The 63047-nt window shown below is 43.3% G+C and overlaps 2 protein-coding genes across 2 annotated transcripts; one reads left to right on the top strand and one right to left on the bottom strand.

The window, feature by feature from the left end:
* The first annotated feature begins 2974 nt into the window (after positions 1 to 2974).
* stox1 (storkhead box 1) lies at positions 2975 to 40035 on the top strand. Its single transcript, XM_084161027.1, has 4 exons — positions 2975 to 3478; positions 35003 to 35155; positions 35434 to 38287; positions 39248 to 40035. Exons 1-4 carry the CDS (start codon positions 3145 to 3147, stop codon positions 39399 to 39401), a joined length of 3495 nt encoding a protein of 1164 aa, XP_084017153.1. The 5' UTR covers positions 2975 to 3144; the 3' UTR covers positions 39402 to 40035.
* A 7401-nt stretch (positions 40036 to 47436) lies between these two features.
* On the bottom strand, positions 47437 to 52688 carry LOC311132163 (uncharacterized protein). The gene is made up of 2 exons (XM_084165383.1): positions 52550 to 52688; positions 47437 to 50630 (listed from the first exon to the last, which is right to left on the bottom strand). The coding sequence occupies exon 2, from the start codon at positions 50478 to 50480 to the stop codon at positions 48828 to 48830; it is 1653 nt and encodes a 550-aa protein (XP_084021509.1). The 5' UTR covers positions 50481 to 50630; positions 52550 to 52688; the 3' UTR covers positions 47437 to 48827.
* Positions 52689 to 63047: the final 10359 nt, after the last annotated feature.

The following is a 63047-nucleotide window of genomic DNA, read 5'->3' as shown; positions in this document are numbered from 1 at the left end:
TATTGTGAATGTTTGTCTTTCCTTATGTGAAGGTTTGAAGTTCCTGGGTGGCTGGTAGCCAACCTAGTACAAGTTAGGTGTAGATGGAAGGACTGAAGGCCTTTTTATTATCATTATTGCCTATTAATAAAAGTGTGATTATTTTTGTTTGTATTGTATTTTAATGAGTGACACCCTAGTGGGTGTCAAAAGGGGGAATCCTAAATTTCCCTGAAATTTCTTATTTGGGTTCACACCCAGCGGGTGTGAAAAGGGGGATTGTGGGGATCTATTTTCTTATAACTAGATGTGATGCCTAGCTTAGAAAGAATACATTAATGATTAAACATAATAGGTTTGTGCTGTACTGATATAGATTGTTTAACATAACAAGCTGTGATTAATGTGAGGAACCGTTAGAGGGTAGGCTGAGACAGACTTGTGACTCACACACACACACACACACACACACTGCCTCTTTGTTAAACTGCTCAAGGACATGTGTACTGCAACAATGAAGAAGAACAAACTATGTCTGAGGTTGTTGACTCGAGACAAGTTGTAAAGATAACAACTAATGCCCGGCAACAGTGAAGCGCCAAGGGGCTGGGACCAGCCTGAGCGCCAATGATAGGTTGAGTAAGTTTAAACCACACCCAGCCTCTATTCTGACCGGCCCAGCAGGGAGCGGGAACTATCTCTGTCAGAGTATTTAAAGAAGAACTTATAACAATAGCTCAGTTCTCTGACTGCCCTGCGTAGTGTTTCAGTGAGCCCGTATATACGAACATCATATTTACCATTCAAGTGTTTGCATTAATTAAAATACTAGTCTATTTTAGAAGACGTGTATTGACCTCTTTTTGTTCCTATACCAGATTTGAATTGACGTAACTTGACACCGTCATTGTAAATAAGAATTTGTTCTTAACTGATTTGCCTATTTTTAAATAAAGGTTAAATAAAATAAAATACAAATATCATTGCTGGTCCCACTCCCATTCACAAGGGGTGCTAGCCAGCAGCCTGGCTAGCTGGCTTTAGCCTGGCTAAAAACATAGCAAGCTAGCTAGCCTTTTAAGCTTCCTACATCTCCATATGAAATCATCAGATTTATAATGAAAAAATATGCCCTGGCAAATATTTCTATACTTGCCGGTGTAATTTAAAACATTATCCCAGTTTTTGATATGCTGCTTGTGTATTAATTCCCATATCAGCTAAAAATCGAATGTCATGTTTTGGTTATGGAGAAAAAAAGCACATGGCTAGTTTGTTGGCTAAAGCAGATTCTACCATTTCACAATAGCCTGTAATCACTAGGTATTACTTCTAAACAAAATATATTTTTGGGTGGATTCTTGTCGTTTGGTTTACTGTTTGAACAGTCGCTGAGATTATATTTGGTTATCACTGCAAAATAGGCTATTTTGATGAATAGCCTATATAGCATAGATCAGCTCAATGAACCAAGCGACCAAACTGCCACCAAGGCTGCGGAAGGAATGCCACGGAGTGTCTACATTTTCAGGTAGTAAAAAAGTAGTTGAATGTCCGACACTAGGTGAACAACAGACTGTAAAATAAAGCGTTAGCAAAAGTAGGCATTTGCTTCCTAAAAGTATCACATTATTTCCTGGTATAGGCCACCACAAAATATCTCTGCCAACCCCATATGCCTTTGCCCTGTAACTGCACTCCCCTCCACTCACATCCCCTTCCTCCCCCGCGGGTAAAACACAGCACATAATTAATCATGTGTAGCCTGGGTGATGTATTCTTTTCATGTACGGAGGAAACGCAATATCCTGTTCCAGCACTGTGCTTAATACCACAGCGAGTCAGGGTGGTCCCTCCACTTCTACAGGGCTCTGAGTGCCCCTGAAACTATAGACAGACCTGAGGGGTTCTCTAAGACTGATATAAGATCTGTCTCTGTCTGTCTGTGGCTCTGACTGGGCCTGCTTAAAACAGGAGAAAACGCCTGGCCTAATGGGGTGTCTGTAGTAAAAGCATTTGGGAGGGAATGGTTCTCATTGTAGCTACAGTATCTATACAGGGCAGTGGTTACCAAACTTTCATTAGAGCCACTGAGTGAGTTTTCCCTGTAACCTGTGGCATTGCATGTACGTTCCATGTACCAAAACTAAAGAACTATGGCACCATTTTGCAAAAATATTCTTATCGGCATCAAATTATTTGTCTGTTGGAAGCAAGTAACCCCGAGCAACACAGTGAGTTTCCCTTCTGTAAAAGACCTAGCCCTCAACAAAAGTTGCTTTCAAGCCTGGCTCTGAGCTATCCCGTGTTCTTTCTGATGTAGCAACCATTTATAAGAAAAACCTTGAACAGGAACCAAGTGTTTTACAAGGAAGCCTTGGAGCTGGTCTGATGCCAAACCCTACCCTGCACTACTGATGTATTCTGAACAAACAAGATCTGTGTTGTGTATTCTGTGAGCAACGGCATTTGTACATATCTTTTCTTTCATAAAGTCTTGCATTCATGATATTATGGAGCCTACACAATTAAATGACTAAGAACTGTTTAATATGATTGACTTCAGGAAAGCCTCTTGGTAGGCCCAATTTCCATGTCATCCAGAATATAATTTTGATACCAGCCCTAATTAATTAGACATACATGTGCTATTATGTAACGTGTTAAATAATTACATTGTAAGAGGTTTATTATAAGCAACATGTCAAGTGTATGTGGGTTTAGAGTGCTCTCGTGTATAAGGACAGCCTTAGCCTACATAATATGCGCATTATTATTATTATTATTATTATTATTATTATTATGCCAATGCGTATGTCATAGACCGTATATAGGTAAAAGTGGAGATACGCACCTGTCTGTCAGTTTCCAGTTGAATTGAAATTCAATAGCCAACCTGAGACTACTTTTATTAGCCCTGTCACAACTAGCGGATCCCTCCGCCTCCTCTGCCAGAGTCACCACTGGTTACCTTGGAAGCAGGAGAAAGTACCCCAGTCTGCGCTCTGCTCAGCTCACTTGGCACAGCTCCGACTGACACTGTCGGAATGTTTTACAAATTCTAGCGTTCCAAGGAGATTTGGGGGGAATATGTGCTTCGTTCTGTGATGATGTCTGTAGCATGACATTTCTCTCCTATAATCGAGCGAATCGGAGATAACGAAAATGTCACAACAACAGCGAATCATCCAACTGTCTACCGCCTCGCTCGCGCTGGTCTTCTGCAAGGAAGAGGAGAGCTCGAGAGTCACGGGTGGAGGGAAATACAACGCGAACAGTGCGAGTGGTCAGGAGATTTTTACGGATTTCAAAGCGCAAAATCTGCGCAGTTTTTGGAACAAAAGACTTGTGAAAGCTGTAGCTGAAGTTTACTTCCACGGATGGATGGAGAATTTAGTCCTGTTCGTCCATGGGAATGCCAACAACCTAGAGGTGTTGAGGGAAGCTTGGATGCGCAGAGCGCTGAGGTCACCCAAAGGGTTTGTCATCAAAGCAGTGGGTATGTACCCTAATTATTATTCTACCATTATTATTTATCATGTTTTTGTTTATTTGTAGATGACATGTCTGAGAACATGTTGCCTGTTCAAAAAAAATATATGAATGGCCATTGCCATCATGGCGCACAATAAATGAGGATTTTCTTTCATAAGAAAATGATCTAACCCTATTGATAAGTATTGACTTGACTCCCCGCTCACCAGAATTTCTATAGGGACTCTTTGGGAAATACTTTGTTTACACAGCACTTAGCCTCGAGAGAGAAAATGTGTTGGATATAGGCTAATGAAAATAAAAGCCTGAGACACTGTCAATGGGCGAGTGATCAACAGGCGGCATTCTGCCTTCTCCCTACAGTTTTCAGCGATTAGTTTCGCCCACGACTGGCTCATGTGAACTACAATCCCGAAGCTGTGTTTTAATGTTTAGAAACGTCAATAATCATCGCTTGCGATACGGCTTTCGAAACATACAGTATGTGGCACTTTCATCAGCGAGAAAGAATCCTTAAAATAAAAAAGATACACACTTACTGTAGCAGTTTTGCACAGTTCCATACAGCTATCTGACCAAACTACACTTCCCGAGTTAGCTTACACACAGGTGTTTGGAGCAAGCTATATAGCAAATTATTCTGCGTTCAGATGCTAGTCGGAACTCGGAAATGTCCAACATGCTAATTGGTTGAAGGTAGCACATGTTTAACTACAACCTATTAGCAAGTCGGACATTTCCGAGTTTCCTAGTTCTGACTAGCACATGAACATGTCAATAGCATAGGTGTTGCGCCTCTCAGCAGTCTGTTTTCGGTAAACAAGCCTATAACATTGAGATATGGCCATGTGAGAACATTAACCCTATAAAGGTGTGTAGTAATTTAACCGTTCGTTTTCTGAAAATTGTTTCTGGGTGATATGAAATATATATGTTCCTTATGTTTTCAAAACCGTACAAAAGCGTTGCGTGTTCACAGCAAGCGTCAGGACTCTTAATACAATTTCCCAGGAAGAAGATGCATTCATCAATACATTTTACATTTTAGTCATTTAGCAGACGCTCTTATCCAGAGCGACTTACAGTTAAGTGAGTGCATACATTTTTCATACTGGCCCCCCGTGGGAATCGATCCCACAACCCTGGCGCTTGCGCCATGCTCTACCAGCTGAGCTACACGGGGCCTAAAAGGCGTTAAAGGGTAGTTAGGGTACCCCATTCAATAGGCCCTAATAGCTCCATGAAGTTTGGGGGTGGGGATGCTGCGATTTTTCTCCGACTGGGGGGATGCATCATTTGTTTTGTGGCCACCCTGAATATGTATATATTGGTTGCTAATACAGGACTAATAAAGGCCCAGTGCACCACTTTTGTGATAAAAAAAAAACGACATGTATTTGAGTGTTTACCAGCATTTGTAATTTAAGTCTGATAATTATCTGTACAAAACAGTTAATCTGATAATACTTGTGGAATATAAAAATACTTGCATGATAAATGCTTTCCAGTTTCTTTAAATACTTTGCAAATGCAACTTATTTCTATGTGAAAACTGAAATGGTCAATTCATTCCTTTTCCATTTATTAGACGCTCTTATTCAGAGCAATTTACAGTAGTGAGTGCATACATTGGCCCTCCTGTAGCTCAGTTGGTAGAGCATGGCGCTTGCAACGCAAGGGTTGTGGGTTCGTTTCCCACGGGGGGCCAGTATGAAAAATGTATGCACTCACTAATTGTAAGTCGCTCTGGATAAGAGCGTCTGCTAAATGACTAAAATGTCAAATACATTTTCATACATTTTCGTATTGGTCCCCTGTGGGAAGTGAACCAACAACCAGGGCGGGTCCTTGCGGTTCTGCCGCCCCCTAAGGGAGACCAAAAAATGCTGCCCCCCCAAAACTAGAATAGTCCCAGTAAACAAAATGACGTTGAAAATACATGTAAAATACATATTTTCCAGATGTTGAAGTTAGAACCAAAATTGAACCTGAATGAAAGGTGAAAATAACTATTTTCCAGGACGTTGAAAAGGCATATTTTCCGGATGTTGAAATGGGGTTCATTTTCGGGTTCTGAATGAAAGTTGAAAATACTTATTTTCCGGATGTTGAAATGGGGTTCATTTTCGGTTCTGAATGAAAGTTGAAAATACTTATTTTCCGGATGTTGATACCCAACTTTATCAGGAGTTATTGTGAGCCTGTTTGCAATATGTTTCCACAGTTGGAAATGCAGAATTATTTTCTTTTTCGCTATGATCAGCTTGTCAAAAATGGACAGATACAAACTTGAAACCACTGTTCATGACAATTGGGTGAAACTCCTGGAAAACAGTTGTGATTGTCCATTTTACTTTGACCTGTCCTGTTTTTAGGAAATGTTGTTAACTTGACAGCAAATTTGTATTTGATTGTTGCATTGTCATACATTTAATCTCCAGCCTGTAGGCTACAGAAAAGGCCACACGCTCTTTCTACCATATCTGCTATATGATTTATGTTGGATGATCTTTTTGACGGAACGTTGGTGGAGCACCCCAGCAATGCGTCTCTCCAACAGCACCCTGAAGAGGCGCACTGGGAATGGACAATATTTTGCACCCCTTCCTTTGACAAAGTGGGCACTGCTTATCACAGGGCGGAATCTACGCTCACCTAAAAAGCCCTTATTCCACTGATTGAGAGAAATTGTCATTGTTTTGGGGCAGAATTATGTGAGGTTTTATGTGTTGTTGTTGGAGGTGCATCTTGGTCAGTTTAGCTGAGAAAATGCCGCCCTCGTCAATCTGCCACCAAAGGCGGGCACCTAATGAGCGGGCCGGCCGTGCCCACAACCCTAGCATTGCAAGCGTCAAGCTCTACCAACTGAGCCACATCATCACATCACCACAAACCACTTGATGTCTCAATGTACTCAATTACTGTATTGTGCATTGTTTTTTTTCATGGTGATGGAAAGTCTACAGGTACAAACTTAGATGACCAGCCTATGTTCAATACAGTAATTAAGTGGTTTGTAATGATGGGAAATTAATACTGCACAAAAAGTGGTTGTTTTCCATGTTATTTGATCAAGAAAAATATTTAATTTGATGTGGATGTTGTGTCTTTGCCCATAACTTTACACCTTTTGATGTAAATGTTTGAGGACAGGGTTTTGTTCTTTCTAGATACCGTTAGTATGACCATTGCAGAGAAAGGGACAGGGCAACAACTCTTACAATTCCAACTATTGAATCCTGCAAGATACTGTTCTTAATTATACAACTACCTTTTTTTTTGCCAAAGCAGAGATGCTGAAATATTTTTTTTGCCCGCACTACAGATGTCTATATTGGTTCGCTAATACTAGTAAAGGCCCAGTGCACTACTTTTGTGGAAAATATTTGTTTAAAAAAATACATTTTTTGTATTCCTTTTTTGTATTTGATTCTGATTTTTCAGGGGGTGCTGCAGCATCCTCAGCATCCGTACTTCCCGCGGCTATCGGTACCTGCCTGTTTCATTCATGTGATTAGTAAACTATCTATTGGATTTGTAACAAAGCTTGAGCCATGATGTCCAATAAACGTCAGCTTGCTAAAAAAACATTGCCTGGTGGTCTTCCGCAGACTTTTGACTGACCAATCAGTGTCGTCTTTCACATTGAAACATTCTGTATGTTTGTCAAAGCCTGTATACAAAAATCTGTACAACCTTAAATAGGCCTCTCTCTCATTAGTTTCGGAAAGCTGTACTTTTTTATCTCTTTCAGGCAGCTATTGTGCATGGCGTTTTGAACATCCATATCATATCTATGACAACATGATCTCATGGGTTGTATAGTGTCAGAAAATACTTGTTGTAATTTTTTCATTTAACTAGGCAAGTCAGTTAAGAACAAATTCTTATTTACAATGACGGCCAATTATGCGCCGCCCTATGGGACTCCCAATCACTGCCAGGTTGTGATACAGCCTGTAATCGAACCAGGGCCTGTAGTGACGCCTCTAGCCCTGAGATGCAGTGCCTTAGACCGCTGCGCCACTCGGGAGCCCATAGTAACTGTAAATGACACCTCTGTGTGGATTTTGGACCTGAATGCTCAGGATATAGGACATACATACAGAGATATCCCTGTCATACCATGACGAAAAGCAGCCAACTTTACCATGTCGTCAAATTTTTGCCGCCTTTTTCTGTATATCTGAACAGTATTGCCAGGAACAAAGCCTGTATTTTATTTCAGCCAACCGAGGCATGAATGCGGTAATATGTTTAAAAGTCCTGCCAACGCCTCAGTATAAAACGTCCCCTTTCATCTCACCCGCTTTGGCACTCATTAAATCATAACATTCTGTTGTTGACCGACATCAAACTTGTCCTTGTCAATCACAAAGCTTCACAGAAATGCTTAAAAATGCATTTATTCTCTCTATTAGAATGTATGTAGTTCTGTCCTTGAGCTGTTCCAGTCTATTGTCACAGAAATGCTTTGGCACTAAGCCTGGGGGAACGCACACTAGAGGTCTTCACGGATCCACCTGTACCCGAATATCTGGGACCCGAGCGGGTCCGGATCCAGAATTCTAAATAATGTCACAGGTCTGAGTCGGATCTGATATGATTATCACGGGTCTCGGGTATGTGTAATTTTAACTGACTTGTCCGGAAGGACCCATACAGACTGCTGCAGGAGAGAGGGAGAGAGAGAAATTGTCATTTATGCTGTTGCTCTTTGCTTTTTACAGTGTTGTCGTCGTCCAATCATAAGTCATCAAAGCGGCAATAGGCTACAGTCATGTGGGTCAAAAGTTAGGAGATATCTAATCAATGGAAGATTAAATTAAAAGTTAAAGAAGAATGATAGGCTACAACAACCAAGAGCCAACAGGTAGGCTGCTACTTTATATTCTGAATGGAGGAGTTGTTGTTTGTAGCAATAGGACGAGAAAGCGCATGCAGCCACAATTAGCCTAGCTAGCTAGCTTAACTAGCTTCTCCCGGTTTGACGCGGTCAAGACAGGTAGCTACTACGTAATCATATTGGATGATAAATAACCTAGCTATGGCAGCTATTAGTCTACTATAGCGTGAGTTGGGTTGGTTGTTTGCTGTCTCTCCCTCCCTGTTCCCCATGTCACTTGCTCACACTCACAGTAGCCTACACACACAGCACAGCCCCTGCTAAAGCGCAGTGGTGTAAAGTACTTAAGTAAAAATAGTACTACTTAAGTAGTTTTTTTTGGGTATCTTTACTATTTATATTTTTGACAACTTTTACTTTTACTCCACTACATTCCTAAATAAAATAATGTACTTTTTACTCCATACATTTTCCCTGACACCCAAAAGTACATTTTGACAGGAAAATGGTCCAATTCACACACTTATCAAGAGAACATCCCTGGTCATCCCTACTGCCTCTGATCTGGCAGACTCACTGAACACAAATGCTTTGTTTGTAAATTGTGTTGGAGTGTGCCCCTGGCTACCCATCAATAAAATAAAAAAAGAGAGAAAATTGTACTGTCTGGTTTGCTTAATACAAGGAATTTTAAATGGTTTTTACTTTTGATACTTAAGTACATTTTAGCAATTCCATTTACTTTTGATACTTAAGTATATTTAAAACCAAATACTTTTAGACTTTTACTGAAGTAGTATTTTACTGGGTGACTTTCACTTTTACCAGAGTCATTTTCTATTAAGGTATTTTTACTTTTACTCAAGTATGACAATTGAGTACTTTTTCCACCACTGCTAAAGCCTCACCTCTCTATCTCTTCTCCCTCGTGCTTTATCAGCTCCGGTTAATAAAGTAGCTTAAAAATGGACTTTTCTGCTGCTTCCCTCACTTTGATCGAACTGGGTCTAGTTGTCCTTGTATACATTTATGCATATTGGTTCCAGATGGGACCCGCAAAGGCCTCTAATGCACACTACCATTTCATATTTTTTTCTGGACTTTGACAGTCAATATTTAAAGGCCCTTATTTAGCTAAGAAATGATGGGTTAATATGCATGCAACTACAAATCGCTAGTAGGCTATCTGTCTTCAGCCCAAATAACTGGTTGATGTTTGAAAGGAGAGAAAGTGTGTGATAGTGTGATCACATTGGCTGGTGATGATACATTACTGCAATATTAGGCCTACTATTTAGCCAACAAATGATGGGTTAATGAATTCGCTTCTTCAGCTACGCATTTTCCAGATGAGCCCATACGCAATTGTGCAAGCCGCTCTGCTATTCCTCTTCTCCCGGAGTCGCAAAAGTGATCACTGGGCGAAAAGGGTCAATATCAGGGGATATCTTTATCTATATATTTCTGGATATCTGACATTTTATTATACAGTGAGCTCCATAATTCACTGGACAGTGACCATTCTTTTGTTATTTTGGTTCTGTACTCTAGCACTTTGAGTTTGAAAGGATACAATGACAATGCGGGTGAAGTGCAGACTGTCAGCTTTAATTTGAGGGTATTTTCATACATATCGGATGAACTGTTTACGAATTATAGAAGCTTATTGTACATGGTCCCCCCCATTTTCGGGCATCAAAAAACATTGGACAGTTTAACATAATGTAGAATAAAGTAATCATTGTTAATATTTGGTCGCATATCCTTTGCATGCAATGACTGCTTGAAGTCTGCGATGCATCGCCATCACCAGACGCTGGGTATCTTCCCTGGTGATGCTCTGCCAGGCCTGTACTGCAGCCATCTTCAGTTCCTGCTTGTTTCGGGGACTTATTGCCTTAAGTCTCCTCTTCAGCATGTAAAATGCATGTTCAATTGGATTCAGATCTGGTGATTGACTCGGCCAGTCAAGGATTTTCCACTTTTTGCTCTAGCAGTATGTTTAGGGTCATTGTCTTGTTGCATGATTAAGTGCCGTCCAATGAGTTTGGAGGCATTTGGTTTTATCTGAGCAGATAAAATATTTCTGTAGACTTCAGAATTCATTGTTCTACTTCTGTCTGCAGTCACATCATCGATGAAGACAAGTGAGCCTGTTCCACTGGCAGCCATACAGGCCCAAGCCATAACACCCCCTCCACCATGTTTCATGGATGAGGTGGTATGCTTTGGATCATGGGCATTTCTTTTTTTTCTCCACACTTTTGTCTTTCCATCACTCTGGTACATGTTAATCTTTGTCTCATCTGTCCACAATACTTTTTTCCAGAACTCTTGGGGCTCTTTTTAGCAAACTGTAATCTTGCCTTTCTGTTCTTCAGGCTTATCAGTGGTTTGCATCTTGTAGTGTACCCTCTGTAGTCCTGCTGGTGTAGTCTTCTGCGTATGGTAGACTTTGACACATCTACACCTGCATCCAGGAGAGTGTTTTTGATCTGTTGGGCTGTTATCAGGGGTTTTTTCTTCACCATAGAGAGTATTCTCCGGTCATCCACTACAGTGGTCTTCCTCTGTCTACCGGGTCTTTTGACATAATTGAGTTCACCGGTTGTTTTTTTCTTGTTAATGATGAACAAAACTGTTGACTTGGGCATGGCCAGGGTTTTTGCAATGTTCCTGAATGATTGATTTTCATTTCTGAGCCTTATGACGGCCAACTTCATTTGCATCGACACTGCTGTCTTCCTCATGTTGTCACACCCCAATAACAACCTCCAAAGGCAATAGCAAAGTCTAGAATCATTACTATTCATCAACAGCTCTCCTGCATTCACTAACGACACAAATGAATACACCTGCCTAACGACACACATCTGTGAAGCCAATTTAACAAATACTTGTAGTACCTTAAAATGGGGGGACCATGTACAAAAGGTGCTGTCATTTCTAAACAGTTCATCCGATATGTATGAAAATACCCTCAAATTAAAGCTGACAGTCTGCACTTCACGCTCATTGTCATTTTATCCTTTCAAACTCAAAGTGCTAGAGTACAGAACCAAAATAACAAAACAATGGTCACTGTCCAATGAATTATGGAGCTCACTGTATATAAGGAGTAAACATGCTCCAGATACGCATGTCCTTAATTTCATATACGGAGCTAGGATATTCTCCATAATGGGACAGTTTCTACATGCATCCAATCTGGTCCTCAGAAATCTCTCTGCTACCGTACGAGTCCAGGGAGATATCTGGGGTGAGATATGTTCAAGACACACACCTGATGCGCGTGCACCCACTTACATATTTGTAGAATATTCTAACTCCGGAAAGGGTATGTGTCAACATGCTGACATATCTAAGCCTTTATACTTAGGCATGAACGAATCCATATATTTTCAGAAATGTATCATATCTGTAGTCATTACCTAATCATTTATGTATCCGTATATAAAAAAAGAAGCTTAATTTCAATAGATATCCTTACGTAATATGTAATATTCATCCTCGTATGCCTGATCCAAAATGGGCTAAGTTCGACTCATGAAATGCCCAGTGGCCAAATTATTCTACCTGTTCAGGCGCCAAACATCATCGTGCTTCTTCACATGAAGGTGACATATCTGAGCATACATTTGCACCATATTCAGTAGTAGGCTATACAAAGCACGGAAAGGCAAACATCGTCATATTTAATCCAAGTTGCTATTTCCAAAGCACATCTCTGCTATTTCTGTTTAAAAAATGCATCATAGCAAATCCAGAGCTCCAATCACAACACATGTTTTCTATAAAGATGCAAATGTAGGGCAATCTTTGGTAATTTGTAAAAATTTATTTATCAGAAAATACAAGTTGCACACCCTCAATACCCCTGTCTACCCTGTTTGTTATGGACGATGGATGCAGATTGAGTCGTCAGCGGTGGCCCCTCGCAGTCCAGACCCAATGTGGTGGTAGTGTTGGTCAGTGATCCACTCCAAACTGTCAATGCATAAATCATTAATCAAAATTGTGTCGATATTGCAAGAAAATATTGTCATTTTACATAACTATACCACAAGGTAGCTACTCTAACTGCTTCATTCATGATGAGAACTAACTGGAACACGTTAGCTCGCTAGCTAAGTTTGCTAGCTAACTAACTGGAACACGTTAGCTCGCTAGCTAAGTTTTCTAGCTAGCTTATATTAACCAGTAATACAAAATACCCCTAAACGTTTTAAAACGTTAGTTGTCACTTTGAGGCATGATAAGGGGTACAAATGGGAAGGCAAATTCGAACGAAACATTTTTACCCCTTATCATGCCTCAAGATGGAACACTAGCGCGAGCCCATAGCAAATTAATTGAATCGGAACGTTCGCAGAGCTTATTTTGACTGGAATGATGCTTAGAATTCCATTTTGCCTAAATGGCACAAAAAATGTATCCCTTTTCATATTACCACTACAATCTGTTCTTCGGACGAAACTGAAAAAATAAACTTGTACCACCTGTCACTACTCTCCTGGATGCAGGTCCCCAGTGGGTGTGGAGTGGTCAACAAATGTTGGGTGGATGTACTGTGTTTATGACTCTGTTGTCAGTGTCTGTGTAGTGCAATGGTAATTGTGGAGTGCCACGCAGGCCTTCACAATGGTTTCAGCTTTCTCTGGGGCAACTTCAAGTGCTCGTCCCAGGATCCTCCATCTTGCAGCAAGGATCCCAAAGCAGATCTCTGAAATTCTTCTGGCTCTTGAATGGTGGTAGTTGTAGATCCTCTTGGCATTACCAAGGCCAGAAGAACATAAGCGTTTCCATTAGTATTGAACAGGAACATGAAGGCTACCAAATGTGTACTGTAACAGCTGTGTAGACAATACTTTGGACATAGGCCCCCATCCTCTTACTGGGATGCCAGATCACTTTTATGTGAGGCATATAATTACAATGTCTGTATTGGTATAATTTTCACATTTAGTTAGCCTATCTTACTTGGATATGGTCGCATTGGGTTTACCATCAGAGGGAATGCCTAGTCTCCCACGAAAACATGGGCTCTATGTATGGGTCCCCGGCAAGCACTCTGGCCTTGGTAGCGGCAGATGGCCTGCAATGAGTTCCTGCATCTCCCTCCCGGCTATGCGTTCACGTCGATCATGGGGAAGCCCATTTTTTGCCACGGGGGGATAAGCAACAAAATTCTCCTTCAGGACATGCCAGATAGCGTGACTCACTTCCGTGTGCTGGCACTGGCAAACAACTGAAGGCTCACAGACAGCAATTACGGCTTCCTGCAGCAATTACGGGCAAGCTGTGAATTCTCTCGTGCTAGATGTTAGGGGCAAGCCGCTGATGCAAGTCGTCAAATCTGGCAACCGACATCCGAAAGTATTGAAAATGTCTTTCCTCGTCATTGCTTCGTATAGGTTGAACAAGAGACGTGTATTCTCCATCTCGTGTATTCTCTTCAGTAGACGAACTCGCCATTTTCTCAGTTTTAGTAAGAGCATTTCAAGCTATTGCAATTCATAGAGAGACATGTTTGCTTCATCTTCTGTGGCTAAAAATTAGTGTCGTAAAGCATAGACCACCAGAAAAGCCTGACATGTAGCCAGCTAGCTAGTATTTATAAACAGGCATGTAACACCGGATCCGAAAGTTCAAATGCCGTCGCTATCTAGAGTTTAAAAAAGAGTGCCTCGGCCCCTCTTGCTTGGTAAGCTACTTTGGCCCCCCAAACCCCCTAGTGAATATACACTACACAAGGCGGACTTCCTCTCTGGGTGGAACGCAACGAAAAGAGTCCTCTGCCCCCAAAAACTGACTCCACCCACGTGCACGTAGATCAATGGAATGGAGCTTGTAGCCGCCTTTTAATAAGCTTCAACTCACCACATACACACTCACCACATGGGGGACAAGGATATTGCTGTGCACACCCTAAAAACACGAACACATGGGCTTGCATAAATGCATAGTCACACACAGGCAGAGAGACAGACACACACGCACACAAACACCCTTCTCTTCCTTCTGATCAGACTGATTCTACTCCATAGCGATTTGTATGGAAATTATTCCCGGCAGGTTGGTTTACTGCCTTTTCACTACAAGGCGTTCAGCAGTGAATCACTCCTCCATTGGCTGCCAACCAGAGCCGCCCTAACAACCCCAGACCCTCAGGATTAATGTCCTTTCATTTCATGGCCAGCGTGGGACTATATAAGCCTGATGTCTTTATAGCAGACACCGAGAAAGACCTTGACATTGACTTCAACACGCCAGCTCCAAATTGGAAATGCCCCCTCTCACCTTTTCCAGGTTATAATTTATGTTATGAGTTTTGAACCAGCCAATTTCCTACGTTTTGAATGTGACTAGATTGCAATTTGCCTAACTGAGAGGGCTGTATCTTTCTGTTCACTGGAGGATATGGGGTAGGAGGATTTGTAATGATGTTACCAGCTAATCAAACTATTCGATTAGCCTATTTTGGGCATTTCTTAAGACACTGCACAAAAACCCTAGCAAGAGCCCTCTTTGAATATAGTCTAACCCTTGTTTAACCCAGGAAGTCCCATTTGATATTTATTTTCTAATTGAGAGCTTGAGATGACAGTATACTTCAGTGCAGTGGTGGGTTTAGCTAATTGCAAACTCTACTGTTAGTAACTTAACTCTTATTATAACTTTTAGGAGAATGTTTAGCCCAGATAGAGGGACAGAGAGAGGGAAAGGAGAGATAACCGGTCACCACAGCACAGTAATTTATAAGGCTGAGTTCCCTCATTCTGTCTGTCTGATTATCACTACGTCAGTGACGTCAGAAGACTGATGGTTCACTGGTACCACCACTGTTTGGATGAGGGGAGAGAGGAGGACAATGAACGGAATTGATGAGGAGATGATGCTGTTGGGAAGGAGCGGAATTGAGGAGGAGGGGTGTTTGGAGGGGATGAGTTGAGGGAGACAGTGGGTGGTGAGGGTTGAGGGTGAAGGAATGACGCGTTAAGGGAATGAGGAGACGGGGGTGGATGGGGTGAGCTGGAGAATGAACAGGCTCTGTTTTCCTGGGAATGGACCCCCCCTGGTACTGGAGCTGACCTCTCACACTGGAGTCACTCTCATCTCTCTCTCGCTCGCTCTCTCTCATAGCCTTAAGCTTATGAAATCATGAAGAGATTTTTCTTTACAAAGAGTAGAAACTGTAGAGGGTTTTATTGGAATTATTGAATGATTGGACAGCTATGTTTGTCAGAAAAACAGAGCGAGTGAGCTCACTGAGCTCTGTGAAAAGAGATTTCTGAGTTCAACTGAGAGAGCAGAAGAGTAGTTAGAACTGGCGTTAGACTCATAAACCTATCCCTTCCCATGCATCATGGGAGAAAGACCTTTCCAGTTGTAGCACTGCGATTAATTGGACCAGAGTTTGGTCCAACATATCTATTTCCTCAAGAAACCCCAACCATCAAATGATAAATTACAATTTTGCCCATAGAACTTACTGCACACCATGCCAACTATTTAAGATGAAAGCTAGACAAACCCCAAATTGCTCACTGTGCCCTCAGGGGGCTCCTGACACATTATTTCATATGGTTTGGGAGTGCCCAGGTATTTTACATTTCTGGAGTTGTCTCATCCTGTTTTTCTGACATAATGGGTAGAAATGTACCATGTTCAATAGATTTACTAAGCTATACTGTTATTCTACTTCTATGGGGGACACCCTCATCAGTCTTGTCCTAATACTAATATCCTTGTCATGGAAGGACCTAGTTGTTCAACTCTTTTCCTCAGGTGAAATGGGAGGCTTCCCTCATCCATCACAATGGCTGTTAGCTGCTTCTGCATTATTGAGAAGGCTAACATGCACCCAAATGGTACTACTTTTGTTCAGGACCCATACGGCTCCAGTCAAAAGTAGTTCACTATGTAGGGTTCCTGGTACGAGGCTACAGACAGGTGGAGGGATACGCACGTAAAACATTTATGTTGAGTCGTCCTGTGGTGTAATGAGGTATCCTGTGTCCTCCTACACAATTGAACCCTCCTCCTCCACTGTCAAGGGCAACAAGAGACTGTATGTCGTCACTGTTAGTGTCGTGGTATGGAACTTGAATGTGGAGCTTCCAATTGGGTAATTCATTCTAATGCATTTCTTCTCGACATCATCGTTGTACATTTATAATGTTCTCAATTTATTTACCTTATAAAATAATAATAGATCAAGAAAAAAGTTTTTGTAGAAGTATTGGGTTAGGCCTATAAATGGAGTTGATGAGAGGATGTAGAATTATAGGACACATGCAACACAAATGTATGCATTGCTTCCAGACCATTTCTGCAATGCTTTCCTCTTGAATCAATCATTATCTGAATACAGAGAACTTCTGTTTGTCCTTTTCCTTCACATCTTGGAGATGAAAGTGATTGTATACTTTAAGACATGAGGAGTCTGATTTCATTGGTTTGTTTGGTCTGAGACTCAGAGCTGTACTAATGGTCGTACCTCTCCCAGATGTCCGCTTATTAGCCATGACATCCCCTCGACTTACTGGGGTTAAACTGCCCACCCTGTTTGTGTGTGTGACTGCCACGTGGCCTGGGTACCCTATCGTGATCATGCAGCTAAGGTCAAAAGTGGTGGCTTCTGGGCTAACTGAGGTCGTCGTTAAGGCAACCGGCTCATATAATCACAGCGTCTCCAGGTGTTCCATCCTCACACTGTGTGTGCGTGCATGTTTCTAGGTATTCCTCGTAAACAGAAAAAGCCCTGTGTATGCGCGTTTGTGCATGTGTGCATGCTGTGTTTCTAGGTGTTCCTGGTATACAGAGAATGCCCAGTTGAACCACCATGTACCTGTAAAAGAAGTAGAACGCTCTCTCCCTGTACAACGCTCTCTCTCCCTGTAGAATAACGCACTCTCTCTCCTTGTAGAAGAACGCACGCTCTCTCCCTGTAGAAGAACGCACGCTCTCTGCCTGTAGAAGAACGCACGCTCTCTCCCTGTAGAAGAACGCACGCTCTCTCCCTGTACAACGCGCTCTCTCCCTGTAGAAGAACGCACGCTCTCTCCCTGTAGAAGAACGCACGCTCTCTCCCTGTAGAAGAACACTCACGCTCTCCCTGTAGAAGAACACTCGCTCTCTCCCTGTAGAAGAACACTCGCTCTCTCCCTGTAGAAGAACACTCTCTCTCTCCCTGTAGAAGAACACTCACGCTCTCCCTGTAGAAGAACACTCTCTCTCTCCCTGTAGAAGAACACTCTCTCTCTCCCTGTAGAAGAACACTCTCTCTCTCCCTGTAGAAGAACACTCTCTCTCTCCCTGTAGAAGAACACTCTCTCTCCCTCATTAGTACAGTACAGAGGTAGTGTTTCTGAGTGGAGATGAGGCTTGATTACAAGTGGTCGGACTGTGCATTCTACACAGGGCCAGTCAGGCTTAGCTTGGCTTCACTAACGTTTAAGCACCCTGAGGACGATTCTTAACGCTGAAATGTGTTGGAGTTTAATAATGAAGTAGCACAAACCATTTTCCTCCAAGAGTTGTCAGACTAGGCCTAGCTATTCCCTGTTCTACACAGATTCAGCCAGACTGGCTGGGCCAGTGATGTTCTGACAATGAAAAAAGGCCTGGTTATGAAGCTCCATCTTTCATGCTACCAGTCCAGTGTAACCTGACCCTATATGGATGCTGTTAGACATTTGATCTCTCTCTCTGTGTCTCGCTGTGTCTCTCTGTCTCTCTGTGTGTGTGTGTCCTGGTCATGCAAACCCACAGTGTGAGAAATGGAAAAAGGAGAGTGTGTGTGTATGTGGTGTCTTGATAGCTAGTTGCTTATTATTAGTCCAGAGAGGAAAAGACAACCTCGCCCTCCATTCTCTAACATGACCCCTCGCTGTGAGTGTGTGTCTGTTTGTGTATCTCAGTGTGAGTGTGTGTCTGTTTGTGTATCTCAGTGTGTTTGTGTATCTCAGTGTGAGTGTGTGTGTGTCTGTTTGTGTATCTCAGTGTGAGTGTGAGTGTGTGTGTGTTTGTGTATCTCAGTGTGAGTGTGAGTGTGTGTGTGTTTGTGTATCTCAGTGTGAGTGTGTGTGTGTTTGTGTATCTCAGTGTGAGTGTGTGTGTGTTTGTGTATCTCAGTGTGAGTGTGTGTGTGTGTTTGTGTATCTCAGTGTGAGTGTGTGTGTGTGTTTGTGTATCTCAGTGTGAGTGTGTGTGTGTTGTGTATCTCAGTGTGAGTGTGTGTGTGTTTGTGTATCTCAGTGTGTGTGTGTGTGTGTTTGTGTTTGTGTATCTCAGTGTGAGTGTGTGTGTGTGTGTATCTCAGTGTGTGTGTGTTTGCCTCTGTGTCCCTGATCGTTTGTTAGCTACATCCTCTTCCCATTCAGCAGGAAACTCTCCCTAGGTGAATCACATATACTGGGCCATTTATTGACCCACAATACTGGATCACAGCCAACAATTACACACAGACCTTCCACGCCTCAGCTTATTCACACTGGCTTTTATTGGATTTTAACCTTATTCTCTGACTGCTGGTCAGAGATGGAGGTCACCAGGTGATGTAATATTATAGTATTTCTGTTATTATTGAAGCTTCTGCTTCCTGAGGGGATGTTGTCTTAGCTTCAACACTGATAACACATGCTTGGAGATAAAAACACTGCTTGGTATTATTATATTATGGATTAAGATAATAATTAATTGAAAAATACTGTTTTTGTCTTTGGTTAAGTTGGTTGGAGCATCAGAAGTCTGTCTGCTAGGCCTACTGCACATACCCTGGTTAGACTGGAGAGGAAATGGCTTTCATCTGGGCTCAATGACCCACCCACCCACCCACCATCACTCTTGATTAGAGCGGGTGGGAGCACTATAAACCATCCCTCTCTCCCAGGGGTAAAAGTAGGAGTGTGTGTGTTTGTGAACCATCACTCACTCTCAGGGGGGTTAAGGTTCCTTGGGTGGAGCGTGCTGGAAACACCTGGAACTTCTAAACTTCCCAGGGAAGGGAAGCTTGTGAAACTGAAGACTTCTGCATTCCTCTGGGCTTGGTGGTCACTAGACAGTCATGCTAAGAGGACATAGGCACTGTGCATTCTAACCACAACATGCCGTTTTAATGACTAGGCCTAAACCATGCTCCACCCCTTATAATATCACATAATAGCTTATAAACGAATGCCAACCTTCCTCCCACTATTTAATTTAAAAAAACATCAGAATGTAGTCAAAATGTTTATCTGCTACCTGCCTCCATGGTCAATGTATCACAGTGATGAGGGATCTAAAAGTTGTCTGAGCTTCAGGTTACAGTGAGCACTTTGGGAACCGGCACAAAATAGGGGCTTATTCTTTTTTACATGACTATCTGTCTTCAGTCCAACACCTGATTACTCTGTCTGGTTCCAACATCCTAGGAGCATTACAGGGTTCATTGTTTGGAGAATGAAGTGTCAGGATTTTGGTCACGATTGGCCCATTTCCTGACACTCCTTATGCAGTGAGGAATAAGCATGCTTTCTAGTGCAGGAGTAGGACTAAACTTAATCCAGGTCCAGGAAACTGTCCCTTAGTGTGTTGATGACTGACTAGAAAGAGGTCAGCGTCTTCACATCTCTTATCCTGAAGACATGTCATAATGATGCATTTATTTTCAGTTGTCACAAAATTAGTGTTGTCACGATACCATAATTTTACAAATGATACGATACCAGGCCAGGTATCACGATACCGAGTAGTATTGCGATACCACGGTGGAAAAAAAATCAGTGGCCTAGCATCCTGTTCACCCCATCCCTCTGACACTTGTTCACGTTTCTACTCAATACATTGAATTTAGCTTCACACTGTTCATGTCATTGTGTCAGTAACGGGAAAACACTGCATGAAACCTTCTTTACGCTTTAGTTAACACTCTCTCTCTCCCTCACTCTCATAAACACCACTCTCTCTCCAACATACACACACTGCTCCCAACTTTTGAAACGTTAGACACCAAACAGAATTTAAGGAGCACCAGAAATAAATAGATTTTAGGCCTATATGAATCCTACCTTTTGAAGCTCATCTCATGAGTAGCAGAGCCTTTTCCTTTCTTACTGTGCCAATCAAATTTGCCTAAACCCACTGTCAAGTTACCAGGTTGTTAGCTAGGTAACATGACTGAACAACGTTGTTTGTTATCAAACCACAATTATTATTTGATTTTTTGTACTTCTACCCCCTTTTTGTGATATCCAAATTGGTAGTTACAGTCTTGTCCCATCGCTGCCACTCCCCTATGGACTCTGGAGAGGCGAAGGTCAAGAGCCATGCGTCCTCCGAAACACGACCCTGCCAAGCCGCACTGCTTCTTGACACACTGGTCGCTTAACCCGGAAGCAAGCCCCACCAATGTGTCGGAGGAAACGCTGTCCAGCTGGCGGCCAAAATCAGTTTGGTGGCGCCCGGCACGCCACAAGGAGTTGCTAGAGCGCGATGGGACAAGGAAATCCCGGCCGGCCAAACCCTCCCCTAACCCGGACGATGCTGGGCCAATTGTGCGCCATCTCATACGGTCTCCCAGTCACGGCCGGCTGTGACACAGCCTGGGATCGAACCCGGGTCTGTAGTGACGCCTCAAGCACTGCGATGCAGTGCCTTAGACCGCTGCACCACTCGGGAGGCCTAGCAAACCAATAATTGCCCGAGACAATGCCCGAGACATGGTTTGTGAAAATATATAACATGCGCGCGAATCTCGATAAAGAAAAAAAGGCATCTCCGGTAATATGGGTCATATGTTTTGAACCGTTTAGGCTAGAGACAAGCCGTTTTCTATGCTGTAAAGCTGCATGCAAGCATGCCTGTCGCCAAGCGGTGCTCCATTTCTCCTCTCTGACACTGAGGCTGCATGACGGTGAACTTGCAAAGTCTACTCAGACTGGTCTGTGCTCTTTTTGAACTGACAGAGGAATAGACTCTTCATGAAGAGCGGATGGAGAGAAGCAGGTGAGTGGAAGGTGCTACATGGTCATTCCGACGTCTGCGTTGGCCGTGCAGTATTTACGGTGATATGGCCTCTGCAGAAGTCAACGCAAACATACTTTTTGCGCTTTGCGGAGCAGCGCGGAGCTGTTGTGAAGGAAGTTGTCAAGGAAGTGAGTTTGTATTTATATAGGATCTCCCACCCCCACCTACCGTCAACCAATCATGTCAATGCGGAGCTATACGGACCCCTTCGCATTGCGGATTGTTAAAGAATTTCGGATGCACACAGCGATGCAGTACGGAGCTCCATTTGGCCTCTGCATGCCTCCTGAGGCTCCGCAATTGCGTCACACCATCCATACGGCGCCTCCGACCACATTTTTGAATCAAGCATAAGTTTGCTTTGAAGGCTGGTAGGGGATGCGGCTGGCTGACTACAGCTGCCAAGTGATATGCGCATGAAAGTGAAGTGGATATTATTGGCTCTGCCCATACAAGACACCAGTGGCTGTTGCTTAAATTCAACTGAATTTATCAACAAAACTGACTTCATAAACAGTGTGTTCTTTAGATTGCTAGGGCTGAAAAAGTTGGTAGTATCATATGAAACGGTACTATGGTATTCTAAAATGTTGGTATCATGACGTTTTGGTAACGTGATATTACTGGGTACCGATATACCGTGCAGCACTACACAATGTTATTTTTTATGCCGAAAAGCACCTCTGGTATCTCAATACAACAGTGTGTCTGTTTGTATGAAGTCAGCTGTCTGGGTCTTTAGTCAACAAACGTGGTTAGATGTTCACTTCACAGACTCATATCTTTGAGACTTCAGAACATAAATGTAATGTATTGGTTTGGACACTTTATCTCAGTACAAGGCGTTTTGTGTTGATGGATTGTTTTTTCTTTCTTTCCTTTTGATTTCTGACCTAAAGTCAGTGTGTGGCACAGTTCTATATGTGTTTCTATGGTGATTGAACTCCTGACAAAGCATGCCTCTGTTCCCACTCAGCTGCATCTTAAAACAATGACCTAATAACTTTTGGCAAAAGTTAAAATGTTATTTTTGATTAATTGATGTTTTGAATCTGAAAGGGCTGTAGAGTTAGAGTCGGGCGTCCATAAACAGTCTGGTTTCTCGTCTTTTATTCTGTTTTATTCACTATTTGCTCAGATAGCTAACGCTGTCTGTGGGTGTCTCTGTCAGTTTGACAAATAGGCTATGCCCAAGCTCCTATTGTCTGTCTGTTGGTGTTGTCCATGACAGCAAGGCCTTCTCAGGATTAAGTATTGGTGGCTTTCTCCTTCCACAGTGCCCCTGTATCCTGTTTTAATGACCTTTCACCTTTCCCCACTGTGGTAAACGTCCATCTGATCTCACTGTGTAGTCTGTGTCTTATGTAACAGAGGAGGCTGGTGAGAGTTAATGGGTTGTTGCCTTACTTCATGATTGTAAACTGAGTATTGACTGAAAGTCAACTGTCACTCCCAGACTGAAAGCTTTTGAATCGTGGAGAGCTGATAAACAAGGTTCAATACCAATCAAATACACTTAACAGGATATGGGTAAAAAACTCCAGTTCAATCTGTTCAGACAATGCATTAATGTGTGGTGAATATTCATTCTCTGTTGTGTTTTCCTGTCCTGCCCCTGAAAAATCTTCATCCAAGATTAATGGACTTTCACACAGCTTTACTTAACCCATGATTAGATATTCTATGACCTGTTTCCTCAAACCTCAGCTTGTAGTAATCATTATCACTTTGCCAGCACAGCCATTTCCTTAAGCTGTGATTACTATGAGGGTGCAGTCATAATATTGCTATTTTCTCCCACTTAAGCCTTCTACTTTATGTTTAAACACCGATGCCCTGAGATAGTAAACCTTTAGTTTCTACTGAAATATTTATCTTAAGCCCGTAGGGAGGGGTGGGAAGGAGGGAAGGCTGAGTTTACTGCTGGAAGTCAATGGAGCTGTTAAGTCATCACAAAGTGTTCATGGACTGATTGTTGCCTTTTTATGGCACAGTAAAGTGGATATAATTGGGTTGGAATCATTCACTTCTGTAGTGGCCATTTTGCTTGTCATGTATGAAAATTCCAGAAATGGTTCCTACTGTTTCAGTCCTTAAGAAAACGTTTCGAAACACTACATATTCATCAACGTGATTTGAAAACAGGATAAATGAAAGCAGTATGGTGGATGATGTCTACTGGGATTTTACTTTCATTTATCCAGCTCTTTCACATCAGTAAAGGAGAGGAAGTCACTCAGATTCTTGAGATGCGCCTTTTAGTGTCTGAGAAAAGAAGAACCCAAGGGCAGACTCCAGAGAGAGTCAGGCTGAGATGGGATGACATTGACCGGGATGCCGTATGGAAGTTAATGGCTCCAGTGATTTGAATGCATGTGTTGCTGGCTCCACATCTGTGCTGGGCTGGTAAAGGACTCTTTTCAGTGTCTTTATGGGTCTGTTTTTACGGTTGCTGGCTCCACATCTGTGTCCTCCGTGACAGCCACTGACACTCTGCTCGTAAAGACACCACACACACACCAGAGGGTGTGGCAGGGAGCCCTGTAAGCCCAGCAAGGACACAAAGGCAAAGAAGAGTGTCTGGGAGGGTGTGGTAATAAAAGAAAATCGCAACAGACATCCTTCACCATTTACAGGGAAAAAAGTATTTGATCCCCTGCTGACTTTGTATGTTTGCCCACTGACAAAGAAATGATCAGTCTATAATTTTAATGGTAGGTTTATTTGAACAGTGAGAGACAGAATAACAACAACAAAATCCAGAAAAATGCATATCAAAATGCCGGCCATGGTCCCACTTATCAATTTACTTCCTAACTGATCTTCAATTGATGAGGTACTAGGTATACGGAAACGTAAAGAACAGCAGTATGGGGCTGATATTTCACACGTGCACACTCACTCGCACACAAACTATTTGCTTTTGTTCGTGTTTGACCACCTAGTGGAAGGGGGTGTGTGTGTGGACGACTGGACGTGAGGTGGAATGAGGACCACATCGTTAGGATCTGGAGATTAGAAAGGGACAAGAAAGACTGTGTGTAAGAAAGAATGATATCAATAGAGCGTATGGAAGTTAATGGCTCCAATGATTTGAGTATGAAGCTCACACAGGCAACGGGGCTGACTCCAGACGTGTAGGGCCTGTGTGTCTTCCTTTTGAATGGATATCTCTAAGCCAGTATGTCCCTTATTGGTAGTTTGGTAAATACTACAGACTAACCCAGTGTTATCTCTGCTGTTGTGTAGGCAGTCAGAAGGGGCCTGGCTGTAAGATGTGTTTTTAGACCTTTAGGCTGTAATGTAATCACATGCCTAATCTAATGGGACTCATGCGACTGACCCGGTGGGCTAAAGCAGCGGCACACAGCAGAAGCACAGCCATTTGAATAGAATACATGTGGCATTTATCAACCTCGGTCCCAGGCAGAAGAGTGATAGGAGAGAGACAGGCTAGACTGTCTGTCAATCTCTTTCAAAATCAGTGTGAGATTTAGATTTTTCTGTCCATGTTTACTCTAGTATGACAAACTATTTGATGTATGAGAGTAAATATAGCCTAGATGAGGTGATTGTTGACGTTGCTTGTTTTGCTAAGCGATTTTGTACTGTACATTAATACCATTACAAGTACATACTCGCGATACTCGTTAGTAGCGTGGCAAGGAAACAAAACACGAACCGGATTTAACTTCTTCAGGAAAGCAGCCCTAATTTTGGAAACAAACATCATTATGTTGTCATCCAGAGTCACATTTATTTATTTTCCAAGCTATAGCACACAATATCTTACATATAGCAGGTTTTTAAAGGACCAAAGAGTTAGGTCTGCTTTGTGTTAACATTTTTGCCATGATACCAATATCGCGATACTTTTTCCGTCACAGCCCTAACTGACATAGTTCTAAACTAACACCAAGGAACGTTCAACTTAGTGCATAAAATCTAAATGTACTCTCTTAGCCTATTCTAAGTCTAGAATTCTAATATTCCTGTTGCTTCCGTCTCCTGTTCTACCCACTAGAATGCTGTCTCTACTCCTCATGGCACAGCGTGCCGTTGCCATGGTACCTAGAGGGGTATTGATGTGGCGTTTGACAAAGGGTTTAATGTCTGTGTCCCGGTGTAATGTTCCCCTTGGAGAGAAAAGAGCTATAGCACTGAGGTCTATTACTGAGGGGTGGTCATACCTAGGGTTAGGGTTAGTATGAAGAATACTATTGAACAAAGCTGAATAAAATAGGATATTTTCTCCAAACTATTTGAGGGAGTACGCAAATGTGGCTATTCTGTGTTGAGCGGTTAACAAAGAAATAGGTATTCCTATATGCTTAATTTAGAGTTATTAATGTAACTTTAGTTGTTCTACAAATGTTGGGCTATACGTTTTGATTTTTTATACATTCTAATTATGATTTTTTAAACGTTGCTTGAAAGGCATGAGCTCTGCTTTTTTTTTTGCGCAGGCTGTACACACTACATCAGTCACTCATTCACAATTTCACAAGCACTTGATAATGCCTCAAATTTCACGATGGCATCCCCTTTGTGTGGCCGTAATGCACCCTAAAAAAATCCATGCCTTGTGCCCTTCTCCCTGAGTGCTGCGCGCTCTGAATCACCTCTCATTCACAGGGCTCTCCATCACGTGATCGAGTCTTTCTCACAAGCTACAAGTGAAGAGACACATCGGGGACGCAACTGCGCGCGTCCTTATCCAATTCCGAGGTGCATATTGAAGATATTGGAAGAACTGTCCACATTTACTTTTTATCAGCCAACAAGATGAGTAGGCCTAACGAACAGAAAAAGCACTAGCCTATGTCGATCTACTATCCCCATAGTACAAAAGTCGACCTATTATATTCTGTGCGAGAAATAAATATTCCAATCATAGTCTGGGACAGTTGTGGGATGCAATAGATCCCAAATTAATACAACCACTACCATCCAAAAAAATTGTTTATGCAATGTGGCTGACACAACAGATCAGAACGTTTAGCTTAAAATGTTGATAAACTATTAGGCTATTTCTTCACATTATAAGCTCAGCAATTAGCACATGGTAGTAGGCTATAAGCGCGAATGTTCCATTTGCGGAAAACACCTTCATCAAAAGTGACCCCAAATGCAATTATGCATGTAATGCTTTTATTATAAAGGTGCATTTCTATGGTGAAAATTATCTTCCCCAAACTTGAAACTCACGTGTTGCTTATGTATGCCAGTTAGGCTCTACACCCCTTGTAAAGCGGAATAATGTGCTTAATTTTAAGAAGTTATTTGGCCACTTCAGTAGTGATACAAACCTTTTGTGATACAAAAAAAGGCTTTTTCTTATGCTGGGCATCATTCACAAGTGATAATATATAATTCACAAGTGATAGGCTAATATTGTTACCTATCAGACTTCTTGATTTAATCTTGTCTTTACATATACTAATTAATATACAGTACCAGTCAAAAGTTTGGACACACCGTGTCTCACAAAGACACGGCGGTTGGAACCAAAAATCTCAAATTTGGACTCCGGACCAAAGGACACATTTCCACCGGTCTAATGTCCATTGCTCATGTTTCTTGGCCCAAGCAGGTCTCTTCTTCTTATTGGTGTCCTTTAGTAGTGGTTTCTTTGCAGCAGTTTTGATGTCTTCACTATTATTCTACAATGTAGAAAATAGTAAAAAATAAAGAAAAACCCTTGAATGAGTAGGTGTTCTAAACGTTTTGACCGGTAGTGTAAGTAGTTTTTTTGTGTATCTATATCAACTTGTACTTTTTCTCCACTACATTCCTAAAGAAAATAATGGACTTTTTACTCCATACATTTTCCCTGACACCCAAAAGTACTCCTTACATTTTGAGTGCTTAGCAGGAAAGGAAAATGATCCAATTCACACACTTATCAAGAGAACATCCCTGATCATCCCTACTGCCTCTGATCTGGCAGACTCACTAAACACAAATGCTTAGTTTGTAAATTATGTTTGAGTGCTGGAGTGTGCCCCTGGCTATCGGTAAATTTAAAAAATCATGCCGTCTGGTTTGCTTAATATAAGGATTTGAAATGATTTATACTTTTACTTTTGATACTTAAGTATATTTAAAACCAATACTTTTAAACTTTTACTCCAGAAGTATTTTACTGGGTGACTGTCACTTTTACTTGAGTCATTTTCTTTAAGGTATCTTTACCTCTACTCAAGTATGACAATTTGGTACTTTTTCCACCAATGGTTACCGCAATTATGTTACTGGGTGTAAATCCACTTCATTTGCAGTAGTTCAATAACCAAAATATACACTACCGGTCAAAAGATTTAGAACACCTACTCATTCAAGGGTTTTTCTTTATTTTTACAATTTTCTACATTGTAGAATAATAGTGAAGACATCAAAACTATGAGTAGTAACCAAAAAAAAGTGTTAAACAAATCAAAATATATTTTATATTCAAATAGCCACCCTTTGCCTTGACGACAGCTTTGCACACTCTTGGCATTCTCTCAACCAGTTTCATGAGGTAGTCACCTGGAATGCATTTCAATTAACAGGTATGCCTTCTTAAAAGTTCATTTGTGGAATTTCTTTCCTTAATGCATTTGATCCAATCTGTTGTGTTGTGACAAGGTAGGTGGGGTATACAGAAGATAGACCTATTTGGTAAAAGACAAAGTCCATACTTTGGCAAGAACAGCTCAAATAAGCAATGAGAAACGACAGTCCATCATTACTTTAAGACATGAAGGTCAGTCAATACGGAACATTTCAAGAACTTTGAAAGTTTCTTCAAGTGCAGTTGCAAAAATCTTCAAGCGCTATGATGAAACTGGCTCTCATGAGGACCGCCACAGGAATGGAAGACCCTGAGTTACCTCTGCTGCAGAGGATAAGTTCATTAGAGTTACCAGCCTCAGAAATTGCAGCCCAAATAAATGCTTCACAGAGTTCAAGTAACAGACACATCTCAACATCAACTGTTCAAAGGGGACTGTGTGAATCCGGCCTTCATGGTCGAATTGCTGCAAAGAAACCACTACTAAAAGACAACAATAATAAGAAGAGACTTGCTTTTGCCAAGAAACATGAGCAATGGACATTAGACCGGTGAAAATGTGTCCTTTGGTCTGGAGTCCAAATTGGAGATTTATGTTCCAACCGCCGTGTCTTTGTGAGACGCGGTGTGGGTGAACGAATGATCTCCGCTTGTGTATTTCCCACCGTAAAGCATGGAGGAGGAGGTGTTATGGTGTGGGGGTGCTTTGCTGGTGACACTCTCTGTGATTTATTCAGAATTCAAGGCACACTTAACCAGCATGGCTACCACAGCATTCTGCAGCGATACGCCATCCCATCTGGTTTGGACTATCATTTGTTTTTCAACAGGACAATGACCCAACACACCTCCAGGCTGTGTAAGGGCTATTTGACCAAGAAGGAGAGTGATGGAGTGCTGCATCAGATGACCTGGCCTCCACAATCCCCCGACCTCAACCAAATTGAGATGGTTTGGGATTAGTCGTAGTCCTTGTTGATAGTTGTACGGTTTGTTAAACTTTGAAATCAATGATTTTTGTTTAGCATACAATTTAAGTGAGAAATCTGAGTCTCTGCGCAATTCTGTTACCATGGAAATGCCCTTCCTCCATCTCTCCCACAAGACTGTTAAGGCGTCCGCATGTTTTCCATTCGAAACAGTTCGTACACATATACACACACACACACAAAAGTATGTGGACACCCCTTCAAATAAATGGAGTCTGCTATTTCAGCACATGCAGTCTCCATAGACAAACATTGGCAGTAAAATGGCTTTACTGAAGAGCTCAGTGACTTTCAACACGGCACCGTAATAGAATGCCACCTTTCCAACAAGTCAGTTTGTCAAATTTCTGCCCTGCTAGAGCTGCCCCAGTCAATTCTTAGTGCTGTTATTGTGAAGTGGAAACGTCTAGGAGCAACAATGGCTCAGCTGCGAAGTGATATGCCACACAAGCACACAGAACGTGAGCACTGAGTGCTGAAGCGCTTAACACGTAAAAATCATCAGTCCTCGGATGCAACACTCACTACCGAGTTCCAAACTGCCTCTGGAAGCAATGTCAGCACAAGAACTGTTCGTCGGGAGCTTCATGAACTCTACCTGCCCCAATGCATAGTGCCAACTATAAAGTTTGGTGGGGGAGGATTAATGGTCTGGGTCTGTTTTCTCATGGTTTGGGCTTGGCCCTTTTAGTTCCAGTGAAGGGAAATCTTAACACTACAGCATACAATGACATTCTAGACGATTCTGTGCTTCCAACTTTGTGGCAACAGTTTGGGAAGGCCCTTTCCTGTTTCAGCATGACAATTTCCCCATGCACAAAGCGAGGTCCATACAGAAATGGTTTGTTGATCGTGTGGAAGAACTTGACTGGCCTGCACAGAGCCCTGACCTCAACCCCATCAAACATCTTTGGGATGAATTGGAATGCCGACTGTGAGCCAGTCCTAATCGCCCAACATCAGTGCCGACCTCACTAATGCTCTTGTGGCTGAATGGAAGCAAGTCCCCGCAGCAATGTTACAACATCTAGTGGAGGCTGTTATAGCAGCAAAGGGGGGCCAACTCCATATTAATGACCATGATTTTGGAATGAGATGTTCGACGAGCAGGTGTCCACATACTTTTGGGAACGTAGTGTATATTATGACGCTATTTTGTGAAATGTTAGTTTGTTTTAGTCTTTGGCAAGTTTTTTTTCGGCTGTTCGTGCGCACAACCTTTTTTCTCCAGGCAAGCCGAAAGCCTACGCCCCTTTGTTGGTGATTAGTCAACAGTAAGGATTCTTCAATGAAGTGTTTGTTATCATTCAACCAAAGACGACTCGTTTTCATGCACATTTTTTCACTTGAGAAATACTGCACCAAACATCTTAGTTAGATGTAAAATTGCGTGACTAAGAGCTCTGCAAAAACGTCAAAATTAATGACAGATTTCTTGAGTTCTCTTAGATTAATTCTGACTATTTTGAGGAAGTGTATACTGGCTACGGCATCTCAATATGGACAAAGTACTATTGTCCTTTTTTTTTTTTCAAGCGAAGGTCTTTTTAAGGGAGTATGCGAGCTCAGCTAGGCACCAGCCGAACCGAGGCATTCGGAAGCCCTAAGTCCCAGCCATTAGCTGTTGCTAGTCAGCCTGGAAGCCATTGCTCTAGGAAGTGAGCACAATAGAGTTAAGACCTAATGGGAGGAACACTCAGTGAGACATCAGCTCTGAGGATTAGACTGAGCGTTAAGCAGCCTGTTGTCAGTGGTGAGGGTGTATGGGGGTTAGGGGTTGAAGGAAGATGTTGTCTGGCTGTGCCCACAATCCTTCAGTACCCTCCCTTATCACAGGATCAGGATGTTTAAGAAGTAAGAACATACCTCTCCCACTAGTGGGCTGTGGATAAGTGGCTGCTGTGGCTTAACACTGACTGATAAAAGGCCTTGTTGTTGTCAGCTTAATTCCTCTGCTTAACATACTGTATCTCATTAGACAAAAGCTCAGCAAAATGAATGACAAGATGTACAGTACGTTATATCAGTTACACACCTCACATTGGGCATGTTTGTGTGTGTTTCAGGATTTATGAGCTTTTTAACTTCTTTGCTGTGTTTGCAAACCCTTTCTAGTCTCCTCCAGAGATATGTACAGTGAGGGAAAAAAGTATTTGATCCCCTGCTGATTTTGTATTTTAATGGTAGGTTTATTTGAACAGTGAGATACAGAATAACAACAAAAATATCCAGAAAAACGCATGTCAAAAATTTTAGAAATTGATTTGCATTTTAAAGAGGGAAATAAGTATTTGACCCCCTCTCAAGCAGAAAGATTTCTGGCTCCCAGGTGTCTTTTATACAGGTAACGAGCTGAGATTAGGAGCACACTCTTAAAGGGAGTGCTCCTAATCTCAGTTTGTTACCTGTATAAAAGACACCTGTCCACAGAAGCAATCAATCAATCAGATTCCAAACTCTCCACCATGGCCAAGACCAAAGAGCTCTCCAAGGATGTCAGGGACAAGATTGTAGACCTACACAAGGCTGGAATGGGCTACAAGACCATCGCCAAGCAGCTTGGTGAGAAGGTGACAACAGTTGGTGCGATTATTCGCAAATGGAAGAAACACAAAATAACTGTCAATCTCCCTCGGCCTGGGGCTCCATGCAAGATCTCACCTCGTGGAGTTGCAATGATCATGAGAACGGTGAGGAATCAGCCCAGAACTACATGGGAGGATCTTGTCAATGATCTCAAGGCAGCTGGGACCATAGTCACCAAGAAAACAATTGGTAACACACTACGCCGTGAAGGACTGAAATCCTGCAGTGCCCGCAAGGTCCCCCTGCTCAAGAAAGCACATATACAGGCCCGTCTGAAGTTTGCCAATGAACATCTGAATGATTCAGAGGAGAACTGGGTGAAATTGTTGTGGTTAGATGAGACCAAAATCGATCTCTTTGGCATCAACTCAACTCGCCGTATTTGGAGGAGGAGGAATGCTGCCTATGACCCCAAGAACACCATCCCCACCGTCAAACATGGAGGTGGAAACATTATGCTTTGGGGGTGTTTTTCTGCTAAGGGGACAGGACAACTTCACCGCATCAAAGGGACGATGGAGAGCGCCATGTACCGTCAAATCTTGGGTGAGAACCTCCTTCCCTCAGCCAGGGCATTGAAAATGGGTCGTGGATGGGTATTCCAGCATGACAATGACCCAAAACACACGGCCAAGGCAAACGTCAGCCTCGAAACCTTAATGACTTAGAGAAGATCTGCAAAGAGGAGTGGGACAAAATCCCTCCTGAGATGTGTGCAAACCTGGTGGCCAACTACAAGAAACGTCTGACCTCTGTGATTGCCAACAAGGGTTTTGCCACAAGCACTAAGTCATGTTTTGCAGAGGGGTCAAATACTTATTTCCCTCATTAAAATGCAAATCAATTTATAACATTTTTGACATGCGTTTTTCTGGATTTTTTTGTTGTTATTCTGTCTCTCACTGTTCAAATAAACCTACCATTAAAATTATAGACTGATCATGTCTTTGTCAGTGGGCAAACGTACAAAATCAGCAGGGGATCAAATACTTTTTTCCCACACTGTATATAATGACGAGATGCTCATGTCTCTGCCCTGACAATGGGAGTCGTTGTCTCAACGGTGGGAAGGCAGGCTTAGGTCCAAAATAAGCCCATAGAAACGCATTTGTCTTATTTTGGACCGATTTTGGCGAGAGTGAAACCTTTTGCTTCGCCCCTTCCTCTCTGGCTCCTCAGACTGCCTCAGGTGTGTGTGCGTGCATGTATTTGTGTGCGTGTGCATGTATGCCATACATGTCTAACCTTACCATGGCAGCCATCTGATTAGTGGTTTATTTTCGCTGCCTCCGCCATAAGTGGTTCAAGTGTGTGAGGGAGGTGAATGTTTACTCTGCAGGGAGAGGTGTGCCAGACAGTTTTAGCTGAGTGGTCTAAGGAGTGGTGGGAGAAACACACATACATACACACCACAGGGTTTAACCACAGACATGTTTCTTACATTTTCTAACACGAATACATGCAGCCTACTTGAAATATCTGACAAGAATTTGTCGATACAGCATGTGTTGTCGGTGAGTAAAAACCAATATCCCAGGTCTTTATGAGATAATGGTCACTGCCCTGTGTCTGTCTGTGTTTGGGTATAGTTCAACTCTCTAAGAAGAATAGTAGACCTATACTATCTGTAAATACCAGGCTTGTTGGTAGGCTAATCATTTAACAGCTCAGGGTGGGAAAGCACTAAAGTGGCCATCCCAGATTGAGTTAACCTCTTATAATGTAACCTATAGTTAAATATTAAGAACTGTTGTAGTAGCCACTAGGCAGTGTGTACATATAACCACTCGAGCAAGCAAAAGAAAAAACTCCAAACTGTGAACTTGAATCAAGGTGTAACTAAATTGCCTCAAACTCCATTGTATGCCCATAAGCCCAGTCCTGTTAAAGGGATACTTCGGGATTTTGGCAATGAGGCCATTTATCTACTTCCCCAGAGTCAGATGAACTAGTGGATACCATTTTCTCTGCTGCCGCACAGCAAGAGGTGCCAGTGCATCAAGTCTGACACCAACAGGCTCCTGAACAGCTTCTATCCCCAAGCTATATGACTGAAAAATAGCTAACAAAATAGCTACACTGACTGAGTTTACCTTGTATCTTTATTGACCTTTTATTTCAATATTTGCACTGTCTCTATGCACACTCACAGGGCCCTACACACTCACACAAACTGTCACTCCAACACACACACAAACACTCACGCCATCATTTTCTCACTCACACATAATATGCATATACATTTATATTGACTCTACTCTGCTTATCTTACCCTGTTGCCTAGTCCCCTTACCCCTATACATATCTACTACCATCACTCCAGTATCCCTGCACATGTACATATGGTATTGGAACTGACTTTTTAAATATTTCCTGTATATAGTATGCTTACTTACACAATAAAGTAAGTTAAGTATTTCATATTTCCTATTCTTATTTCTCGTGTGTGTTTTTTCTAGTAATTATTGTTGGGTTTTGAGTTTGAAAGAAAGGCATTTCACTGTACTTGTGCATGTGACATTAAAACTTGAAACTATCCCTTTAAGGGGGGATGAGATGGTCTTTATGGTTTTTGTTATCTCTCCCTCTCTCTGAGGTGGCTTCCAGACTGTAGAATCGTGTCATTGGAATGCTGTCAGACAGCCCTCGAGTTGTGTGTGTGTGTGTGTGTGTGTGTGCGCCACAGGAGGTTGGTGGCACCTTAATTGGGGAGGACGGGCTCTTGGTAATGGCTGGAGCGTAAATTAGTGGAATGGTATCAAATACATCACACATGGTTTCCATGTCATTCCATTTCCGCCGTTCCAGCCATTATTATGAGCCGTCCTCCCCTCAGCAGCCTCCACTGGTGAGAGAGAGTGAGTGAGATCGGTCTGAGCTTTGTATGGTTTGCAATGCACAAGAACAAACTGCCTGTAAAATGCTCTCTTTCTCTCCCTCCCTCCCTCTCTCTGTCTCGCTCTCCCTCTCTTTTAAACATACATTTAGTTTAGGTATGTTTCTTGGATCACAAGAAAATTCCCAAAAGTGTGTGGCCGGGTTCTAGCAGCTGAAGACACAGTATGATATAGAGATGATATGTAATAGCCTGGCAGGCAGAACTTGTGGTCACTTCTGTGGGAGTAATTACATTCCATGGTCACTCCCAGCATATATGGAATACCGCAATCCATTCCAGTATTAATGGAATTCCAATGGAAGTCAGCCCTGGTCTACATTACTCACTGGACCACCCGCATTCAAAAATCTCAACTTGGGCGTGACAGGATAATTTTTTACAGGCAAAAGGATCTAGACCACAAAGTAAAAGTTGCAAACATGACAGAAGTAAGTTATTTTGACTGGCAAAAACAGGCTTGATGAAGACCAACTGTGGTCATAACATTGCTACTACATTAAAACTCAACATCAACAGATGTGGGTATCACCCAGATGTATGTGTGTGTTACACCAGTCTAGCTAGGTGTGTGTGTGTTACACTTTTCTAACTACGTGTGTGTGTGTGTTACACCAGTCTAACTACGTGTGTGTGTGTTCCAGGTGACCTGTCCCCAGTGCAGATGTCTCCAGTGCCCCAGTCTCAGTTCATCCCTCTAGCCGAGGTCCTCTGCTGTGTCATCTCTGACATGAACTCCTCCAACATCACCGTCAACCAGGAAGCCCTCATCAGTCACATGACCAAGGCTCACCAAGGTAACATATACAGATGTATGGGGAGAGCTTCAGGGCATATCCTTACATACAGTACATTCAACCACAGGTGCTCCTGCAATAGGGGAATTGTAGTTGGCAAAAAGGGGAGAATGATATCTAGTGTATTAAGTCTAATGCTTAGTCTCAACTGGCAGTTTTCAGCCTGGCTGTACATTAGTTGAGTCCATCTGCAGATATACAGTAACTTTTGTGGGATTTAAAGGAGATAAACTGTATTAACTAATGTGGCTGAACCTCTCTCTCTCTCTCCCTGCCAGGTATGACCATCCCTACTCAGGACATCCTGTACAACGCTCTGGGCTCGTTGATCAAAGAGAGGAAGATCTACCACACAGGAGAGGGCTACTTCATTGTCACTCCTCAGACCTACTTCATCACCAACAGCCTGGTGAGAGAGAAGAGCTGGTGGACCTCAGGGTCTGGAGACAATGAGCTGCCCTCCCCTCCCCCCATCACCTACCTGCTCAGTAATGACACTCTGGAGAGCCACCCACAGTCCCCCCTGGTGACCCACTGCAAGTCCTGCAGCTGCTTTGCCCCTGCCCATAACGTGACCAATGCTGCTACTACGGCCACTATAGGTGCCACGGTTCCTCCATCCGTCCCAGACCAGCACTTGGTTTCTGTTTCTATTAGCGAATGCACAGGGAAGAGCCTGAAGTGGCCTAGAGACCACAAGCCTCAAGTCCAGCACCAGTCGACCTCGACGGCCGCAGACTACCAGATTAGTGAGGTCAGCAAGACCACTACGGCTACCACCACTGCCACTAGCCGTAAGGACAAAGACAAAGATGGCAAGGAGAAACCAGGGAGGAGGTTTGGCCTCAGCCTCTTCAGGAGGAACGGAGGGAAGAAGGAGAAAGTGAAGAAAGAGTACGCCTTGTTCTCAGGTCAGTTCCCTCCAGAGGAGTGGCCGGTGAGGGACGAGGAGGATCTGAACAATCTGCCCAGAGACCTGGAGCACGCCATTATCAGACGCATCAACCCTGAGCTCACTGTTGACAACCTGACACGCCACACTGTACTAATGAAGAAACTGGAGGAGAGAGGAGGGGAGAGAGGGATGGAAACGGAAAGACGAGGGGAAAGAGGGGTGGAAAGGGATAGAGGGTTGCACAAGGGGGACAGGGTAGACGGAGGGGACAAGTGTGTGGACAAGGGCATGTCCACTGAGATCCTAAACCGCTCCAAGCCCAGACACCACCACTCCTCTCGGGCCGGACTAGGAGCAGGGGCTGGGGGCAGGCGATCTACCTCCAAGGCCTCTCGCAGTAAGAGGAGGGCCCATTCCTCCAAGGAGAAACGGAGAGACAGGCAGAAGACTAAGGCCCCAGTGTGTGTGGATGTGGACCCAGACAGGGATGACCTGGTCTCCTCTTGCCTCAGACCAGAGGTCCCTATTGATGAACCAGACCACAGAGAGGAGCCAGGAGCGGTGGAGGGGAAAAGCCTCTATAAGAAACGCATTGACAACCCCTTTGATGGTCAACCACCTGGGAAAGATACAGCCACAACCCAGACTGTGGCACCTACCATGACCCACAAAGAACAGAGGAGGAGAGAGGGAAAGGAAGTGAAAGAGGGAAAGACTTCAGGGGGAGGGAGGAGAGAAGTAGCGGGACACCGCTCCAAATCCTGGGACCCGCACAAAGCGAAAGCAACTGCTGCTGACACACAGCATGCTGGGAAGTCTCGTACAGCCGAGGACAGGTCATGTGACCGTCTCCACGAGAGGGGGTTCACCACCGAACCCCTCCTCCTGGCCCTCTCTGACACCAAACCACCCAGAGAATTACCGTTAGACTACAGCTCGTCCTACCCCCAGAGCAGCACACTAAGGATTGACGACAAGGTTAGATATCAGAGGGAGGGAAAGAACAGAGGGAGGAAGAGCAAGGAGGGAGGGAAGGAGAAGGAAGGAAAGCATAGGACGACACAGCAAGTAGAATATGGCAGTACAACGGACCATAGACACCCAGCAGTAACAAGCCAAACCCTGGATTCTGATGCCAACCTCCCTAGTACCCATCCCTATAACTCAGTCCCTGCCCACCTGTACGACCAGGCCATGCCTTGGCCAAAGCCTGCTGTGCATCGCAGGCACTCCTTCAAACACACAGACACACAGGGAGACCTAACCCACAGGCCTGACCTGCTCTCCTCTCACCAACAGGCCTGCAGTACCACCCCCAAACAGCATGGGCTGGTACACAGCAGTGGTGGCAGTAGAGAGCACAGGAGTCCAGGGCATGGGCAGAGGGACAGTGATGGGTTAGTAGTGGAGAGGAATGGCATTATGATAGAGAGTGATGAGTTTATAGAAGATGATCACAGGCTTTACCAGAGAGCAGAGGAAGAAGATGAGGATGCCTGTAGTTCTCTGTATCTGAGTGAGGAGGGAGTCATTGACAACAGAGAGGTCTATCAAACACGCATGTCTCGCTATCATGACTCTCAATCCCTCTACCATGATCCTAAGACCATATACCAAGACACTATCACCCACTACCACGACCAACCTAACTCCCCTTACCACGAGCCCCAACCCCACTGCCCCAACCCCCATTCCCTCCAAGGAGACTGGAACAGCACTTATCCGGAGGAACACTCTTCCACCATCCACCAAGACCCCCCTCTGTCCCCCCACAGCCAGGAAGAGGAGAGGTGGGTCAGGGTGAGCGGCTCTAACCTTAACCACCGCAGCCACCCATCCCCAGGTACCCACAGCGATCCCATCCCCAGACGAGGAGATCCAATCCCGGGGGAGCGAAGGCAGGACTCCATCCTCTCCCTGAAAGCTCTAGAGGGTTTGGCGCCTCCTGAGGCGGCAGACAGCAGCATCTTTGACTACTGCCAGACCAGTGAGGTGGAGTCGGATGCTGAGACCCTCCATAAATCAGCAGACGAGGGGGACAGGGAGTCGTCTCACTGGGGGTGCGGAGTAGAGGAGGAGGAAGAAAAGGGTGGCTTTGAGACCCTGGGGGAGAGAGGAGGCCCTCAGACCTCAAGCGCCAGTATGGTCATGCCCAGTGGAACTGGACGGGGAGAGATAATGGGGGAGGCGGGGGAGAGTCAGAGCAACATGGGAGACAGCGGGATAGACTCGCCACGGTGAGTTTCTTTCTCTGTATTAAAATGTTGATGATCATCGTAACTTTTTTTTATGGATTGCAGTTATACCACTTTTCACAAAAGGTCTCATTATATTTTGTGGAGTGATTGTGACAATTTGTCACTAGCAAGGTATTATTAAATGACCATGATATTCATCAGCATTAGTCTATTTTACAAAAGACAAAGGACTATGCCCCAGGAATGGCCTTCATTTGTAGTGTAATCTCAGTAGAACTCTTCTAGGCAGCAGTACCTATCCTGCTCCCATCCTCTCCTGTGTGAGGTCCCAGTCAACCAGAAAACAGAACAGAGGCACTTGGCCCTTAAATCCCCCGTTTATTTGTCTTCTCGCCTGCGGCCTCGACCCCTATCTCCAGCTGTAACCCTCTCTCTGTGGCTGAGATAGAGGCTACAGAGCCTATAGTGCTGGCCCAGGGAGGGTGGAGGAATGTGGAGATGCAGAAAATAAGCTACGGCAGGGAGTAGTTAGATGACCAATGACCCTGGTCGGTGGTGACTTCTCTCTCTTCCCTTTTCATGTAAATGGTGATAAAGCTGAACAAACACCCCATAGCCAATTACACCAGGCAGTATTTAGACAGAGGGGAATGATTATAGTGATTAATGTAATTACTTTGGAATGGGTACACCCTCATGTTTAAAACAGAGAGAGGGGAAAAGGGAAAATGTTTTTCCATTAACTTTATAAGGACTTGGCTTTTTCCCTTTTGTGGTGAAGAGCAGAGTTTTTTCATCTGGATTTCACAGTATAGTTAGTGTGTGTGGGTGTGTGACTATCAGTGTATTGCATATTGTATTTATATCCAACTGATATGGTTAATCTCCCCAGTCCCAACAGGACCGGTTTGTGTTTGTGTGCACACGCGTGTCCATTTTATAATAATTTATATTTATACTATGCATTTACACCCTGTTCTTCTATGTTACTCCCTACAGGACTCGTGTGAGTCTGGCAACCAACAACACAGTGATTCTGGAGGGTCTAAAGAGGAGAGGTTTCCTACAGAACCTGGAGAAACTGCACTCTAAGAGCTCAGCCATGCGACCACAGAGCTCTCTGCTACAGCTCACACCAGTCATGAACGTATGAGACCATAGGCCCCCTGATGCAGCTCCGTGGGAGGGATCATGAGCTCCCTGATGCAGCTCTGTGAGGGACTATGAGCTCCCTGATGCATCTCCGTGTTAGGGCCCATGAGTCCCCTGATGCAGCTCCCTCTGTTCTACCACCGAAAAGCATGGGAAGTAGGAACACTATGCTATCAGATATGGGGTACACATACCCAGTCTTTATGGACTTACAGCATCTATTTGTTTCACTGCTGTCATAAATCTGCTGTGAACCTCTAACTTTTCCTCATTGTCTAGCCTGGTTATATATCCTGTCCTCCAGGGCTACAGTGTATATTAGCAAGTCATGGGTGCTCAACTCCAGACCTACCCCAGTGGAGGTCTTTGTACAGGTGTATAGTCTATTTTTCCCATTCTGTATATAGCATTTAACAAGAATATCCTGAGAGACGTATTTGGCTGCGTTAAATGCATGATCAATCGATAGGTGGTATGGATGTAAGAGGTTGTACTCTGAGTTACCTTTGTTTTTCACTACATTCAACTTGGCCTGAAATGACAAAATAACTCAGATACAGGTTAAAGATCCAGTACTTCATTTTCATACCTTTCCTTGTCACCATGTGTAACACAAATAAATCTTTATGTACCACAAGCCACCTCCTCACTGAATGTGTCAGATGACATGTGTACACTCACAAGAAAATAAGGTGACACTACTACTACCTACCTTTTCACCTGAAATGACTAGATTTACAAGAGGAATTCCAATGAAAGGCAAAGAAGTTTATTCACATCACTCAGGAAAGGCTGGTACAAACCTGAGCCTGGCAGACAGCTGATAAGCTAAGCCTTGGGTGTTGGTGGAGGCTCCAGTGAAGAGGTGGACATGGAAGACAAACCCCAGCCATGTCATCCGTCTCTGGGGGAGCTAGGGTTAGGAGTGTGGGATGGGTGGAGGAATGGGAGGTGGTTTAGTGTTATCTGAAGGCTAGGTGATTGTGTGTTGACATTTTTGAATAGGCCATTGTAGTAAAGTCCCAACGTTGATCAACTAGGGCTGTTGCGGTGACCATATTACTGCCACACCAGCAGTCATGAGTCATGACCACAGTCAAATTCCATGTGACTGTTGAGTCATGGTAATTTCTTGTTATGCACTCTGGACATGCTTTGGTAGTACAGGTCCTAATGGCCTGGTTCTAAGGGCTCTATTGTCCCTCTAACCACTCTGACATCAATGCAATCGAAACTCACATCAAAACAGTATCATGCTTTTAAAACTCACCTCACTGTGGTAATCAATTTGAAGAAAGAAGTTCAACAGCAGGTTGAAACTGAGTGGAAAACATGGTCATTGTAGATGTTGTTTCAAAGCCTAACACAACGAAATGGACAGCGCTTTCTAAGGTGATGATTAATTAAAAACACCCATACCCATACAATACCTAACCTACCGCATATTATGCATGGAAGAAAAACATCAAACAAAACTGATTTAAGATATCTTTGGTACATAATTGGTGTAATCTATACTCCATAATTAAACACATTTGAGTAATCGCCTTTGAGTGTGGACTGTATTATTATGCGTACTGGATGGACTTAAATTAGGGTTGGACTGAAAACCTACAGGACAGTAGATCTCCAGGAAGAGGGTTGGGCAGCCCTGCCTTATGCTATGCTCCAAGAGTCTGGGAGAGAAGGTATAGCCCTAGGCCCTGGAGATCTACTGTCCTGTAAGTTTTCAGTCCAACCCTCATTTAGCATATCTGATTCAGCTAGTTAAGGTCTTGTTGAGCAGCTAATAAGTAGAATCAGGTGTGTTAAATTAGAGGGTTGGGCAGCCCTGCTCTTGGCGATGCAGTTGGTTTATTGATTGTGCAGGGCGATTTTGAATAGCCTAGTAATTAGGAAGTTTTGATATTTGCATAATTAATTGGGTGACACATTACCTTTAGCTCTACATAATTTCTCACCACCATGCGTTTCCATCTCCTATCTCGCCTTTATTTATGTGTCGAGCGCGCAGAGGGGCTGTCAACAGTTTATTTAAATATGTTTCGTTGTGAAAACATGTTCCCGAACAGATTTCACTTGGTTTCCCAATATGGCAATATGTAACTTTTTTGGCGACCCGACCTAATTCACATAGAAATGTGAGTTATAGACCTATCATTCTACTTGAAAGCAAGTCTAAGAAGCGGTAGCTCTGTGTGCTATTTATATGCTTCCCGATAAGGTTTTTGTTTTTCATCTTTAACTTTCTGATTTTGTACACCAGCTGAAACAATAATATTTTCCCTTACAAAAAAAGAGTGCAGTATGCTGCAAATACTGTGTCCAAAATAACACCATACTGTAATAATAATAATAATAATATGCCATTTAGCAGACGCTTTTATCCAAAGCGACTTACAGTCATGTGTGCATAAATTTTTACTTATGCACTCTGACTGCAATCTTTTTTCGTAAGGGTTTGGTTATGGAAAATATATTTCACTGCGGCTTAGCTGGTACAATGATTATCTACACTATACTATGCTATTTTGTCACAGAAACTGAAATTAGGTGAACTATTAGCGTTTTGGCAACCAGGAAACGGTGGAGCGATTTCTGCATAGTGCAACTTTAAGCACTGGGTAGCTGCAGGAACAGGGTTGGAGAGCCCGTGGCATACAGAGTTTGGGCGGAATATCACCTGTCGCGCAGCAAGAGAATGCTCCTCAAACAGTGGTTGATGCGTGGAGTGAAATAAGTGTTATATTTATTTCTCAGCTGCTCATATTACGCACATGCTCCGCTATAAAACCGAAGTTGCATCATTGAAAAACGGACCCGTGGGAAAGTGAGCGGCCTCCATTCACTATTTGAGTGCATACAGATAACATGTATTTTTCCCCCTGCTCTTGTTCCTGCCCACTTGATTATGGCTCATTCTAAATCGAAACAGATTTTTACATATTAGTAAAGACGAGATGAATTGAGAATAGTCTGATGGGGGAAAATACGATCACTTGATGAGAGAACAGCTGTGCAGCATGAGGCAAGGAACCGAGTGCAAGCTTTTTTTGCTACTTTCTCAAATCATCAATAGCCTATAGTCGCATCATGCAGGCCATATATATTTTGATTCCTAAGACATTATAAGGTTTGTATCATTCACAACTAAAGTTGCCAAATAACTCAATCTTTCATATAGGAGGACCAGCTTTAAATGATCACCTTTATGCTCGACATAGCCACTTCCTATGCGCACTCGTTCCGGAATGGGAAAAATATCCTTAGTCTTTTATTCAGCTTAGTTCAATATATTATTCCTACTATAAAATCATATAATGTAAAATAATGGCATGACTTATAAGCATATGTTTTCAGCTAAACAAACAAGCATACAGCATGGAGCATAGCTAGATAACATACAGTAGGCCAACTCATTCTGTTCTTATGGAATATATTTTCTTCATATCATCATGTTTCTTTAGACCTGACTAAAATAAATAATGGATTTATTGTGAGGGTGTATATTAAATTGATTTATTATACTTTTTTTAATGTAGATGTTGCAAAAGCGCGCATCAGCGGCTTGTATGCATGGAGGCCTGGAGATACTAAATGTGTTTATGTTAATTAGCCTAATGCGTCAATTACCGTGAGACCGGCAGTCTTTTGCATGACAATAACCGGCTGACAAAATATCATGCTGCCACGCCCTAACTACAACTACAAGGGAAGGCTATCATTTTCTTGTATGATTTAGGACTGAATTAAATCTATAACCTATAGCAGAAGTATGGCGGAGGATCCCATGTATTAAAGCTCAATTGAAATTTAAAGGCAATGTTCCAGCATTTGGGGGACTGCATTCAAGGTAAATGCTGCATATTTCAGCCCAATCAGAAATTACCTTTACATTTTAAGGTGGATCTTCTGTGATACAGATTGAATCCAGCTCTTAAAGTGTCTGTCCTGTGTTCCAGATTTCAATGAAATATTTACCACATTTTTTTTACAATATGGATTTAATAATATCCTTCAAAAAATTATAATTAAGGATGTTAAAACGTTTTTCTCTGTGCCCCTTTGCCTGAGGGGAAATAACAGAGGGGTTTGAGCATATATAGGAAAAAAAGCTGATTTGCCAGCTCAGCCAATGAGAGGTGCATACACTTGGTTCTTCAAATGAGCTACAAACTCCAAGCTTGCCATTCTTCAAAAACAGTACGAAAGTACTTCCTACTTCCAGTTGCAAGTCCCATACTGTTTTTGAATGGGCTTCAAGCTTATATTATCGAATTAATGAAAACGCGGTGATATAAGATATCTATAAAATTATATTTGTATTCGTGTACTGATTTGCTTTTATCAAAATATTTATTTTATATTCGACTACGCTGTTTTTTTTTTTTTTTTACTGAACAGTACTTTCTGAAAATGACATAAATTACTTTTTATGTAGACTCGCAAGGTGTTGAAAGTGGGACAAATACATCTGGTGGAAGTTGTAGTTCATTCAGTAGTTCTAATGTAACTTTTCGGCTTCATACTTCTTCTTGGCCATGAAATACATTGAAAACCGGCATATGGTAAATTAATTCACTCGGAAACGCATATACATTGTAATATACAGTACCAGTCAAAAGTTTGGAAACACCTACTCATTCCATGGTTTTTCTTTATTTTTACTATTTTCTACATTGTAGAATAATAGTGAAGACATGAAAACTATGAAATACATATGGAATCATGTAGTAATCAAAAAAGTGTTAAACAAATCAAAATATGTTATATTTGAGATTCTTCAAAGTAGCCATCCTTTGCCTTGATGACAGCTTTGCACACTCTTGGCATTCTCTCAACCAGCTTCACCTGGAATGCTTTTCCAACAGTCTTGAAGGAGTTCCCACATATCCTGAGCACTTGTTGGCTGCTTTTCCTTCACTCTGCGGTCCAACTCATCCCAAACCATCTCAATTGGGTTGATGCCGGGTGATTGTGGGGGCCAGGTCATCTGATGCAGCACTCCATCACTCTCCTTCTTGGTCAAATAGCCCTTACACAGCCTGGAGGTGTGTTGGGTCATTGTCCTGTTGAAAACAAATGATAGTCCCACTAAGCGCAAACCAGATGGGATGGCGTATCGCTGCAGAATGCTGTGGTAGCCATGCTGGTTAAGTGTGCCTTGAATTCCAAATAAATCACAGAAATACATTTCCTTCTTAATACGTTTGAGCCAGTCAGTTGTGTTGTGACAAGGTATGGGTGGTATACAGAAGATAGCCCTATTTGATAAAAGACCAAGTCCTTAGAACAGCTCAAATAAGCAAAGAGAAACGACAGTCCATCATTACTTTAAGACATGAAGGTCAGTCAATCTGGAAAGTTTCAAAAAACGTTGACAGTTTCTTCAAGTGCAGTTGCAAAAACCATCAAGCGCTATGATGAAACTGGCTCTCATGAGGACCGCCACAGGAAAGGAAGAACCAGAGTTACCTCTGCTGCAGAGGATAAGTTAATTAGAGTTACCAGCCTCAGAAATTGGCAATTAACTGCACCTCAGATTGCAGCCCAAATAAATGCTTCACAGAGTTCAAGTAACAGACACATCTCAACATCAACTGTTCAGAGGAGACTGCATGAATCAGGCCTTCATGGTCAAATTGCTGCAAAGAAACCACTACTAAAGGACACCAATAAAAATTAGAGACTTGCTTGGGCCAAGACCAGTGGAAATCTGTCCTTTGGTCTGATGAGTCCAAATATGAGATTTATGGATCCAACCCCTGTGTCTTTGTGAGACGCAGAGTAGGTGAACAGATGATCTACGCATGTGTGGTTCCCACCGTGAAGCATGGAGGAGGAGGTGTGATGGTGTGGGGGTGCTTTGCTGGTGACACTGTCTGTGATTTATTCAGAATTGAAGGCATTCTGCAGCGTTACGCCATCCCATCTGGTTTGCGCTTAGTGGGACTATCATTTGTTTTCAACAGGACAATGACCCAACACACCTCCAGGCTGTGTAAGGGCTATTTGACCAAGAAGGAGAGTGATGGAGTGCTGCATCAGATGACCTGGCCTCCACAATCACCCGGCATCAACCCAATTGAGATGGTTTGGGATGAGTTGGACCGCAGAGTGAAGGAAAAGCAGCCAACAAGTGCTCAGCATATATGGGAACTCCTTCAAGATTGTTGGAAAAGCATTCCAGGTGAAGCTGGTTGAGAGAATGCCAAGAGTGTGCAAAGCTGTCATCAAGGCAAAGGGTGGCTACTTTGAAGAATCTAAAATATATTCTGATTTGTTTAACACCTTTTTGCTTACTACATGATTCCATATGTGTTATTTCATAGTTTTCATGTCTTCACTATTATTCTATAATGTAGAAAATAGTAAAAATAAAGAAAAACCCTTGAATGAGTAGGTGTGTCAACTTTTGACTGGTACTGTATATCTTATATGACCACATTTTCATGAATTTGACGATGGAAAGTTGAAGGCCATTCTTAGCCTACAAAACGAGACAACAGGAAGTACCACTTTCTACTGCCTATAGTCAAATAGTATGGCTGGATTCAGGATTTGGAAACATGATGGAATTACTAGAGCATTTAATTATAATAGCAATAAATGCAGAATGATTATTTTACAAGCTTGAGTCATTTCTGTCCATTGCTTTGTCAATATTCCTGATATTTTTGTTGTTAGCTAGCTAGCAAGTCGTAATGACTAGAAGCAAATTTCAAGCATTTAAAAAAAACAGTTTGTTTGAAAAATATGTTTGAGATGGGGTTTTCTCAAATTTATACTTTGGCCACAACTACAAGTAAAGGACAAGTCAACATTATTTGGGTATGAGAAAACAGAATATGAGCATTAAGAAATGATATTCACTGGACAGTTACTTTACTTTAGGTAAGGCTGCCACCAAGTGGACTCAGCAATGTAGGCATGTGTCAAACTCAAGAGCCAATAAGATGACGCTTACAGTTGTCTGTGGTAGTTTTCAAAAGTCATGGATGCGATCATGAACATAAAAAAATTAACATTGGGCCACTATTGTATTTTTAGGGAATCCCAAACTGAGTCAATGTGTAATGGGAAGCCTGTGGGTGTCATTTCCAGGCGTTATATTTATATATCAAAATGACAGAATCAGGAATCAGACAAGAAACCGTTGATGCAATGTTGACAGTCAACAACCTTTATTTATCCATATGTTCTACTCAGAGATCTGGGGGGAAAGGTGGGGCCTCTATATGAATAAATTACATTGTAACTCACTTTATTTTCCTTAATTCAACTTCAATAAGAAAACCTACATTGAGGCCAATCAACAAAGACAGGAGAGAAAATTGACAATGAAGATGTGTGTAAACACATTGGTAATATACATAGAAGACTAAAAGTAAAGTAATGACAACTTAAAATGTTGGGGTAAGTTAGTATGAATAACAAAAAGGAGTTGTCAAAACCACACAACTAATACGTTTTTTGTCGACAGCTCGGCATACATTTCTACATAGCATGCAATAAGGCACCTAACAAACAAGGAATAAACCTATGCTACGGTTTCAAGCACAATTCTTATTCAGATGGGGGTGAACCTGCTCAAAATATTCCATCCCACAAAAACAGTATCTATTTTTTCCCTTTTGAGTGACCCACTCGATATATATATATAAAAATCTGTTTGTAAAATATAGTTTTTACACAGAAACAGTAAATAGAAAGCGCAATCCCATGGAATTTGCAAAAATCAACCTGGAAATTCAAAATGAAGGGTGTTGTCAGTTAAATCAACCTAGTGCTGTAGTCTAGATTAGCATACATAATCTATTACTACACTCAGATGAGAACTTCTATGCTGAAGACCAATGAAGCTAACTATAATTCTATATACTGCTAATCTAATGAGTCTCCAAAGCAAAAGCAAGAAACAACTCTTGAACATCTGAGTCCAGTCCGTCGTCAATCTGTAATAATGATGTACATTTGGTGCTGGAACACAGAAATGAATAGGGACTCAATGAAAAAGGACACAAGTCAACTTCAAATAAAGCTACCAGATGGTTTTATTTTTTTTAACGATGCATCTTGTCCACTTCTCATCGTCTTGACTTAATTGCATCCCATAATACGTTGGCTTGAGGCAGTATTGCTCTCCAGTCTGTTCAGCTGTATTGACCACATCATTAGGTACATTCCCATCCGCTTTACCTGATACACATGGAGCTGCGTCACACTGGATGGAGCCCCAGATCTGAGATTTGACAGTATGTACATAAGAGAGCCGTAGCAACATTTCCTGGTAGCTCTGTAACACCTAACAAAAACAATTAATAAAAGGAAAACTGGGATGGGGGGGGGGGACTGGATATTACTATAAAAAAGAAAATATCTTATTTCTGGAACAAAACGGCACACTATTCACCTATACAGATATATATAAAAAAGGATAAATCAACAATTATTTACATAGGATTTCATGAGTTTACAGGTGAGGTGCTAAGATGGGAGGAAAAAAACTACAATGGAGAAATGGCTAATTTATGCCATCAAGACAGTATGACTTGATGGCAAATTGCATCAGTAGCCAAGTGTGGGAGCTTGACCTCAAACGTTAGATCTGAAAAGCACTCCATATAGTCCTATACAATGAGACGCCCCCATATGGGCCAGTTAATTACATCATGACTTGAATTCTCAGAGTAAAGCGAGTAAGTGGTCACACTAAGAGAAGGTGGTATTATGCATGAATTAAATAACTACAGGAGTTTCTCTCCATTAGTCAGGTAACATTTTCATCATGTAGATCAGTTTCCAAAACTCTGTTCTGCCCAACACTACATAGCCAATTCAAATAACCAACTCATCATCAAGCTTTGATTATTTGAATCAGATGTGTAGTGCTAGGGCAAAAACCAAAACGGCCCAGAACAGAGTTTGGGAAACCCTGATCTAGATGGTCAAATCACTTTTTTCTTTCTTTCTTTAAAACAATCAATGAAAAAGAGGGGCTCCAGAGCAGAAGTTTAAGCACAATCACAAATGAGAATTACAGGCTCATTCAAAATGTCTATCAACAGACAATTTATTCAAAACGAACTGATCTCAAAGTCCAAGCAACTTGTCAACAGCTCCTCTGTAAAGGGTTATAAGTCCTTTAAGTTCAGACAATAACTTATTTTTTCCTCCTCTTGAAAAAGAGGACATTTTTGTTCTGTCATTGTCCATTTGTTTTGACTGCTCCACACAGACAAACTAACAAACTCTTGGCCCCTGACCTCTACACTGTTTACTGGGAGAGCTGGCCTGGTTTTATTCACTGTAGTTGTTGTGTCATGTCTGGAGCTCGGGACCAATTGGTAGAAAATAAACATCACAGGGGTGGGCGTCGGTCAGGGCTGTGTGTATGGGACTACGTTTGAGTGCGTGTACTAGAAGCTCACTGGTCTATGTGGATCCTATGATGCCTGGAGAGAGAAGATGAATGGTTGAAGCCTTTGCCACACTGGGAGCACCTGTATGGCTTCTCGCTGGCCAGGATGCGCTGTTTGAGGATGGTGGTGTGGGGGAATCCCTTTGTCGAGGGCACAGCGCTGTACTGTTGCTGCACCACCACCTGCTGCTGCACCTGCTGCTGCTTCTCCTCTTGGTGAACACGCTGGTGCCTGGACAGGGAAGAGGAGTGGTTGAACCTCTTCCCACAGTGGCCGCAGGTGTAGCTCTTCCCCTCCGAGTGCACTCTTTGGTGGCGGGATAGGGAGGAGGAATGATTGAAGCCCTTGTCGCAGTGGTTGCAGCTGTACGGTTTGTCCCCCGAGCCTCTGCCTCCCCCCTGGTGCAGCCTTGCCTGCTGCTTCATAGTGGACCCGTAGGAGAAGGCCTTGCCCTGGGGAGGAGAGGAGTAGATGCGGGCCTCCAGGTGGACCTTGTGGTGCCGGGAGAGCGAAGAGGAGTGGTTAAAGCTCTTGTCACACTGGGAGCAGGAGTAGGGTTTCCCGCCAGAGTGGACCTGCTGGTGCTTCTTGAGGTGGCGCTTGCGGACAAAGCTCTTCCTGCACTGGTTGCACTTGTAGGGCTTCTCCCCAGAGTGGATCCGCTGGTGCTCCCGCAGGGTGGAGGCAGCAGCAAAGCACTTCCCGCACTGCGTGCAGCGGTGGGGCTTGTCCCCTGCGTGGGTCCTCTGGTGCTGCTTCAGGTTGGAGGACGTGGTGAAGCCCTTTCCACACTGTGAACAGGTGAAGGGCTTCTCCCTGGCGTGGAGCTCCTGGTGCTTCTTGAGGTGGCGCCGGCGGATGAAGCTCTTCCTGCACTGGGTGCACTTATATGGCTTGTCCTCCGAGTGCATCTTCATATGCTCCCGCAGGGTGATGGCTGCCGCAAAGCTCTTGCCGCACTCGGAGCAACGGTGGGGCTTCTCCGGGGTGTGGATCATCTGGTGAGACTTGAGGTTGAAAGCGTCGATCACCCCTTTGCCCACCATCTCCACGCCTGTGGTGGCGTAGGCTTTCTCTTTCATGTGGATCTTCATGTGCTGCTTGAGGCTCGACTCCACGGCAAAGCTCTCACCGCAGTGCACGCAGATGTAAGGGTTGGTGGCCTTGTGGATCTCGAAGTGCTGGTGCAGGTCAGCCATGCTGCCGAAGATCTCTCCGCACTCGTTGCACTGCAGGCCATGGGCCTCGTGGATCACCACGCCGTTCTCGGACTCCACCGTCAGCTCGCCGCCCACGTGGTCGGACTCCACCTTAACCACATGCTCCGTCTCGGTTTTTAACAGCACCTCTCCCAGCAGTGCCTCCCCCTTGCCCTCGCCCCCCATGGTGAAGCACTGGATCTCCCCATGGTGGTCCAACTTGGTCACGTAGTCGTGGTCCGTCTCTGTAACGATGGCGTCCACACAGGCCACAGCGGTGAGCCCTTCGATCTTGGCCAGGTCGGCCCCGTGGATCTCCAGTTCCAGGCCGCGTTTCTCCTCGGTCATGATCTCCGTCTCGGCCGCATAGTGCAGGTCAACCTGGCTGTGGGCGATGACACACTCCGACCCCAGCGTGTCAAGGCCGGGTGTGTCACACTCAGTCTCTGACTCAGCCATGAGAACACACTCCAGCCCGACGACCTCCGTTTTAGTGCTGGACGAGAAGCTTAGAGGGACTTGGGGAGGGGGGGGTAAGAGAGCTCCACTTAGTATGGCGAGCACAGCGGGTTGGTAGTAGTGCTTGGATCAGCAGTCAGTCACAAAGGCCTGCCAGGGGAGAAAATACAACATACAGCTAGGATTAAGTGATGTGACAAGAAGCATCATTTATATCTCAACTAAGTGTTTCCATGCAAATGAAGGGAAGACCTGTAGAACTGTGGGGCATATTCAATGCTACTGATACTGCTGGTGTAAGTGAAATTATATTTGGACCTACTCTATTTTTGCAGAGATTGGTGTGAAAAGTGACTATGAAGAACACTATTCTGCTTTTGTGCAATATAACCCAAGAAAACACCCAAAACGCGATGGAGCCATAGCTTCTGCACTATGACACTTGTTGGTATTAGCCAGCCAAGACCACCAACTAGCAATACATTTACGGCTAACTAGCCAAGTGACAGGAGGACCAAGGGCAACACACACCACAAAATAATATGATAAAATAATTGCATTCATTCTGCAACAGAGACCAAGTGTGTGTACCGTCCTCTAACAGTGGATATAAATGTCACGAATATACATATGATTTGAAACAGTTGAAATGCATCTTAATGCTTCATTAGCTGGCTTTAAATTGCTATCCCAAGTTAAGCTCAGGAGCTGCGGCTACCTGGCTATCTAGGCAGAGGCAGAATGGAAGACATGCAATGAATGACTCTGCAATAACCGATAAGACATTGCATGCGGGCTTCTGATAAAAGACATTGCACGCGGACTGCACAGAAGCCATAAGTTATTTAAACATGATTTGAAATGGCATGAAAATAGTATAAACACAGCGTTTAGCTAGCTAGCCAATGGAAGATAACATTTACCATATTGGCTACATAGCCCACATTAGCCCGCTAGTTAGCTGGCTAGGGTAGGGGGAAAACAACTTAACGACGACACAGCATTGTTAGCGGCTAATGTTTGCCAAGTTAGCGCGCTAACTAGCGTAGTAGCAGACAACTAGTTGGCTAGCCGCATGGTTGATCAACAAAACAAGAGTTTCCCCCGAACATGTAACAAACCTCACATGCGCCGAAGTCATTTTTCAATGGTTAGGAATACAATCACGAATGCGGAAATTCTCTCTGAGCTTGTGCGCAGTTTTAACAGGCCATCTTGTCTTTGCCACACCACCACTTTCCAGCTAGCCAGGGATAAGCATAAGATGGCTGCCACTACGCTAAGTTCCGCCCTTCACAGCGCATTTCAGAACTACAAGGGGGTTATTAAAAACCTTGCACATTCCATATTCAAGTAAATTGAGCCACACGAGCAGAAAACTTTTGTATACAACACAAATTACAACACCGAGGTTCAGATGGGGTAGTTTTCCCACTATAATCCGATAAATCAGCCTGAAACAAAGATGGCTAACATTATCCGGTTGAGTAGTGTTCACACAGCTAAAAAGCCCGGGAAAGGCGACCCCATCTTATATAATCAACAATGCATAATAAAACACGTCTCAAATGCCTTAGAAGTAATAAAATACACAAGACAAATTACTGTATAATGTTACAGTTAATTGCATTTAGCTATGTATTGTAAGATTGAGAAAGCTCGAGCATCAAGTTACCCAAATCTGTCATCGAGATGAGACAGCATTCCATTAGTATATTTTCAGCTCACATTCAATATGGCCTAGCCTCGCTAGCGTCCTTTGGTAGCAGGCTACATAGCGTGATATCGCGGCTAACTAGCCGGCTATCTTCCAAGCCAGCTAACGTTATAGCTACCAAGCCCGTACGGGGCCCAACTGTCATTTTCTTGGGACCATCACTGGGTGAACATGAATCATTGAATGCCGAGGTAAAATGAAATTTGACAGTGGCATATTTTCCATTTGTGCAGAAGTAATTAATCTATAAATGAATAAAATAAAGACAATGATCGTATAGACTATTAATACGCAGACAAAACAATCGACAGCGGATTGGGAGCTTAATTCGTGTAGGTCTGCGGGTACCCACCTTTTTGTCTTCTGGTTATGTTAACTAGCTAACGTTAGAGTGATGGAGAAAAAAATATGGGCTCTGCACAACGGATAGCTAGCTCCTTGATGCTTGCTTGCTGCCTGCGACTGTCTGCAATGTCTTCCTCTCTTTCTGTAGAGCTGGCGCCACTGATCTTCCTTCTGGCGCCAACAACGTTGGAGGGCATTAGCGTATGCGTTGTGGCTTGTCACTGGCACATGCAATCAAGACTGCCCCCTATAGCCCCGGAGTAATACATGCCGACTGCCCCAACTGTAAACTTACAAAGTTGCCTTCACTATCTCTCTCTCTCTCTCAATTCAAATTCGATTTTCAATTTCAATTTAAGAGCTTTTTTGGCATTGGAAACATATGTTAACATTGCCAAAGCAAGTGAAGTAGATAATAAACAAAAGTGAAATAAACAATACAAATTAACAGTAAACATTACAGTCACAAAAGTTCCAAAAGAATAAAGACATTTCAAATGTCATATTATTTGCAAATAGTTAATGTTCAAAAGGGAAAATAAATAAACATAAATATGGCGCTGGAGGGGATGGCTGCCGTTTTATGGACTCTTAACCAACCGTGCTATTTTGTTTGTTTTTCACATTGTTTGTAACTTATTTTGTATATAATGTTGCTGCTACCGTCTCTTATGACCGAAAAGAGCGTCTGGACATCAGAACAGCGACTACTCACCTTGAACTGGACGAATAATTTTAACTTTAACTTTAATGAGTCAGACAAGAGAGATTTGCTCCAGACACCCGACACGGCCCTCATCCCCATCATTCGCAAGAGAAAGAGATATCGCGAAAGGAGATCGGGGCACCTGATAAGGAGCCGGCGACGAGTGGCTAATCTGCCTTTGCCATCGGTACTATTGGCCAATTTACAATTGCTGGATAATAAAGTGGATGAACTAAAAGCACGTATATCCTACCAACGAGACATTAAAAACTATAATATCTTATGTTTCACCGAGTCGTGGCTGAACGACGACATGAATAACATAAAGCTGGCGGGTTATACACTGTATTGGCAGCTCTACCTCGCCCTCCATTTGGCAAATCTGACCATAATTCTATCCTCCTGATGCCTGCTTACAAGCAAAAACTAAAGCAGGAAGCACCAGTGACTCGGTCAATAAAAAAGTGGTCTGATGAAGCAGATGCTAAGCTACAGGACTGTTTTGCTAGCACAGACTGGAATATGTTCCGGGATTCTTCCGATGGCATTGAGGAGTACACCACATCAGTCACTGGCTTCATCAATAAGTGCATCTATGATGTCGTCCCCACAGTGACTGTACGTACATACCCCAACCAGAAGCCATGGATTACAGGCAACATCCGCACTGAGCTAAAGGGTAGAGCTGCCGCTTTCAAGGTGCAGGACTCTAACCCGGTAGATTATTAGAAATCCCGCTATACCCTCCGACGAACCATTAAACAGGCAAAGCGTCAATACAGGACAAAGATCGAATCGTACTACACCGGCTCCGACGCTCATCGGATGTGGCAGGGCTTGCAAACTATTACATGCTACAAAAGGAAGCACAGCCGCGAGCTGCCCAGTGACATGAGCCTACCGGACGAGCTAAATTACTTCTATGCTCGCTTCGAGGCAAGTAACACTGAAACATGCATGAGAGCATCAGCTGTTCTGGACGACTGTGTGATCACGCTCTCCGTAGCCAATGTGAGTAAGACCTTTAAACAGGTCAACATTCACAAGGCCGCAGGGCCAGACGGATTACCAGGACGTGTACTCCGAGCATGCGCTGACCAACTGGCAAGTGTCTTAACTGACATTTTCAACCTCTCCCTGTCTGAGTCTGTAATACCAACATATTTCAAGCAGACCACCATAGTCCCTGTGCCCAAGAACACTAAGGTAACCTGCCTAAATGAATACCGACCCGTAGCACTCACGTCTGTAGCCATGAAGTGCTTTGAAAGGCTGGTCATGGCTCACATCAACACCATTATCCCAGAAACCCTAGACCCACTCCAATTTGCATACCGCCCCAACAGATCCACAGATGATGCAATCTCTATTGCACTCCACACTGCCCTTTCACACCTGGACAAAAGGAACACCTATGTGAGAATGCTATTCATAGACTACAGCTCAGCGTTCAACACCATAGTGCCCTCAAAGCTCATCACCAAGCTAAGGACCCTGGGACTAAACATCTCCCTCTGCAACTGGATCCTGGACTTCCTGACGGGCCGCCCCCAAGTGGTAAGGGTAGGTAACAACACATCCACCGCGCTGATCCTCAACACGGGGGCCCCTCAGGGGTGCGTGCTTAGTCCCCTCCTGTACTCCCTGTTCACTCATGACTGCATGGCCAGGCACGACTCCAACACCATCATTAAGTTTGCCGATGACACAACAGTGGTAGGCCTGATCACCGACAACAACTAGACAGCCTATAGGGAGGAGGTCAGAGACCTGGCCGTGTGGTGCCAGGACAACAACCTCTCCCTCAACGTGATCAAGACAAAGGAGATGATTGTGGACTACAGGAAAAAGAAGAGGACCGAGCACGCCCCCATTCTCATCGACAGGGCTGTAGTGGAGCAGGTTGAGAGCTTCAAGTTCCTTGGTGTCCACATCACCAACAAACTAAAATGGTCCAAGCACACCAAGACAGTCGTGAAGAGGGCACAACAAAACCTATTCCCTCTCAGGAGACTGAAAAGATTTGGCATGGGTCCTCAGATCCTCAAAAGGCTCTACAGCTGCACCTTCGAGAGCATCCTGACTGGTTGCATCACCGCCTAGTATGGCAACTGCTTGGCCTCCGACCGCAAGGCACTACAGAGGGTAGTGCGTACGGCCCAGTACATCACTGGGGCCAAGCTTCCTGTCATCCAGGACCTCTATACCAGGCGGTGTCAGAGGAAGGCCCTAAAAATGGTCAAAGACTCCAGCCACCCTAGTCATAGACTGTTCTCTCTGCTACCGCACGGCAAGCGGTACCGGAGCGCCAAGTCTAGGTCCAAGAGGCTTCTAAACAGCTTCTACCCCCAAGCCATAAGACTCCTGAACATCTAATCAAATGGCTACCCAGACTATTTGCATTGCCCCCCCTTTTGCGCTGCTGCTACTCTCTGTTTATTATCTATTCATAGTCACTTTAATAACACTACCTACATGTATATATTGAGGCGTCACTACAGACCCCCTTATTCGATTCCAGGCTGTATCACAACCGGCCGTGATTGGGAGTCCCATAGGGCGGCGCACAATTGGCCCAGCGTCGTCCGGGTTTGGCCGGTGTAGGCCGTCATTGTAAATAATAATTTGGTCTTAACTGACTTGCCTAGTTAAATAAAGGTAAAAAAATAATAATAATAATAATACCATAGTGATTGAGTGTCCACATAGCTGTACCATGATATTTGCATTGCTACTAAGTAACCCTCCAATTGTTCTCCACTAATGCCCCCGCTAAAGCCCCTCCCCATCCCAAGTTGGGCCGTCATCCCAGTGATCGGCATATCACCCCCGTCCCCCCGGATCCCTAGGCCCCCGAGAGGCCAGGACCCATCCATCGAAAACAGCACACAGTGCCACCCACAAAACAGAAGCAGGTCAACCGCCAAAAGCATTTCCAATGCTCTCACCTCAATATATATATAGCTATTTAAAAATATATATCTATTCAAATATCTTGCATATCTTATTTTCCATCATTATCTATTAATATGCGTAATAATGTTGGCAGTTCATGCGTAGGATTGTTACCTATAACCCGGATTGCCATTGTATTACATTACATTTTTGACAAGCAATTATTATTTTAGCAAACAATTATTGTGGTTCATCCTATATTCTCCCTAACATCCTACCCCCTTGCAACAGATGTGGGATAAACACATACTCTAACACACTCAACCCCTTTCCTCCACAACAACCATAAGATCAGATGCGCAACTGTTGTTACATCCCAGAGCCCAACTCAAGAAAGGACCTGATTTACGAATGCATATACAGTTACAGCTGTTTGAGAAAATATGCAGAATTTAGCAAAAATTGACAACAATGTGAGATTTGATTAATCTATGTCAAGTCCTAGGTGATGGAGATCAGATCCACCCTCTTCACCTGAGACACAAACACTCTGGTCCCCCATTTTAACCATTTTCCCCAATCATCTCTGTGCAGTCAGACCTTTGATTATTTTGTGCCACCTGGGCCACAATAATAAGCCCCCTCTCTGATTGTCCGAGTGTGACCCCCTCCCCATGGGTTACTGCAGCCAGTGTTGCCAGCACTGCCACTACCTGGGTGGGGGTACCCCACCAGAATCCCCACCGGCTAGGTACAAGGTCGTCAAGGTTCTCATTAGCAGCTTTGAGAATTTCCTTGTATATTATGCTCTCCCATCAGGGGGCTCTGGCTTTGTAGGACCAACCCTGCCAGGCATGCTCAGAATCTTGAGGGGGCGGTGCTGCTCAAGTAGGTCTCTGACCGCATTTATTTTTCTGTTTTGGCTGCATATAGGCAACTCACAGCAGGCCCATGAAACAACACCTAGATCTTCTGCACAGATACTGTCAGACCTGGGCCCTGACAGTAAATCTCAGTAGACAAAAATAATGGTGTTCCAAAAAAGGTCCAGTTTCCAGGACCACAAATACAAATTCCATCTAGATACCGTTGCCCAAGAGCACACAAAAAACTATGCATACCTCGGCCTAAACATCAGCGCCACAGGTAACTTCCACAAAGCTGTGAACGATCTGAGAGACAAGGCAAGAAGGGCCTTCTATGCCATCAAAAGGAACATCAAATTCGACATAACAATTAGGATCTGTCTAAAAATACTTGAATCAGTTATAGAACCCATTGCCCTTTATGGTTGTGAGGTCTGGGGTCCGCTCACCAACCAATAATTCACCAAATGAGACAAACACCAAATGGAGACTCTGCATGCAGAATTCTGCAAAAATATCCTCTGTGTACAATGTATAACACCAAATAATGCACGCAGAGCAGAATTAGGCCGATACCCGCTAATTATCACAATCCAGAAAAGAGCCGTTAAATTCTACAACCACCTAAAAGGAAGCGATTTCCATCTTCCATGACAAAGCCATCACCTACAGAGAGATGAACCTGGAGAAGGGTCCCCTAAGCAAGCTGGTCCAGGGCTCTATTCACAAACACAAACAGACCCCACAGAGCCCCAGGACAGCAACACAATTAGACCCAACCAAATCATGAGAAAACAAAAATATAATTACTTGACACATTGGAATGAATTAACAAAAAAAACAGAGCAAACTAGAATGCTATTTGGCCCTAAACAGAGAGTACACAGTGGCAGAATACCTGACCACTGTAACTGACCCAAAATTAAGGAAAGCTTTGACTATGTACAGACTCAGTGAGCATAGCCTTGCTATTGAGAAAGGCCGCCATAGGCAGACCTGGCTCTCAAGAGAAGACAGGCTATGTGCACACTGCCCACAAAATGAGGTGGATACTGAGCTGCACTTCCTAACCTCTTGCCAAATGTATGACCATATTAGAGACACATATTTACCTCAGATTACACAGATCCACAAAGACTTCAAAAACAAACCCAATTTTGATAAACTCCCATAACTATTGGGTGAAATACCACAGTGTGCAATCACAGCAGCAAGATTTGTGACCTGTTGCCACAAGAAAAGGGCAACCAGTGAAGAACAAACACCATTGTAAATATCAAATCAAATCAAATTTTATTTGTCACATGCACCGAATACAACAGGTGTAGAAATGATTACTGTGAAATGATTACCTACAAGCCCTTAACCAACAATGTAGTTTTTTATATTACCGTTTTAAATAGCTCAATGGACCATAAAGGAAATCACACTACAAACTATCACCCTCATGTTCTTAAGGAAATCGTGAATATCATGGATACATTAGAACTAGTAGATATATGGAGAATTATCCTGATCTAGTGAGATGTACATGGCGGAGACTCAATCAAGCTAGTCGTCTGGACTTCTTTCTTATGTAATTCTCGTTGGCACCAAAAGTTAAAAAAGTGTTGATAGGGGACAGAATGCGGTCGGACCATCATATATTTGGCATATACATTATTCTTACTGAATTTCCACGTGGGTGAGGATAATGGAAATATAATCAAAGCCTATTGGATGATAACTTGTTTTTAACTAGGACAGAAGAATTTATAACAGATTTTTTCCGACATAACATAGGGACAGCAAATCCCCTTATTGTATGGGACACCTTAAATGTGCCTTTAGAGGCCATGCAATTCAGTACAGTGGGGAAAAAAAGTATTTAGTTAGTGTAGTGTATGAAGAATTATGACTTTGCTAATATTTTCAAGTGGAACCTGAGAGGATGTTTATTCAGTGTTAGAGGGAGTAGTTTTGTGGTGACACACCATAGAACAGAGGAAGTCTGTTAGGTGTCCTCCTGGGATTGGTCTGTAGGGGAACACCCATTATCAGATCAGTGGTCCTCTGTAGCTCAGCTGGTAGAGCACGGCGCTTGTAACGCCAAGGTAGTGGGTTCGATCCCCGGGACCACCCATACACAAAAAAATTTATGCACGCATGACTGTAAGTCGCTTTGGATAAAAGCATCTGCTAAATGGCATATTATTATTTATTATTATAGATTACATAGAATATATACCACAGTAAAGACAAAAGAGGTCAGAATAATCATATTAGAGATGGGGCGATTATTCTCCGGGTATCTGCAGGTATCTATAAATCGACGCTGTAACCCTTTGTTATGAATAAACCTTATGATGAAAATGCAGCGTCAGCGGGTCCTCCTTGGTCACACAGCATAATTAGCAACGTTACTCAACACTACATCAGCCACCAATTGTGCAAGTTCTCCCACTTAAAAAGATGAGAGAGGCCTGTAATTTTCATCATAGGTACACGTCAACCATGACAGACAAAATGAGGAAAAAAAATCCAGAAAATCACATTGTAGGATTTTTTATGAATATATTTGCAAATTATGTTGGAAAATAAGTATTTGGTCAATAACAAACGTTTTTCAATACTTTGTTATATACCCTTTGTTGGCAATGACACAGGTCAAACGTGTTCTGTAAGTCTTCACAAGGTTTTCACACACTGTTGCTGGTATTTTGGCCCATTCCTCCATGCAGATCTCCTCTAGAGCAGTGACGTTTTGGGGCTGTCGCTGGGCAACACGGACTTTCAACTCCCTCCAAAGATTTTCTATGGGGTTGAGATCTGGAGACTGGCTAGGCAACTCCAGGACCTTGAAATGCTTCTTACGAAGCCACTCCTTCGTTGCCCGGGCAGTGTGTTTGGGATCATTGTCATGCTGAAAGACCCAGCCACGTTTCATCTTCAATGCCCTTGCTGATGGAAGGAGGTTTTCACTCAAAATTCCACGATACATGGCCCCATTCATTTTTTCCTTTACACGGATCAGTCGTCCTGGTCCCTTTGCAGAAAAACAGCCCCAAAGCATGATGTTTCTTGTATGTCTTCCATTTCCTAATTAATTGCTCCCACAGTTGATTTCTTCAAACCAAGCTGCTTACCTATTGCAGATTCAGTCTTCCCAGCCTGGTGCAGGTCTACAATTTTGTTTCTGGTGTCCTTTGACAGCTCTTTGGTCTTGGCCATAGTGGAGTTTGGAGTGTGACTGTTTGAGGTTGTGGACAGGTGTCTTTTATACTGATAACAAGTTCAAACAGGTGCCATTAATACAGGTAACGAGTGGAGGACAGAGGAGCCTCTTAAAGAAGAAGTTACAGGTCTGTGAGAGCCAGAAATCTTGCTTGTTTGTAGGTGACCAAATACTTATTTTCCACCATAATTTGCAAATAAATTCATTAAAAATCCTACAAAATCCTACAAAAATCTCATTTTGTCTGTCATAGTTGACGTGTACCTATGATGAAAATTACAGGCCTCTCTCATCTTATTAAGTGGGAGAACTTGCACAATTGGTGGCTGACTAAATACTTTTTTCCCCCACTGTACTCATCTCGAAAACAAAAGCAATTTAGGTCAAAAGAGTCCATACTAACAAAGGAAATAGAAGGTCTAACAGAACAGATAGATAGCAATAAAAACTGTAACATAGAGGCTCAGAATAAATTACAGGAAAAACAAAAAGAAATTGAGAAACTTATTCAAGAAATATCAACTGTAATATCTTATAAAAAATTAAGCAAACTGGATGGAATATGGGGAAAAATGCACCAAATTATTTTTAAATCTTCAACATAGAAATACTACCAAAGATAATTTACTGAAACTGGTTACAAATGACGGAGTCACCCATGATTCACCAAATGATATTTTGACAGAGGAAACAAAGTACTTTAAGCATATGTTTTCATTTCAGTCATTTTTACATTTACATTTTAGTCATTTAGCAGACGCTCTTATCCAGAGCGACTTACAGGAGCAATTAGGGTTAAGTGCCTTGCTTAAGGGCACATCGACAGATTTTTCACCTAGTCGGCTCGGGGATTAGAACCAGCGACCTTTCGGTTACTGGCACAACGCTCTTACCCACTAAGCTGCCAGTCGCCTCCATCTCCTCTAACTGAAGCTAATTGTAGAGATTTTTTTTCTATTGATAATGTAAAATTAACAGCCATACAGAAAGACTCATGTGAAGGTGAAATTACAGAGGAGGAATTTCTGGATGCAATTAAAGACTTTAAGTCCGGGAAAACTCCAGGGTTGGATGGCATACCAGTCGAGGTATACCACACCTTTTTTGATATACTCAGAGGACCGTTATTAGCTCTTGTCCTTCTAGACCTGTCTGCTGCCTTTGATACTGTGAACCATCAGATCCTCCTCTCCACCCTCTCCGAGCTGGGCATCTCCGGCGCGGCTCACTCTTGGATTGCGTCCTACCTGACCGGTCGCTCCTACCAAGTGGCGTGGCGAGAAGCTGTCTCCGCACCACGTGCTCTCATCACTGGTGTCCCCCAGGGCTCAGTTCTAGGCCCTCTCCTATTCTCGCTATACACCAAGTCACTTGGCTCTGTCATATCCTCACATGGCCTCTCCTATCATTGCTACGCTGACGACACACAACTAATCTTCTCCTTTCCCCCTTCTGATAACCAGGTGGCGAATCGCATCTCTGCATGTCTGGCAGACATATCAGTATGGATGACGGATCACCACCTCAAGCTGAACCTTGGCAAGACGGAGCTGCTCTTCCTCCCGGGGAAGGACTGCCTGTTCCATGATCTCGCCATCACGGTTGACAACTCCGTTGTGTCCTCCTCCCAGAGTGCGAAGAGCCTTGGCGTGACCCTGGACAACACCCTGTCGTTCTCCGCTAATATAAATGCTTGGTGACCCGATCCTGTAGGTTCATGCTCTACAACATTCGGAGAGTACGACCCTGCCTTACACAGGAAGCGGCACAGGTCCTAATCCAGGCACTTGTCATCTCCCGTCTGGATTACTGCAACTCGCTGTTGGCTGGGCTCCCTGCCTGTGCCATTAAACCCCTACAACTCATCCAGAATGCCGCAGCCCGTCTGGTGTTCAACCTTCCCAAGTTCTCTCACGTCACCCCGCTCCTCCGCACACTCCACTGGCTTCCAGTTGAAGCTCGCATCTGCTACAAGACCATGGTGCTTGCCTACGGAGCTGTGAGGGGAACGGCACCTCCGTACCTTCAGGCTCTGATCAGTCCCTACACCCAAACGAGGGCATTGCGTTCATCCACCTCTGGCCTGCTGGCTCCCCTACCTCTGCGGAAGCATAGTTCCCGCTCAGCCCAGTCAAAACTGTTCACTGCTCTGGCACCCCAATGGTGGAACAAGGTCCCTCACGACGCCAGGACAGCGGAGTCACTCACCACCTTCCGGAGACATTTGAAACCCCACCTCTTTAAGGAATACCTGGGATAGGATAAAGTAATCCTTCTACCCCTCCCTTACCCCAACCCACCCCACCCCCCCCCCCCCCCAAAAATAAAATAAATAAATAAATAAAAACATTGTAAAGTGGTTATCCCACTGGCTATAAGGTGAATACACATATTTGTAAGTCGCTCTGGATAAGAGCGTCTGCTAAATGATGTAAATGTAAATGTAAATGTTTTAACCACTCCTATGTAAATGGTAGATTATCAGACACTCAAGTAGAAGGTCTGATTTCATTATTACTGAAACAGGATACAAGTGGGAAATATAAAGATCCAGTCCATTTAAAAAATTGGAGGCCCCTTACACTTCAGTGTTGTGATACAAAAATTATAGCAAAATGTATAGCGCATAAAATAAAAAAGGTATTGTCAGACATTATTCATTCTAATCAGACCGTTTTTTTGCATGGACGATACATTGGAGATAATATAAGGCAAGTGCTGGAAACAATAGAACACTATGAAAAATCTGGGAAACCAGGCCTGCTATTCATAGCAGACTTCGAAAAGGCATTTGATAAAGTTCGACTGGGGTTTATATATAAAT

This window comes from Coregonus lavaretus (genome assembly GCF_964263955.1).
Source record: "Coregonus lavaretus genome assembly, chromosome: 1".
NCBI classification, from domain to species: domain Eukaryota; kingdom Metazoa; phylum Chordata; class Actinopteri; order Salmoniformes; family Salmonidae; genus Coregonus; species Coregonus lavaretus.
This window is presented reverse-complemented; position numbering and strand designations above follow the sequence as displayed.

Coding starts and splice junctions, on each gene's coding strand:
- stox1 (XM_084161027.1), top strand. CDS start 3,145: ATGTCACAACAACAGCGAATCATCCAACTGTCTACCGCCTCGCTCGCG. Junction 3,479..35,002: donor GTTTGTCATCAAAGCAGTGG/GTATGTACCCTA, acceptor TGTGTGTTCCAG/GTGACCTGTCCCCAGTGCAG. Junction 35,156..35,433: donor CATGACCAAGGCTCACCAAG/GTAACATATACA, acceptor TCTCCCTGCCAG/GTATGACCATCCCTACTCAG.
- LOC311132163 (XM_084165383.1), bottom strand. CDS start 50,480: ATGGCTGAGTCAGAGACTGAGTGTGACACACCCGGCCTTGACACGCTG.